Here is a 72,089-nt window from a genome sequence, read left to right on the forward strand (position 1 = left end):
GGTATGTGGAACTTATTTTGTAGGGTCGGACACTATCCTTTTATTCGAACTCTTCTATGGTGTATCCGGAGGAGGAACCCGCCTTGCAATGCCGAAGACAACACTGCGCGCCGGACTCTTCGTCATTGAAGCCTGGTTCAGGGGCTACTGAGGGAGTCCTGGATTAGGGGGTCTCCGGACAGCCGGACTATATCCTTTGGCCGGACTGTTGGACTATGAAGATACAAGATTGAAGACTTCGGCCCATGTCCGGATAGGACTCTACTTGGCGTGGAAGGCAAGCTAGGTAGTACGGATATGGATATCTCCTCCTTTGTAACCGACCTTGTGTAACCCTAACCCCTTTCGGTGTCTATATAAACCGGAGGGTTTTAGTCCGTAGGACAAGATACAATCATACCATAGGCTAGCTTCTAGGGTTTAGCCTCTCCGATCTCGTGGTAGGTCAACTCTTGTAATACTCGTATCATCAAGAATAAATCTAGAAGGACGTAGGGTTTTACCTCCATCAAGAGGGCCCGAACCTGGGTAAAACATCATGTCCCCTGCCTCCTGTTACCATCCGCCTTAGACACAGTTCGGGACCCCCTACCCGAGATCCGCCGGTTTTGACACCGACAGTGGGCATCTCCATAGCCCATTGATTAGCCTCGTTGATGTGAGACTTTCTCCTTTTTGTCTTCTCCACATAACCCCTTCATTATATTCTATTCCACCCATAGTGCTATGTCCATGGCTCGCGCTCATATATTGCGTGAAAGTTTATAGGTTTGAGATTACTAAAGTATGAAACAATTGCTTGGCTTGTCATCGGGGTTGTGCATGATGAGAGCATTCTTGTGTGAGGAAAATGAAACATGACTAAACCATATGATTTTGTAGGGATGAACTTTCTTTGGCCATGTTATTTTGAGAAGACATAATTGCTTAGTTAGTATGCTTGAAGTATTATCATTTTTATGTCAATATGAACTTTTGTCTTGAATCTTTTGGATCTGAATATTACCACAATTAAGAAGAATTACATTAAAATTATGCCAAGTAGCACTCCGCATCAAAAATCTGTTTTTAGCATTTACCTATTCGAGGACGAGCAGGAATTAAGCTTGGGGATGCTTGATACGTCTCCAACGTATCTATAATTTTTGATTGCTCCATGCTATATTATCTACTGTTTTAGACATTATTGGGCTTTATTATCCACTTTTATATTATTTTTGGGACTAACCTATTAACCGGAGGCCCAGCCCAGAATTGCTATTTTTTGCCTGTTTTAGGGTTTCGAAGAAAAGGAATATCAAACAGAGTCCAAAGGGAATGAAACCTTCGGAAACATGATTTTCTCATCAGATAAGATCCAGGAGACTTGGACCCCCCATCAAGAAAGCCACGAGGCGGTCACGAGGGTGGAGGGCCCGCCCCCAGGGCGCGCCCCCCTGCCTCATGGGCCCCTCGAAGCTCCACCAACGTACTTCTTCCTCCTATATATATCCACGTACCCCAAACGATCGGGGATGGAACCAAAAACCTAATTCATGGCCGCAACTTTCTGTATCCACGAGATCCCATCTTGGGGCCTATTCCGGAGCTCCGTCGGAGGGGGCATCAATCACGGAGGGCTTCTACATCATCATCCAAATCCCTCCGATGAAGTGTGAGTAGTTTACTTCAGACCTACGGGTCCATAGTTAGTAGCTAGATGGCTTCTTCTCTCTTTTTGGATCTCAATACAATGTTCTCCCCCTCTCTTGTGGAGATCTATTCGATGTAATCTTCTTTTTGCAGTGTGTTTGTTGAGATCGATGAATTGTGGGTTTATGATCAAGTCTATCTATGAATAATATTTGAATCTTCTATGAATTCTTTTATGTATGATTGGTTATCTTTGCAAGTCTCTTCGAATTATCAGTTTGGTTTGGCCTACTAGATTGGTTGTTCTTGCCATGGGAGATGTGCTTAGCTTTGGGTTCGATCTTGCGGTGTCCTTTCCCAATGACAGAAGGGGCAGCAAGGCACGTATTGTATCGTTTCCATCGAGGATAACAATATGGGGTTTTTATCATATTGCATGAAAGTATCCCTCTACATCATGTCATCTTGCTTAAGGCGTTACTCTGTTTTTAACTGAATACTCTAGATGCATGTTGGATAGCGGTCGATGAGTGGAGTAATAGTAGTAGATGCAGAATCGTTTCGGTCTACTTGTCTCGGACGTGATGCCTATATACATGATCATGCCTAGATATTCTCATAACTATGCTCAATTCTGTCAATAGCTCAACAGTAATTTGTTCACCCACTGTAGAATACTTATGCTCTTGAGAGAAGCCACTAGTGAAACCTATGGCCCCCGGGTCTCTTTCTCATTATATTAATCTCCATTACTTTATTATTGCTTTCCTTTTACTTTGCTTTTACTTTATACTTTGCATCTCTATAGCAAAAATACAAAAAATATTATTTATCATCTCTATCAGATCTCACTTTCGTAAGTGACCGTGAAGGGATTGACAACCCCTAAGCGCGTTGGTTGCGTTGAGCTATTGTTTTTGTGTAGGTACGAGGGACTCGAGCGTAGCCTCCTACTGGATTGATACCTTGGTTCTCAAAAACTGAGGGAAATACTTACTCTACTTTGCTACATCATCCCTTCCTCTTCGGGGAAATCTAACGCAGTGCTCAAGAGGTAGCACCAGGCCAGCGTTGGCCATAGACCAACTTAGGCCAAAAGCCTAAGATTGGGGGAGTACATACTTCTCACCAACATTACATTCCTCTTCACACACTCATGCTAGTTGTCGGTGCTCATACTATTTCATTGTAATATCCATGCTAGTTTATTTCCCTTTTTATGCTTTCTTCTTGTGTGCCTTAATAAACCTTAAGAAAACCAAAAAAAAGTTAGTTGTAGCTTTTAGCTAGTTTACTTTCCATGCCTGTGGTAGTAGTAATTAAAAGAAAACCCAAAAAGATTTCTCGTTCTTCTTTTGCTTGTTGGGAGTTTTCCCGTGTAAATAGTTTTGTTTCTTTTCTTTGGGGGTCGAGAGGAGAAGACCATAATGAAAATGTTGAGTGGCTCTCATATGCATTATTGTTGATCTAACAAAGAGCCCATATTACCTTGTCTTCTCTCTTGAATTGAATGCTTGCAGATTCCAGCTTAGTCCAATGCACGTGCACTATTATTATTACCACACTATTTGATCATGCAAGTGAAAGGCAATAATGATGATTATAAGATGGACTTATTGAGATGAGAAAAGCTGGTATGAACTCGACCTCTCTTGTTTTGTAAATATGATTAGTTCATCGTTCTTGATTCAGCCTATTATGAAAGAAACATGTTTGCAATGACAATTAGAGATTGTAGTTGCATATGCCATGCTTAATTAGCTAGGAGCTTATAATGGTTTACCTTGCGTGCCAACATGCTATTAAAATGGTTGTGATGTGGTATGATAGGGTCGTATCCTCTTTTGAACGATTCGAGTGGCTTGACTTGGCACATGTTCACGCATGTAATTGAAACAAAATCAACATAGCCTCTACGATATTTATGTTCATGGTGCATTATATCCTACTCATGCTTGCATTCGGTGTTGATTAATTTTAATGCATGTTCATGACTATTGTCGCTCTCTAGCTGGTCGCTTCCCAGTCTTTTTCTAGCCTTCACTTGTACTAAGCGGGAATACTGCTTGTGCATCCAACTCCATAAACCCCAAAGTTGTTCCATATGAATCCACCAAACCTACCTATACATGGTATCTACCTGCCGTTCCAAGTAAATTTGTATGTGGCAAACTCTAAACCTTCAAATAAACATTCTGTTTTGTATGCTCGAATAGCTCATGTATCAACTAGGGATGTATGTATCTTCCATGCTAGGAGGGTTATTCTCAAGAGGAGTGGACTCCGCTCCTCACTCACGAGAAAATGGATGGTCACCGGTTTGCCCAGTCCCATGCTTTATGCAAATCAAATCAAAATAACCGCAAACAAAACTCCCCCGGGACCCTTGTTAGTTGGAGGCACTCATTGTTTCGAGCAAGCCATGGATTGATGCTTGTTGGTGGAGGGGGAGTATAAACTTTACCATTCTGTTTGGGAACCGCCTATAATGTGTGTAACATGGAAGATATCGAGATCTCTCGGTTGTTATGTTGACAATGAAAGTATACCGCTCAAAATAGTATTCATATCTATTTCAAAATCAAGATTTGGCACCTCTACAAATCCCTGCTTCCCTCTGCGAAGGGCCTATCTATTTACTTTTATGTTGAGTCAGCATCCTCTTATTAAAAGCACCAGTTGTAGAGCACCTCTATCATTTGCATCCATTACTGTTAGTTTACATTGAGTATGACTGTCACTGGATCTCTTTTACCATGAATTACAATGTCTAGTCAGTCCTTGATCTTTAAAGGTGCTCTGCATTTATGTTTTGCGGTCTCAGAAAGGGCTAGCGAGATACCATCTTGTCATATCATATCATGATTATTTTGAGAAAGTGTTGTCATCCGATATTTATTATTATTGCTCGCTAGTTGATTATGTCATTGATATGAGTAAACATGAGACCTAAGTGTTATTGTGAATATGGTTAGTTCATAATCTTTGCTGAAAACATGAATGTTGGCTTTACATATTTAGAACAACAAGAGCAAACAGAGTTTGTAAAAGTTTTTCTTTATCACTTTCAGTTTATCAACTGACTTGCTTGAGGACAAGCAAAGGTTTAAGCTTGGGGGAGTTGATACATCTCCGACGTATCTACTTTTCCAAACACTTTTGCCCTTGTTTTGGACTCTAACTTGCATGATTTGAATGGAACTAACCCGGACTGACGCTGTTTTCAGCAAAATTGCCATGGTGTTATTTTTGTGCAGAAATAAAAGTTCTCAGAATGACCTGAAAATCAACGGAGATTATTTTTGGAATATATAAAAACTTTGACTCCATATATTCACTTTCGGGGAGAAAAAATCAGAGAGAAGGATTCATCGTGTTTTACGATACGGAGCCGCCACCAAGCCCTAAACTCCCTCGGGAGGGCTGATCTGGAGTTCGTTCGGGGCTCCGGAGAGGGGAATCCGTCACCATCGTCATCATTAACCTTCCTCTATCACCAATTTCATGATGCTCACCACCGTGCATGAGTAATTCCATCCTAGGCTTGCTGGACGGTGATTGGTTGGATGAGATTTATCATGTAATCGAGTTAGTTTTGTTAGGGTTTGATCCCTAGTATCCACTATGTTCTGAGATTGATGTTGCTATGACTTTGCTATGCTTAGTGCTTGTCACCAGGGCCCGAGTGCCATGATTTCAGATCTGAACCTATTATGTTAACATCAATATATGAGAGTTCTTGATCCTATCTTGCAAGTCTATAGTCACTTATTATGTGTTATGATCCGTTAACCCCCGAAATGACAATAATTGGGATGCTTACCAGTGATGACCGTAGTTGTGACAACTATTGCATAGGCAGTTATGGTGAAGAAACCCTACTTTTATAAAACGTTTAGATGTTATAAGATAAATAAAACAGTAGCGAAAACTATTATTTAAATATTGTTAAATAATAAATAATTACAAAACTATTTTAGTTTACGTAGCTAGTTAATGTGGCAGTGGCATATTTGGTAACGTTAAAATAGGTACCATTTTGGTATTTTGCTAAATCAAAAATAAAAGGAAACTAAGCTGAAACAAAAAAGGATAATAAATAAAAGAAAAAGGGGAAATAGAAAAACAGAAAACAAAACTAAAAAGAAAAGGGAGGAAGAAAACCCCCCTGGGCCGTGGCCCAACTGGGCCAACCCACCAGGCCCAGCCGGCCACCCACCCCACTCCTTATCCCCTCACCCCCTGTAACCCACTCCACCGACACCCCCACTTCCACCCCCCCCACCCCCCACCCCCCCCACGAAAATATATGCCCCCTCTCTCCCCGATTGGATCGGGATCGGGGGAGGAGGTCGCTGCCCCCACGCCAGGACGCCACCGCCGCCAGGAGTGCTCCCCCGTCGGTCTGCTTCTCCTCTTCGTCATCGTCCCCGTCATCCACCTCGCGCATCGCTGCCACGATCACTATGCCCTTCGTGAGCCGCGCCCCTCCCTCTCCTCCTCTCTCCCTCAACGCGTCGCATCGCCGCTGCCCCGTTGCGTGGCCGCTCCCTTCTTCCCCCTTGGCGCGCTCACCGCGCCCCGCGGCTGCGCACGCGCCCCCACCACTGCCTGGGTCGCCCGCCGTGGCCGGCTCCTGCTGCTGCCGCGCGCTGGTCTCGCCCCGCTCTGGTCCACCACCCGACCGCGCCCCTAGCCCCCTGCTGCGCGCGCCGCCAGTCCCGCCATGTCCTCGCACTCGCCTTCGTGCCTGCTGCGGCCGCCTGCTCTGCCATCGTTGTCGCTGCTGCGCCCGGCCGCCGAACCACGCCGTGGCCGCATCGGTTCCGCCCACCACTGCGGCCGCCGACGCGCCGTCCTGCTCCGCCCCACCTCCGGCTCGCTGGGCCGCCACCCCGTCGTGGCCTCGCCGCGGCCTTCTCCGGCGCCCAGCGCCCGCGCTGCATCGGGACCCCTCCGCTCCCGCGGGTCGTCGCCCGGGTTGGGCGCCTACAACGCCCGTGTGCCCGTTAGGCCCCGCTGGCCCTATGACATGTCGAGCCCCACCCCACAGAACGGTTTATTAAAAAGAATAAAATATATATAATAAATAAATAAATAATAAAAAATTAATTAACTTAACTAATCCTGTTTAGTTAAACTAATTAAACTTGATTAACCTAAATATCTAATTAACCTAACTAATCTGTTAGTTAGGGTGATGTGTCAATGACAGACGGGACCCACACGTTAGTTTGACCCAGTCAACCCCCTGTTGACTGTTGACGTCATGTTGACATCAGTGTGCACTATTCTGGATAATGTTGGATTAAAATAATTAAATAAATGCTAAAATGATTTAAATCTTTTTAAATCAATATAAAATAAACCGTAGCTTGGATGGAAAAACTTTGTGCATGAAAGTTGCTCAGAACGACGAGACGAATCCGGATATGCAGCCCGTTCATCCACCACGCACCCCTAGCATAGCGAACACGCAACTTTTCCCCTCCGATTCATCTATCTGAAAACGCGAAACACCGGGGATATTTTCCCGGATGTTTCCCCCCTTCACCGGTACCACCCCATACCGCGTTAGGGCACCCCTAGCACCGATACTTGTCATGACATGCATCGCTATGCATCTGTTTGCTTAATATTTATTGTTTCTTCCCCCTCTTCTCTCGCTAGACATCGAGACCAATGCCGCTGCTACCCAGTACGACTACAGTGTTGACGACCCCTCTCTCTTGCCAGAGCAACCAGGCAAGGCCCCCCCCCCATTGATCACCAGATATCGCCTATTCTTCTCTATTGCTTGCATTAGAGTAGTGTAGCATGTTTTTGCTTTCCGTTAATTCTATTCTGTTGCATAGCCTGTCATTGTTGCTACAACTGTTGATACCTTACCTGCAATCCTACATGCTTAGTATAGGTTGCTAGCACTTCATCAGGGGCCCTACATTCTTGTCCGTCTGCCATGCTATACTATCGGGGCGTGATCACTCGGGAGGTGATCACAGGTAAATACTTATACATTTATACACACTATACATGTGGTGACTAAAGTCGGGTCGGACCGTTGAGTACCCGCAGGTGATTCTGATGTGGGGGCTGAAGGGGTAGGTGGCTTCATCCAGGTAGTGGTGGGCCTGAGTTCTCGACGGCCCCCGACTGTTACTTTGAGGTGGAACGACAGGGCAGGTTGAGACCACCTAGGAGAGAGGTGGGCCTGGCCCTGATCGGTGTTCGCGGATACTTAACACGCTTAACGAGATCTTGGTATTTGATCTGAGTCTAGCTACTGGCCTATACGCACTAACCAACTATGCGGGAACAGTTATGGGCACTCGACGTCGTGGTATCAGCCGAAGCCTTCGTGACATCAGCGACTGAGCGGCGCGCGCCGGGTTGGACCGTGTAATGCAACTTCCTTTGTAATGGAGGTTGCTAGGTCTGCTCTCCGGCCTCCCACGCAACGTGCAGGTGTGCAATGGGCGATGGGCCCAGACCCCTACGCGCATAGGATTTAGACCGGCGTGCTGGCCTCTCTGTTGTGCCTAGGTGGGGCTGCGACGTGTTGATATTCCGAGGCCGGGCATGACCCAGAAAAGTGTGTCCGGACAAAGGGGATCGAGCGTGTCGGGAAATGTGGTGCACCCCTGCAGGGAAATTAATCTATTCGAATAGCTGTGATCTTCGGTAACAGGACGACTTGGAGTTGTACCTTGACCTTATGACAACTAGAACCGGATACTTAATAGAACACACCCTTCCAAGTGCCAGATACAACCCGATGGTCTCTCTCTAACAGGGCGATGAGGAGAGGATCGCCGGGTAGGATTATGCTACACGATGCTACTTGGTGGACTTACCTTCTTCTCTCTTCTACATGCTGCAAGATGGAGGTGGCCAGAAGCGTAGTCTTCGATAGGACTAGCTATCCCCCTATTATTCCGGCATTCTGCAGTTCAGTCCACATATGATAGCCTTATTCCATTTGATACCAATGCATACATATGTAGTGTAGCTCCTTGCTTGCGAGTACTTTGGATGAGTACTCACGGTTGTTTTGCTCCCCCTTTTTCCCCTTCCTATACCCGATTGCTGTGACCAGACGATGGAGCCCAGGAGCCAGACGCCACTGTCGATGACGACTACTACTACTCGGGAGGTGCCTACTACTACGTGCAGCCCGCTGATGATGACCAGGAGTAGTTTAGGAGGATCCCAGGCAGGAGGCCTGCGCCTCTTTCGATCTGTATCCCAGTTTGTGCTAGCCTTCTTAAGGCAAACTTGTTTAACTTATGTCTGTACTCAGATATTGTTGCTTCCGCTGACTCGTCTATGATCGAGCTCTTGTATTCGAGCCCTCGAGGCCCCTGGCTTGTAATATGATGCTTGTATGGCTTATTTTATTTGTAGAGTTGTGTTGTGATATCTTCCCATGAGTCCCTGATTTTGATCGTACATGTTTGCGTGTATGATTAGTGTACGATTGAATCAGGGGCATCACAAGTTGGTATCAGAGCCGACTGCCTGTAGGAATCCCCCTTCCACACTCCTTGGCCGAAGTCGAGTCTAGACATTACAAAACTTTTTACTAGCATGGCTGTGTGCCTTACGGGCCCACGTCGCCATTTGGGTGGTATTAGGATCTTTTACTCCTCGGCCTTTACTCTGGGACTCTAAACTTTTTCTACTCGGGTTAAACGAATTTTACTAACTCTAACATTAGGATCTCGTGGTCACTTCCATCCGGAGAGCCCCTTATTACTGATGGTCGCCTGCTGCATCAGAAGATCCCGAAGATAATCTCCATGTTTTCTCGAGACTTGTCCCCGTTGCTTTTGCAATTCCCTACCACCGAAATATCCCTATGGATAAATACTTACACATGTCGTTCTTACTTTTACTCACAATTGATCTTGTTATTAGGAGATACCTCGAGAATACTTGTGCCTACTGCCTTGTAGTTCTTTGCCCCCTGAATACCCCTACAAATAGTTTCTCGCACTTATCGAGTATCTGCTCATCCCCAATTGATTCAAGTAATTCACAAAGGTCTTCAAAATACTATTCGATCTTCCGAAAATCCTCAACAGCTTATTGCTCTTGAAATTCTTGCTTGCTTGCATTTTGGTTAATCCCCTAAGTAGTGTAATCTTATTGGCATCCTTTGCCACTATCCTTTTGAGTCCATTGATTCAATAAGATGCGAATGCTCGCATTCCTCAGTCGAGTCCTAGAATTCATCCTTCCGACTCAGTGTCAATTTGAACATGAGCTGATCCTCGACCAATCAAGTTGTCGTCGAATATACCCCTAAGTCTATTCAGCTTGTCCATTCTTAATCAAAGTGTTTTCTTCTGATCCCTTGATTTGGCAATCATAATCATTTGCGTTTGAGCTTTGAATTAGTTAATGGTTTCTATAATCTGATACCTTGCATTGGTTTCCCTTCTGATTGAGTACTGATACTCACACCAGGTTCCTTGTGGTCCGCGAGACCATTTGCTTGGTTATTATCCAACTGTGTCCTTCATTTCCAATAACCTTGAGAGTTTCTCCCCTGATACATAATGCCTTTGGTAAATTATGTTTTCTGCCTTTGGCAAGTTATATCCTATGCCTTGTCAACCATGCTCTGCTTCAAGCACGTGTTAGTTGACCTTAAAGTTCATGGTATATGTCCTAAGATGCCCCGATGGGTTGAACCTATGCTTTCCATAATCTGTGTGAACCCAAAAGTTTTCACGGGTCATACTCCTCTGGTAATTCACCGGGTAGGTTTTGACACTGAAATCATTTTTATTTTGAGGAGTGAATGAAAGGTTATGCATTGGAGAAGTGGGAGTCGACCTTGAACTTTGCGTTCATGCCCATGGACACGATGTAGAAGTTATCATGGAAGCTGCTCGTGAAAATAATTACCCCCTTGTTATGAGTTCATCTTTTATCCATGGTTTGATCATTTATGATTGTGGTTCCGACCATAATTTCTTCCTTTGATTCCATTTCTCTGACAATTTAAAGCGCTTGTCTTCTATAGATCAACACCCCACTTCAACCTTTAATTTGATATGCCTTCGAGTATTATCCACCTGGTATCTCGAGGATATCATGCCATTGCACTACATCTTATGAATTTGTAATGGAGTAATACCTTTCCCTGTCATAGTCACTCCACGAGTTCTGGGTTGTCGTCAACCGAGAACACCGAATAGTGGATCGAGTCTGCACTGCGATTCGACAACTTTTAGTAATCTTCATTGCTTACGAGTTTGCACTTGATCATGTCATTCCCAACGGATTGACTACATCATCATCGTCAGGCTGACTGCTTGACCATTCTACCTACGTCCTTCATCCCCGGGACACAATCCCGATAGTGCTCTAAGCTTACATCAAACTTTGAGCATCATATTGTTTGTCTTGAGAGACAACCCCGAATTCTGAGATGGCATCTTATCTATGGTTGTAGTAACCTTTTACTTCACCATTCCCTTGATGTGATGTCTTCGCCGATCAATTACATCTTCTTGAAACCTCTCGATAAATGTGTCATGATCATCGTCAACATTTTAACTTCTTCCGAGACGTACATTGAGTTCCTGATGAGAAATTCCATGCTTGCCTCCTCGATGATTTGGGTTAACATCGACAACATTATTGCATTCCCTCCAACACAAAACTTGTTCTTGTTTTGTGTTGTACCTTGAGTTACGTGATATCCAACAATTGTTCTTCTTTACCTTAGAGTATTACCATCTGTCTTGTCAAGAATGTCATGAGACTTTCACCACCTCTTATGAATTATTGATGCAAGTAATACTTCTAACCATAACCTTCCCTTCTTGGTCCCCGTGTTGATTCTAATCGGGATTCCAACAAGTGAACGGTACTGGTGGATTTTGTACTTCTAACAACCCTATTGCTTTGAAGTTGATGGTCGATAGTTCGTTCTTAGACTATTGGTTGTTGAACCACCATTCTAACGTTGATCATGCTACCTAAGCCCATCTTTCGGGTGCACCTTTCAATCAATGTTCAATTGTGTATGCTTTCCTCGAGCATACATCATTATATCACTTGATCTGACAAATGTTATCTCCTTGTTCACATAATTGTGGAAACCCATCCTTTCAAAATCTCGATGAATTGTCACTGAGTTCATCAACTACCTCCTTATCCCTTCATTGGTTTAATGATGAGCTCTTGTTCTGGAACTCCCTTCCATAGTACATTTCCCGAGAATCTTACAATGTCATCTCGTCAATTTGTTTTGCACCTTTTCTTCTCAAGCATCCTGAGTCTAAGGTATCCTGACACCAATCAGATCTGAATCTCGGTCAGATATGATGGTGGGAACATATTTACAAGAGTTATAACATTGGTCTTTATATGACTCGGTAAGGTGATGTCATGCCTAGCACACCTGACCGGAGAACCTATTGTTATAATTTCCTTTTTAGCAAGGAGAACCATTTTTCCATGAAGAATTTGAATGCCTTGTTTAATAAGTTATCCTGATGGATCCTTTGTGTTTCCAAGGTCTAAACTTTGCTTGAAGACCATGTCAGTGCTATCTCGAAGCATGTCTGTGGTACTTCGATTTTCAATAAAAACATTTGAAGCCCAAAGCTAAATGTTTCTTGCCTAGTTATCCAAACACTGTTGCTTGGGTAATGTCATGAACGCCCTCCCCCTTACCTAAATGGTTTTCTATGTTATATCCTATCATGGATATCATGCTCTGGTTGACCTTGGGAAGGATATAGCCCCGAAATATGTGTTTAAACACATTTTTCTTTCCATTGTTCCGATTAAATTTGATAGACACTTTTCCCTTTCCATTGGTTTGTTTAAACCCTTACTGTGATCTATATGATAAAAGCAGTAATAATTCCTTGCTTGTGCAAACACCTCGGTGTATAACTCTGTCAGTAAGAACCTGTTACTATTGTTGATATCATTCCGGTAGCCACCGATGGACGAGAACTTTGCCTATTGGCCCGCCTCGTTCAACGAGCAGGAGAATGGTTCCCTTCGTCCCTCTCCCTTGGTACCGATGTTGTTGCCGACATAACCGACAGACTATCCTCTAACATGCCTTGCTCACATGATCGTGCAAGATGTCATCACCCTTCATACTTTTAACCCACATGGTGGACCCATAACCCACAGTTCCACAGGATCGAAACCTGACTCTCATGTACAACCTATTGTCAAAGTTATTTCTAGCGCTTGACTTCGTATGTAATTCACGGGCCACCTGCTTAGTGATCTATTATGGTATCAGACGCAATACTTATTCCCATTGCTCTGAACCCCTGTCACCCTTCATATTAGGCAACGAACGAATGCCTATGCACTTCAAACTTCTATTTTGCGCCTTCTTACTTTGTTCTCAATATTTTCTTAAGTTTTAATTCAAGAGTTACTATCCGGTATCCGCCACCTTCCCTAATGTTGTCGACTAGATAGTCGACCTTGCATAGGTTTGTTCTCCCGGAATGCCCACCCTTTATTCTTTCAGAAGTACGATGGAGTTCCTGAAGAAAGGATGCCGACTTCATCATGATGACCTGAAGCAGAGAAATGAAGACATCAATGTATTGGACCGGCCTCTTCAAGAAGAGCAAGCCAGGATGAGAAGACCCGCTAGATTCGTTACCAGACCTCCCCCCTTTCACTACCTCTTAAATCTTGGAACGAGATTTCTTGTAGTGGAGGAGATTGTGACGCCCGGGTAATTAAGCTACAGTAACCCCCTCGTAATGATGCCACATCACCTCGGTTACTAATGATAAACTCGCATTGATTAGAAACCGATTCAAATTGAAATTCAAAATCAAGGCAAACAACAAAAAATTTCAAATGTTAAAACTAAAATGTTCGGGTTGTGACAACTATTGCATAGGCAGTTATGGTGAAGAAACCCTACTTTTATAAAATGTTTAGATGTTATAAGATAAATAAAACAGTAGCAAAAACTATTATTTAAATACTGTTAAATAATAAATAATTACAAAACTATTTTATTTTACGTAGCTAGTTAATGTGGCAGTGGCATATTTGGTAACGTCAAAGTAGGTACCATTTTGGTATTTTGCTAAATCAAAAATAAAAGAAAACTAAGCTAAAACAGAAAAGGGTAATAAATAAAAGAAAAGGAGAAAACAGAAAAACAGAAAACTAAACTAAAAAGAAAAGAGAGGAAGAAAACCCCCTGGGCCGTGGCCCAACCGGGCCAACCCACCAGGCCCAGCCGGCCACCCACCCCCACTCCTTATCCCCTCACCCCCTGTAACCCACTCCACCGACACCCCACCTCCCCTCCCCCCACAAAAATATCTGCCCCCTCTCTCCCCGATTGGATCGGGATCGGGGAGGAGGTCGCTGCCCCCGCGCCAGGACGCCGCCGCCGCCCGGAGCGCTCCCCCACCGGCCTGCTTCTTCTCTTCGCTGTCGTCCCCGTCATCCACCTCGCGCACCGCTGCCACAATCCCTATGCCCTCCGTGAGCCGCACCCCTCCCTCTCCTCCTCTCTCCCTCAACGCGTCGCATCGCCGCTGCCCCGCTGCGTGGTCGCTCCCTTCTTCCCCCTTGGCACGCTCACCGCGCCCCGCGGCTGCGCACGCACCCCCGCCACTGCCTGGGTCGCCCGCCGTGGCCGGCTCCTGCTGCTGCCGCGCGCTGGTCTCGCCCTGCTCCGGTCCACCGCCCGACCGCGCCCGTCGCCCCCTGCTGCGCGCGCCGCCAGTCTTGTCGTGGCCTCGCACTCGCCTTCGTGCCTCCTGCGGTCGCCTGCTCTGCCATCGCTGTCGCCGCTGCGCCCGGCCACCGAACCGCGCCGTGGCCGCGCCGGTTCCACCCGCCACTACGGCCGCTGACGCGCCGTCCTGCTCCGCCCCACCTCCGGCTCGTTGGGCCGCCGCCCCGCCGTGGCCTCGCCGCGGCCATCTCCGGCGCCCGGCGCCCGCGCTGCATCGGCACCCCTCCACTCCCGCGGGTCGTTGCCCAGGTCGGGCGTCTACAACGCTTGTGTGCCCATTAGGCCCCGCTGGCCCTATGACATGTGGGGCCCCACCCCACAGAACGGTTTATAAAAAAAGAATAAATAAAAATAATAAATAAAAATAATTAAATAAATAAATAAATAAATAAATAAGTTAATTAAGCATGTTTAGTTAAACTAATTAAACTTGATTAACCTAAATATCTAATTAACCTAACTAATCTGTTAGTTAGGGTGATGTGTCAATGACAGACGAAACCCACACGTCAGTTTGACCCAGTCAACCCCCTATTGACTGCTGACATCATACTGACATCATGCTGACGTCAGCGTGCACTGTTCTGCATAATGTTGGATTAAAATAATTAAATAAATGCTAAAATTGATTTAAATCTTTTAAAATCAATATAAAATAAACCGTAGCTTGGATGGAAAAACTTTGTACATGAAAATTGCTCAGAACGATGAGACGAATTCGGATATGTAGCCTGTTCGTCCACCACGCACCCCTAGCATAGCGAACACTCAATTTTTCCTCTCCGATTCATCTGTCCGAAAATGCGAAACACCGGGGATATTTTCGGGATGTTTCCTCCCTTCACCGGTACCACCTCATACCGCGTTAGGGCACCCCTAGCACCGATACGTGTCATGTCATGCATTGCTATGCATCTGTTTGCTTAATATTTATTGTTTCTTCCCCCTCTTCTCTCGCTAGACACCGAGACCGACGCCGCTGCTACCCAGTACGACTACAGTGTTGACGACCCCTCTCTCTTGCCAGAGCAACCAGGCAAGCCCCCCCCCCCCTTGATCACCAGATACCGCCTATTCTTCTCTATTGCTTGCATTAGAGTAGTGTAGCATGTTTTTGCTTTCCGTTAATTATATTCTGTTGCATAGCCTGTCATTGTTGCTACAACTGTTGATACCTTACCTGCAATCCTACATGCTTAGTATAGGTTGCTAGCACTTCATCAGTGGCCCTACATTCTTGTTCGTCTGCCATGCTATACTATCGGGCCGTGATCACTCGGGAGGTGATCACGGGTAAATACTTATACATTTATACATACTATACATGTGGTGACTAAAGTCGGGTCGGCTCGTTGAGTACCCGCAGGTGATTCTGATGTGGGGGCTGAAGGGGCAGGTGGCTCCATCCAGGTAGTGGTGGGCCTGAGTTCCCGACGGCCCCCGACTGTTACTTTGAGGCGGAACGACAGGGCAGGTTGAGACCACCTAGGAGAGAGGTGGGCCTGGCCCTGGTCGGCGTTCGCGGATACTTAACACGCTTAACGATATCTTGGTATTTGATCTGAGTCTGGCTACTGGCCTATACGCACTAACCAACTACGCGGGAACAGTTATGGGCACTCGACGTCGTGGTATTAGCCGAAGCCTTCATGGCGTCAACGGCTGAGCGGTGCGCGCTGGGTTGGACCGCGTAGCGCAACTTCCTTTGTAATGGAGGTTGCTAGGTCTGCTCTCCGGCCGCCGACGCAACATGCAGGTGTGCAATGGGCGATGGGCCCAGACCCCTGCACGCATAGGATTTAGACCGGCGTGCTGACCTCTCTGTTATGCCTAGGTGGGGATGCGACGTGTTGATCTTCCGAGGCAGGGCATGACCTAGAAAAGTGTGTCTGGACAAAGGGGATCGAGCGTGTTGGGAATGTGCTGCACCCCTGCAGGGAAGGTAATCTATTTGAATAGTCGTGATCTTCGGTAACAGGATGACTTGGAGTTGTACCTTGACCTTATGACAACTAGAACCTGATACTTAATAAAACACACCCTTTCAAGTGCCAGATACAACCCGGTGGTCACTCTCTAACAGGGCTACGAGGAGAGGATCGCCGGGTAGGATTATGCTACACGATGCTACTTGGTGGATTTACCTTCTTCTCTCTTCTACATGCTGCAAGATGGAGGTGGCCAGAAGCGTATTCTTCGATAGGACTAGCTATCCCCCTCTTATTCCGACATTCTGCAGTGCAGTCCACATATGATAGCCTTATTCCATTTGATACCAATGCGTACATATGTAGTGTAGCTCCTTGCTTGCGAGTACTTTGGATGAGTAATCACGGTTGGTTTGTCCCCCTTTTCCCCCTTCCTATACCCGATTGCCGCGACCAAACGATGGAGCCCAGGAGCCAGTCGACACTGTCGATGACGACTACTACTACTCGGGAGGTGCCTACTACTACGTGTAGCCCGCTGACGACGACCAAGAGTAGTTTAGGATGATCCCAGGCAGGAGGCCTGCGCCTCTTTCAATCTGTATCCCAGTTTGTGCTAGCCTCTTAAGGCAAACTTGTTTAACTTATGTCTGTACTCAGATATTGTTGATTCCGCTGACTCGTCTATGATCGTGCTCTTGTATTTGAGCCCTTGAGGCCCCTGGCTTGTAATATGATGCTTGTATGACTTATTTTATTTATAGAGTTGTGTTGTGATAACTTTCCATGAGTCTCTGATCTTGATCATACACGTTTACGTGTATGATTAGTGTACGATTGAATCAGGGGCGTCACATTCAAGCCGCCAAAGGCAAAAAATAAGCCTGAAATGCTAACGACATGTTTCCATAAAAATCATCGATTAACTTAGTGGATGGATAATTTGTTTTCCTCATTATTTTTTGCCAATTCTAAAGCATATGTACCATGCATGAAAAAATGACACTTTTGTTAAATATAAACAACAATCATATAATAAATCATCTGTACATTCGATTTTAGTTTTCATATTAAATTCAAAAAATCAAGTTTCATAATATCAATTCCTTTTAGTATATATTACAATCTATTCCGCAGCAACGTGCGGGGTATTATCTAGTTGCATAAACTGATCGGTCTGAATTGAGTAACTTTCTTCGGGGAATTTACTTTTGGGATCATGACAATAGTAGTGTCGCTATTCTTCATGCTCGGCGGCCTGCACGGCGCGGAGGCGGGGACGGCGGACAACGACTGCGCCGTCGCCCAGACGGCGTTCGGCGACTGCACCGGCTACGTCGCCGGCGTGGAGGACAAGCTCTCGCCGCGCTGCTGCAGGGGGCTCGCCGACATCAAGGACATGGCGCCGACCTTTGACCGGCGGCGCGCCCTCTGCGCGTGCATCCACAAGGAGATGGTCGCCGCCGGCAAGGTGCTCACCCGCCGCGCCGCCACGCTCCCCGCCAGGTGCAGCGTCCGCATCTCCTTCCTCCCGACCGCCCACGACTTCGACTGCTATCGGTACGTACCTCGAGAAAACATGCGTGCTCCAAACTTTGTTCGTGCCAGATGCTTCAATAGCCTTGTTCGTAATTTGTTTTCCAAAAGGTGAATAGATAAAAATGCTTAGTCCCTTTTCAGGATTCCGAGAGCTGATTGAGAAGTCGGCTTAATCATGGCGCCCAACAAAGAGCATCGAATAAGATGACTTGCAAGACTTGTGGTGGGCATATTTACGTTTCTCTTTCTTTTCTTTTTTCCTTCTTCAATTTCACAAAGAGTAAACAGAAGAATAATCTAGCTAGTAATGATTTTTGGAATAAAGATCATTGCAAGCAGGAGCTGTTTACTTTGAAACAATATTTAGAAACTTAAGTCCACGTGTAATTTGTATCTTATCCATATTATTAATATATTAAACTGTAATCTGTATCTTATCCATATTATTAATATATTAAAGTTCATCGTAATTTTTTTGAAAAATACTCCATCCATTCACAAATATAAGATGTTCTAACTTTTCTATGGATCGGATGTATGTAAACACGTTTTAGGTTGTTTGTTCACTCAGTTTGGTCTGTATGTAGTAAATATTGAAATATCTAAAATATACTAGTATTATATTTGTGACGGAGGAAGTACTAGTAATTAGCTCCCTCTCGGGCAATTTTTAGAGGAAAATCATTTGCCTTCTCTCAAACACATTGGAGGATACTGTTAAGAAGTCTCTTTCCCTACTTGACTCGTGATTGACGGCAACTTAGCTTGGCAGATTTGCTTTCGTTGAATATGACTTCAACGTTAATGCAATCGCTAGGTACAGCTCCGGAAGTCCAAAAGAGGGCTCAGTCCAAAACGCTACATATTGATTGCCATTAAATAAACGCTCGTGATTATTCTCATTCTATGGACAGAAAATGTCACGTCATTTGCAGCTTTGTCCTTCGCTAATTATGTCTGAAAATATTGCCGGTGTTTCATTGCTGCATGCATGTCAGAAGCGGAGAACAGATGGTGCACAGTCCAGGCGATATGAGCCTCGAAATATTTAGGCTCTGTGCAGCCTAAGGTTTTTTTTTTTTTGGAAGTGCAGCCTACTTGTCCTTCCAAAAAAGGAAAACCAAAGAAAAAGAAAAAACAGCAGAAACCCAAAAACCTAAAATGGCCAAGACGAATCAGGGATTACAAGGAAAAAAATGAAAACAAAGAAAATAGAGCAAAAACTAAGAGAAAAATGTAACAGGCAACCACTCAACATGCGCTCCGCATACGACATGTGTCCTCGTAAGACTACTCCCCCGCCCACTCAAGAACGCCTCATGAAAGCTCACTCAAGGGGCATCTTCTACTCCCTCCGTCCCACAATATAAGACGCTATTATATTATGGGACGGAGGGAGTAATTAATTGTTCCCTTGTTTGAAATAATTGTTACTGCCGACTAATGTATCCAAGCAATTTGTCAGAAGCGCTTCTTGGGCAGGCCATTACTATTTTTTGACATAATTTTTTATTACATAAAAAGAATTTGACATGTTTTAGAAAGTATTTGTAAACTAAAAAACGCTTTCAAACTTCAAAAATAACCTTAATTTTAATAATAATATTCAAAAATCCAACAAATTGTCCACCGGTTTATTTCATTTCTAAAATTGAAAAAGATTACGAAAATTAAGAAATATCCCGAAATTCTAAAACTATCCACAAGTATAAAATGTTCATGAATCAAAATCCCTAATTTAAAAATACTGTAATTTTTTTTTAAAAATCTTGGATTTTGAAAAATGCTCCCCTGGTTTAAAAAGTGTTCATTGCATATGCTAGGCGATGTATTGTTAACTAAAAATATTTTCTGAAAAAAATGTTGTGGACTACAAACTAGGGAAAAGTAAAATAAAAATTAGAAAGATACGAAATAAGTTTGTGGATTAATAAATAAAACAAAATAATAAAAGCGAAGATAAAAATGAAAAAACACAAAATGTGAAAAAAATTGTATTTTAACATACACAAAACTTTTATCAAAACAAATATTGAATAATTTATAAATATATTGTTAGTTTTAATAAGTTTTTTAAATATCTAGATCCGTAAAAAACAACAGCAGTATTTTTAGAAAAACAGATTAATGAACGAAGGAGGAAAAAAACTGAAAATCCAATCGCGACAGACTGGGCCAGCCCATTTAAGCTGGTTTTCAGGTGGAGCTTCTCCTATTTGATGCCAATGGGCGTCAAATAGGTGGTCTCATCCAACACCTCGGAATAGGATCCCAATTGCTCGATTAATATGCTCCAATTTTATTCTCGCGCATATCTTTCTTTTTGTTGGAAAAACTTTTGATCTATTCATCATCTGTCAATATTTTACAAAAAAACACTAGAAGTAAAAAAAATCTAGGTTCATAGACCATCTAGCAATGACTACAAAGCATTTGAGCGAGCTGAAGGCGTGCCTCCATCATCGTCGATCCCTCAGCGGAGTCGGGCAAATCTTATTGTAGTCCACAATCAGAAAGTTGCCGTACCGAGGCCCAATAGGACCATCACACCAGAACAGCAATCGTCGCCGCCGATGAAGAGATGCATAGACCGGAAGGGTCCAACCTGAAGACACACGAACATAAACAAACAAATACCGGATCAAAGGGATGCATCAAAGACAAACACCAACCGAATCATGTGAGATCCGCCGGAGAAATACCTCCACGTGCACTCTAATTGCGCTAGACGCATCACCAGAACGAGGGGTAGGCGAGGAGAAACTTATTCCAACTTTAAGGAGCCGATGTCGTCTCGTCTTGCAGAGCAGGACATAAACCTAAAGAAATGGGGGTAAACACATAAAAACGGAGCAGGAGTCCTCTCACCGGCAAGGGCCAGAATCCACTGCGCCTCCATGGCCTTAAGGCCATAGAAGGCAAAGTTGGTTTCTGGTGACGCCGATGGGAGGCGTGAGATCCCTAGCTAATCACCCTTGCGCGGGACACACAAGGCGTAGGGTATGAGACGTGCGCGGCGTGCATATCTCTTTGAGTTCTATATATAATTCTCTAGGTTTACTCAACATCAGTCGCCTGAAATTTGAATTTGTGTCAGTCGTTTCGGTAGAGAGGAAGCAGCGGCCATGGAGGAGCACCGAGGCCGCCGGCTGAGGCAGCAGCAGTCGCGACGGAGTAGCCTCCTCGTCTATCTTAGGGGTGCAACGGGTGCAGAGGGGGCAGCAGCCTCATCGTCCATCTTAGGGGTGGAGAGGTTGCAAGTTCGTCGGCGTCGGAGTTGGAGGTCTGCCGGGGTTAGAGGGATGGCCGTGGTCAGAGGAAGCACGACGGTGGGCGGCGATTGAGGCGAGGGCGGGGCAGCCGGGTTGGCGCGAGAGCGCCGACAGCCCAGGGTGGCGGAGGGCAGTGGTTAGGCCGGCGGCACGTGTGGCGGTTTCAGGTTTCAAGGAAGAAGATGAACAATAGATGATGCAGGAGGTAGAACAAAACAATCTGGCCACTCATTTCGCATCCAACGGCTAGAAACAGATCGACTGATCCAAATTTAATTTTCAGTCAAACTTACCCCTAGCATGTCCCATACCTCTCCTAAAGAAATCTAGTCGAGTCGTCCTCCTGGATAAGATGTGGACAGAAATTTCATCGCCATGTAACTAGTCGACATCGAGGTGCCAAACGACTTTGTCGATAAGAGCTATTGGGAGTCATCAGCGTGTTATCCCCGGCGTACCTTTGATCCGTTGAGCGAGAGCCGCCGTGTAACTAAATAGGAGTGATAAATAGTACTATTTCCGTCTGAAAAAGTTTGTCCCTCAAATGGATGTATCTAGCACCAAATTAGTGTTAGATATATTCATTTAAGAGACATGTTTGGGACAATTTTTTTTTCAGACGGAGGAAGTAGCATGTGATTTCTTTCTGATAAAGCAGGCTAATGTTCGTCTCCTTGCTTTGTTGTGAAGCAGTCTGACATTGTGCCAAGCCAACGCCCAAGTTGCCTAGCCACACTATATTAACTTGCCGTGATCTCAAATGTAATGGCATGTCATGGCTGATGACTGCGTCCGATCGAGGCAGGTGCGCACCAATGCGGCTACAAGATAAGGTCGACGACCTCCTAACCGCATGATTCAGAAGCGGGGCGTCGAGATTTCGAAATCAGAATCAAGGAGTTGCCCCAACCAAACTTCGAAATCGATTTCTAAATTAGATCTGACAACGCGGCGATCTTGTACAGAAAAAATACGAAGGTACCATCGACCACGACCAGCTGACCTGTACAGTTTTTCTTTTTCTTTTCCGCCCCTGCATAGTCAAACATACAACACATCGTCATCCAATCCAACTGTAACGGCGAACCAATCTATAGTTGGATGGTTAGAGCATTTTCAACAGCCGCGTTAAAAGACGCGTGCGGTAAATTGGCTTTTTAGCATGCGCGGAACGTTTTCGCGCGCTCCAGCGGTGGCGGAAAACTAGCGTGCACGGGAAAAAGGCGGCAGCTCACGTGCTACATTTAGCGCGCCGCGTCCGGCGCGCCTATAAATTGCAGCGCCATCTGCCGCTCTCTCCATCTCTCCATCGCCCTTTGCCGCCGACACGCCACCACCGCGCCACTATGCTGCCTCGCCGTCGGGGAGCTTCGGGCTACCGCGGCGTCCGCATGCGTCCGTTCGGCACCTATTCCGTCGAGATTCGGTCGGGCGGCGGCATGCACCTCCCCCTCGGAACCTTCGACACCGCCCAACAGAGCGCCCACGTGTACGACGCTGCGGCGTGGCATCTCCTGCGGTCCCGTCAAGACATGAACTTCGCCGATGTGGCGACGCGGGAGCAGGCACAGGAGTTGACGCCTTTCCCACAGCTTCTCACCGACGAGGATCGTCGCAAGCAACGGAGACGGGAGCGTCGTCTCAGGCTGGCCGAGATGAACGAGCAAGCCTAGCGCTGTGGAGCCATCGCTTCCCGGAAGATACCAACGAGGAACAGTTCTTCACCTAGAGGAGGACGAAGAGGGCAAAGAGGAGGGAGGAGCGAGCCGCCTATCGCGAGGACAAGCGAACGCGGAGGGCGGTAGCTAAATACAACATCGCGCTAAGATATGCGTCCTCCTGGACTCCGATGACGAGCGGTTCCTTGACGCCTATGCACACACGTCGGACGAGGACATCACCAAGACAGAGTCCGAGTCAGACGAGTAGTACACGTTTTTCGTTTTATTTTGTATCGTAGAAGTAGACTATCGTAGAAGCAGGCAGAGTCCGAGTCGGATGAACTATGAATCGTAGTAGGAAAAAACAGATGAAATATACCGCGTCTGCTGGAGCGGCTCGCGCACGCTTTAATTTGCAGCAGCCGCTGGAGTCAGCGCACCGCCGCGTGCAAAAGCTGGCTAACCCAGCGTTGTATTCCTACTTTTAACGCGCGGCGCGTTGCGCGGTTGTTGGATATGCTTTTAGAGGTTCTGTGGTATCCCCAGTCCATCAGGACTTAAATCCTGGTGCTCGCATTTATTTTTAAGAGGTGCTTATAGGGATAGGGTGTGCGTGAGTGTGTTTATAGGGACCAGGACTTAAATCCTGGTGCTCGCATTTATTTTTAAGAGGTGCTTATAGGGATAGGGTGTGCGTGCGTGTGTTTATAGGGACCAGGACTTAAATCCTGGTGCTCGCATTTATTGCTGAGAGGTGCTTATAAGGGTAGGGTGTGCGTGCGTGTGTTTGTAGGGATGAGTGTATGCGCGTGTATATAAACGTTTGTGTCTATACTGATGTTAAAAAAATCCAACTATAGTACGATATATGCCTTTTTTTCCCCTAATATACATGACTGGTTTTCCTTCTAGAATACTCCCCCCGGCCTAACAGCGGGAGTACATGTCTATGTACTGTTATATCAATTGAAGTTTGCTTACCACTATACGCTTTCCGCGCCGTACAGTATAGTCTGCCTACAAAAACGTTTTATGCTTAGGGCAATCTGTAATACAATTTCCATCGTACGACGCGGGCTGGTGGGCCTCGTGTCCGAATATAATTTTCAGAGATCTTTTTTTAGTCTTGAGAAGAGACGACTACTCCAACTTGCAACGGCTTCCTTCTCTCTCTGTCAAAAAAAAAAACTTGCAACAGCTTCCAGCACGTCTCCCAACGGCTGTATATATGGTACTATGTTATGTATCTTTCCGATCTCTCTGTCTCTGTCTGTTCCGTCCAGCATCGTGTCAGCAGCTACCTTTCTCCGATCCATCCCATCCTCAACTATTCTCCCTTCGCTCTCGTATCGTACAGTCGTCGTCGGAGGCGATGAAGTTCCTTGTGGAGTCGGGCGGCGCCGAGGGGAATGCCGGGCCGTCGTACCGGAACGTGCTGGCCAAGGACACCGGGCTGCTGCAGTCGCCGCCCGGCGTCGACTGCCTCTGGGACCTCTTCCGGTGAGCTATTCAGCTAGCACGCAACCCCTCCCACTCCCACTCCCATCCCACCTCGCTGGACGTATGGCCGGCGACCACCGTGCCAGCATACGCTTAAAAAAAATCCATGGCGATCGAGCTGCACATGCTCAAACCCGCTCTGTTTCTGAAGCTTCGTCCATCGATCTAACACGCCTTTTGCGAGCGATCCTGCAGCGCTTCCGTGGAGAAGTACCCCAGCAACCCGATGCTCGGTCACCGGCCAGTTGTCGACGGCAAGGTACTTACTTGAATCTCAGTTCAACTAGCCAACCCGTGCCGATTCCCTCTGCCAGCTTGAATCAATGGAGCCAGCAGCTGAATCAAAATACCATGCAGGCCGGCGACTACGCCTGGATGACTTACAGGGAGGTCTGCGACGTCGTGATCAAGCTCGCCGCCGCCATGAGCAATTCCGGAGTCAAACAGGTGCGTGCGTGCGTGCGTGCATACACACAGCTTGATTGTGACCGTGATGATGTAGACCAGCTATCACAATGTGAAGCCACAGCTAAAACTTAATTTGGGCGATCAGATCGATCGATGGTCAACTGCTCATGAATCGATCCAACACGGGGACAGAAAATTCCAAGCCCTGCTCTCGATCCTAATCCTCCGGAATTATATAATTAAGTAGTAGCAGCAACTAGTAATAATTACGCGTACGCCAGGCTACTTGTTAATACTATATCATTAGCAATACAGTTCGTTAGTGGAGGTATAATATGCCCATATCGCGTGCACAGCTTGCTCGTGTAATCGGTTAATTAGCTGGAGCACGGTTGGACCACGATGTCCACAGCTGCCAAGTTGAACAAACCGTTGAGGAATTCATTAGTTAGGGAATGGCTAGGAGTCAATCAACTGAAATTTTGATTTGGGTCAGTCAATTTGGTCTGGATCAGTTTAAAGCGTTAGATGGAAAATTGAACGGCCCAGATTATGTCTTCTTCCTCAGTGCGTTTTCCTCTACCCGCCGTGTGCTGCCGCCGCCAGCAACCGCCTCGCCCCACCACGGGTCTTGCTGCCGCCCCGGGTCAACCCTTCTAGCCCCGCCCGCGTCCATTTTTTTTCTCCGGCAAAGCCCCACCACCGCCCTTGAACCCTAAGATAGATAAAGGGGTGCTGACAGTGAGCCTCTTCATCTCTCAGGCGAGGCTCTTTCCTTCCCCTTCCTTCATTCAAAATCAATTGACCCGATTTCGAAATTCAGCTGACTGACATGTAGCTAAACTGCATTAGTTAAGTGATACACCTATTAATAATACCGGATATGCTGCTCACCACCAATATAGTTGCGGTTGAGAATACTTGGTTAATAGTCTCATGATGAGATCTTTTTGTTGTTGTTGGGTAGCAACTTTGCAAGTGTTTCAATTAAAAAGGTGATGGGGTGCATCATCAGCCAATGACCGTTAGTGTTATCACCTTTGGCTTTAACAAAAGGATAGCATGCTTATCCCTTCCAGTATCCTGTATAAGCTTAAATTACAACCAGATATATACTAGTACTACAAAATATACAACCACTGTCACATGGATATGGCTGGTCTAGTGGTCTGGATGCGAAGAAAGTCCACCCTTGAAGTTTTCTCTTGCATGGAATAGTCTAGTCTTCACCAGAACCATTTCAAGTCTGACCAGCTCATACGCTAGCTGCAGGGAAGAGTTGACCAGTTCGATCGTGCTTGCCGTGTAGATGCTGCATCTATCATATTCGTTTTCCATTAACACAAATTAAATTAATTTGTGTTTGACAAAAACAACTCTCGTACGTGTTGTCCGAATGTTTACTAACGAACCCTCTGATACGTACCATAATATCCTCACAAGAAAGTTGAAATAAAGTGATGTTAATTTCAGGGTGAACGCGCTGGCATCTACGGTGCAAATTGTCCGGAATGGATTATCAGCATGTAGGTAAATCATTACTTAATCATCCCTCACTCAAATAGTGTTTATCCCCGTATATGATGTTGTAGTGAAAAACATTGCAGTACTTCCAGATGAATATTGTATATACATATGTTTTTGTCTGGCTTTGCAACTTATTTCACCATATACTGCAGGCTTGCAATGCCCTTGGAGTTTGCTGCGTGCCGCTCTACGACACTCTTGGTACGTAGTATCTGCCAAGTCTAACAGACCACTTTTAAAACCCTAGAAAATTACTCCCTCCGTTTCATAATGTAAGATACTTTTTGACACTAGTGTAGTGTAGTGTCAAAAAACGTTTTACATTATGAGACAGAGGGAGTAGTTAAAGGACTAGAATTTTTTTTCATAGAATATAATATTAGTAAGTACTCCTCGTGTTTCTTTTTTCCTTTGCATATTAGTCTTTTCTCAAGTCAAACTTTGTGAAATTTGTGATGGGTTTTGTAGTAATTTCAAAAAAATTCCTACGCACACGCAAGATCATGGTGATGCATAGCAATGAGAGGGGAGAGTATGATCTACGTACTCTGGTAGATCGACTGCGGAAGCGTTGACGCAACATAGAGGAAGTAGTCGTACGTCTTCCCGATCCGACCGATCCAAGTACCGTTACTCCGGCACCTCCGAGTTCTTAGCACACGTACAGCTCGATGACGCTCCCCGGGCTCCGATCCAGCAAAGCTTCGGGGATGAGTTCCGTCAGCACAACGGCGTGGTGACGATGATGATGTTCTACCAACGCAGGGCTTCGCCTAAGGACTGCAACGATATGACCGAGGTGAAATATGGTGGAGGGGGGCACCGCACACGGCTAAGGAACAATCACGAGGATCAACTTGTGTGTTCTAGGGTGCCCCCCTGCCTCCGTATATAAAGGATCCAAGGGGGGGTGCGGCCGGCCCTAGAGGAGGCGCGCAGGAGGAGTCCTACTCCTACTGGGAGTAGGACTCCCCTTCCTTTTCCTTGTCCAGGTAGGAGAGGTGGAAGGAGAGAAGGAAAGGGGGGGCGCCGCCCCTCCCTCCTTGTCCAATTCGGACTAGGGGGAGAGGGGGCGCGCGGCCTGCCCTGGCAGCCCCTTCCTCTTCTCCACTTTAGGCCCATGAGGCCCATTAACCCCCCGGGGGGTTCCGGTAACCCCTCGGTGCTCCAGTTTTATCCGAAACCTCCCCGGAACACTTCCGGTGTCCGAATATAGTCATCCAATATATCAATCTTTATGTCTCGACCATTTCAAGACTCCTCGTCATGTCTGTGATCACATCCGGGATTTCGAACTAACTTCGATACATCAAAATGCATAAACTCATAATAACTGTCATCGTAACGTTAAGCGTGCGGACCCTATGGTTCGAGAACAATGTAGACATGACTGAGACAAATCTCCGGTCAATAACCAATAGCGGGACCTGGATGCCCATATTGGCTCCTACATATTCTACGAAGATCTTTATCGGTCAGACCGCATAACAACATACGTTGTTCCCTTTGTCATCGGTATGTTACTTGCCCGAAATTCGATCGTCGGTATCTAATACCTAGTTCAATCTCGTTACCGGCAAGTCTCTTTACTCGTTCCGTAATACATCATCTCGCAACTAACTCATTAGTTGTAATGCTTGCAAGGCTTATGTGATGTGCATTACCGAGAGGGCCCAGAGATACCTCTCCGACAATCGGAGTGACAAATCCTAATCTCGAAATACGCCAACCCAACATCTACCTTTGGAGACACCTATAGAGCACCTTTATAATCACCCATTTACGTTGTGACGTTTGGTAGCACACAAAGTGTTCCTCCGGCAAACGGGAGTTGCATAATCTCATAGTCATAGGAACATGTATAAGTCATGAAGAAAGCAATAGCAACATACTAAACGATCGGGTGCTAAGCTAATGGAATGGGTCATGTCAATCAGATCATTCACCTAATGATGTGATCCCGTTAATCAAATAACAACTCTTTGTTCATGGTTAGGAAACATAACCATCTTTGAGTAACGAGCTAGTCAAGTAGAGGCATACTAGTGGCACTTTGTTTGTCTATGTATTCACACATGTATTATGTTTCCGGTTAATACAATTCTAACATGTATAATAAACATTTATCATGATATAAGGAAATAAATAATAACTTTATTATTGCCTCTAGGGCATATTTCCTTCAGTCTCCCACTTGCACTAGAGTCAATAATCTAGATTACATAGTAATGATTCTAACACCCATGGAGCCTTGGTGCTGATCATGTTTTGCTCGTGGAAGAGGCTTAGTCAACGGGTCTGCAACATTCAGATCCGTATGTATCTTGCAAATCTCTATGTCTCTCACCTGGACTAGATCCCGGATGGAATTGAAGCGTCTCTTGATGTGCTTGGTTCTCTTGTGAAACCTGGATTCCTTTGCCAAGGCAATTGCACCAGTATTGTCACAAAAGATTTTCATTGGACCCGATGCACTAGGTATGACACCTAGATCGGATATGAACTCCTTCATCCAGACTCCTTCATTTGCTGCTTCCGAAGCAGCTATGTACTCCGCTTCACATGTAGATCCCTCTACGACGCTTTGTTTAGAACTGCACCAACTGACAGCTCCACCGTTTAATGTAAACACGTATCCGGTTTGCGATTTAGAATCGTCCGGATCAGTGTCAAAGCTTGCATCAACGTAACCTTTTACGATGAGCTCTTTGTCACCTCCATATACGAGAAACATATCCTTAGTCCTTTTCAGGTATTTCAGGATGTTCTTGACCGCTGTCCAGTGATCCACTCCTGGATTACTTTGGTACCTCCATGCTAAGCTTATAGCAAGGCACACATCAGGTCTGGTACACAACATTGCATACATGATAGAGCCTATGGCTGAAGCATAGGGAACATCTTTCATTTTCTCTCTATCTTCTGCAGTGGTCGGGCATTGAGTCTGACTCAACTTCACACCTTGTAACACAGGTAAGAACCCTTTCTTTGCTTGATCCATTTTGAACTTTTTCAAAATCTTGTCAAGGTATGTGCTTTGTGAAAGTCCAATTAAGCGTCTTGATCTATCTCTATAGATCTTTATGCCTAATATGTAAGCAGCTTCACCGAGGTCTTTCATTGAAAAACTTTTATTCAAGTATCCCTTTATGCTATCCAGAAATTCTATATCATTTCCAATCAGTAATATGTCATCCACATATAATATCAGAAATGCTACAGAACTCCCACTCACTTTCTTGTAAATACATGCTTCTCCGAAAGTCTGTATAAACCCAAATGCTTTGATCACACTATCAAAGCGTTTATTCCAACTCCGAGAGGCTTGCACCAGTCCATAAATGGATCGCTGGAGCTTGCACACTTTGTTAGCTCCCTTTGGATCGACAAAACCTTCTGGTTGCATCATATACAACTCTTCTTCCAGAAATCCATTCAGGAATGCAGTTTTGACATCCATCTGCCAAATTTCATAATCATAAAATGCGGCAATTGCTAACATGATTCGGACAGACTTAAGCATCACTACGGGTGAGAAGGTCTCATCGTAGTCAATCCCTTGAACTTGCCGAAAACCTTTTGCGACAAGTCGAGCTTTGTAGACAGTAACATTACCATCAGCGGCAGTCTTCTTCTTGAAGATCCATTTATTCTCAATTGCTCGCCGATCATCGGGCAAGTCAACCAAAGTCCATACTTTGTTCTCATACATGGATCTCATCTCAGATTTCATGGCTTCCAGCCATTTTGCGGAATCTGGGCTCACCATCGCTTCTTCATAGTTCATAGGTTCATCATGATCTAGTAGCATGACTTCCAGAACAGGATTACCATACCACTCTGGTGCGGATCTCACTCTGGTTGATCTACGAGGTTCAGTAGTATCTTGATCTAAAGTTTAATGATCATCATCATTAGCTTCCTAACTGACTGGTGTAGGTGTCACTGAAACAATTTTCTGTGAAGTACTACTTTCCAATAAGGGAGCAGGTACAGTTACCTCGTCAAGTTCTACTTTCCTCCCACTCACTTTTTTCGAGAGAAACTCCTTCTCCAGAAAGTTTCTAAATTTAGCAACAAAAGTCTTGCCTTCGGATCTGTGATAGAAGGTGTATCCAATAGTTTCCTTTGGATATCCTATGAAGACACATTTCTCCGATTTGGGTTCAAGCTTATCAGGTTGAAGCTTTTTCACATAAGCATCGCAGCCCCAAACTTTCAGAAACGACAACTTTGGTTTCTTGCCAAACCACAGTTCATAAGGCGTCGTCTCAACAGATTTTGATGGTGCCCTATTTAACGTGAATGCGGTCGTCTCTAGAGCGTATCCCCAAAACGATAGCGGTAAATCAGTAAGAGACATCATAGATCGCACCATATCTAGTAAAGTATGATTACGACGTTCGGACACACCATTACGCTGTGGTGTTCCGGGTGGCGTGAGTTGTGAAACTATTCCACAATTTTTCAAATGTACACCAAACTCGTAACTCAAATATTCTCCTCCACGATCAGATCGTAGAAACTTTATTTTCTTGTTACGATGATTTTCAACTTCACTATGAAATTCTTTGAACTTTTTAAATGTTTCAGACTTATGTTTCATTAAGTAGATATACCCATATCTGCTTAAGTCATCTGTGAAGGTGAGAAAATAATGATATCCGCCACGAGCCTCAATATTCATCAGACCACATACATCTGTATGTATGATTTCCAACAAATCTGTTGCTCTCTCCATAGTACCGGAGAACGGTGTTTTAGTCATCTTGCCCATGAGGCACGGTTCGCAAGTACCAAGTGATTCATAATCAAGTGGTTCCAAAAGTCCATCAGTATGGAGTTTCTTTATGCGCTTTACACCGATATGACCTAAATGGCAGTGCCACAAATAAGTTGCACTATCATTATCAACTCTGCATCTTTTGGCTTCAACATTATGAATATGTGTGTCACTACTATCGAGATTCAACAAGAATAGACCACTCTTTAAGGGTGCATGACCATAAAAGATATTACTCATATAAATAGAACAACCATTATTCTCAGATTTAAATGAATAACCGTCTCGCATTAAACAAGATCCAGATATAATGTTCATGCTCAACGCTGGCACCAAATAACAATTATTTAGGTCTAATACTAATCCCGAAGGTAGATGTAGAGGTAGCGTGCCGACCGCGATCACATCGACTTTGGAACCGTTTCCCACGCGCATCGTCACCTCGTCCTTAGCCAATCTTCGCTTAATCCGTAGTCCCTATTTCGAGTTGCAAATATTAGCAACAGAACCAGTATCAAATACCCAGGTGCTACTGTGAGCATTAGTAAGGTACACATCAATAACATGTATATCACATATACCTTTGTTCGCCTTGCCATCCTTCTTATCCGCCAAATACTTGGGGCAGTTCCGCTTCCAGTGACCAGTCTGCTTGCAGTAGAAGCACTCAGTTTCAGGCTTAGGTCCAGACTTGGGTTTCTTCTCTTGAGCAGCAACTTGCTTGCCGTTCTTCTTGAAGTTCCCCTTCTTCTTCCCTTTGCCCTTTTTCTTGAAACTAGTGGTCTTGTTGACCATCAACACTTGATGCTCCTTCTTGATTTCTACCTCCGCAGCTTTCAGCATTGCGAAGAGCTCGGGAATAGTCTTATTCATCCCTTGCATATTATAGTTCATCACGAAGCTCTTGTAGCTAGGTGGCAGTGATTGGAGAATTCTATCAATGACGCAATCATCTGGCAGATTAACTCCCAATTGAATCAAGTGATTATTATACCCAGACATTTTGAGTATATGCTCACTGACAGAACTGTTCTCCTCCATCTTGCAGCTATAGAACTTATTGGAGACTTCATATCTCTCAATCCGGGCATTTGCTTGAAATATTAACTTCAACTCCTGGAACATCTCATATGCTCCATGACGTTCAAAACATCGTTGAAGTCCCGATTCTAAGCTGTAAAGCATGGCACACTGAACTATCGAGTAGTCATCAGCTTTGCTCTGCCAGACGTTCATAACATTTGGTGTTGCTCCAGCAATAGGCCTGGCACCCAGTGATGCTTCCAGGACGTAATTCTTCTATGCAGCAATGAGGATAATCCTCAAGTTACGGACCCAGTCCGTGTAATTGCTACCATCATCTTTCAACTTTGCTTTCTCAAGGAACACATTAAAATTCAACGGAACAACAGCACGAGCCATCTATCTACAATCAACCATAAACAAGCAAGATACTATCAGGTACTAAGTTTCATGATAAATTTAGGTTCAATTAATTCACTTAAAAGAACTCCCACTTAGATAGACATCCCTCTAATCCTCTAAGTGATTATGTGATCCAAATCAACTAAACCATGTCCGATCATCACGTGAGATGGAGTAGTTTCATTGGTGAACATCACTATGTTGATCATATCTACTATATAATTCATGCTCGACCTTTCGGTCTCCGTGTTCTGAGGCCATATCTGTATATGCTTGGCTCGTCAAGTATAACCTGAGTATTCCGCGTGTGCAACTATTTTGCACCCGTTGTATTTGAACGTAGAGCCTATCACACCCGATCATCACGTGGTGTCTCAGCACGAAGAACTTTCGCAACGGTGCATACTCAGGGAGAACACTTCTTGATAATTGTAGTGAGAGATCATCTTATAATGCTACCGTCAATCAAAGCAAGATAAGATGCATAAAAGATAAACATCACATGCAATCAATATAAGTGATATGATATGGCCATCATCATCTTGTGCTTGTGATCTCCATCTTCGAAGCACCGTCGTGATCACCATCGTCACCGGCGCGACACCTTGATCTCCATCGTAGTATCATTGTCGTCTCGCCAATCTTATGCTTCCACGACTATCGCTACCGCTTAGTGATAAAGTAAAGCATTACAGCGCGATTACATTGCATACAATAAAGCGACAACCATATGGCTCCTGCCAGTTGCCGATAACTCGGTTACAAAACATGATCATCTCATACAATAAAATTTAGCATCATGTCTTGACCATATCACATCACAACATGCCCTGCAAAAACAAGTTAGACGTCCTCTACTTTGTTGTTGCAAGTTTTACGTGGCTGCTACGGGCTTAAGCAAGAACCAATCTTACCTACGCATCAAAACCACAACGATAGTTTGTCAAGTTGGTGCTGTTTTAACCTTCGCAAGGACCGGACGTAGCCACACTCGGTTCAACTAAAGTTGGAGAAACTGTCACCCGCAAGCCACCTCTGTGCAAAGCACGTCGGGAGAACCAGTCTCGCGTAAGCGTACGCGTAATGTTGGTCCGGGCCGCTTCGTCCAACAATACCGCCGAACCAAAGTATGACATGCTGGTAAGCAGTATGACTTATATCGCCCACAACTCACTTGTGTTCTACTCATGCATATAACATCAACATATAAAACCTAGGCTCGGATGCCACTGATGGGTTTCGTAGTAATTTCAAAACATTTCCTACGCACACGCAAGATCATGGTGATGCATAGCTACGAAAGAGGAGAGTATGATCTACGTACCCTGGTAGATCGACTACGGAAGCGTTGACGCAACATAGAGGAAGTAGTCGTACGTCTTCCCGATCCGACCGATCCAAGTACCGTTACTCCGGCACTTCCGAGCTCTTAGCACACGTACAGCTTGATGACGCTCCCCGGGCTCCGATCCAGCAAAACTTCGGGGATGAGTTCTGTCAGCACAACGGCGTAGTGACGATGATGATGTTCTACCGACGCAGGGCTTCGCCTAAGGACTGCAACGATATGACCGAGGTGGAATATGGTGGAGGGGGGCACCGCACACGGCTAAGGAACGATCACGAGGATCAACTTGCGTGTTCTAGGGTGCCCCCCTGCCTCCGTATATAAAGGATCCAAGGGGGGGTGCGGGCGGCCCTAGAGGAGGCGCGCAGGAGGAGTCCTACTCCTACCGGGAGTAGGACTCCCCTCCCTTTTCCTTGTCCAAGTAGGAGAGGTGGAAGGAGAGAAGGAAAGGGGGGCGCCGCCCCTCCCTCCTTGTCCAATTCGGACTAGGGGGAGAGGGGGCGCGCGGCCTGCCCTGGCAGCCCCTTCCTCTTCTCCACTTTAGGCCCATGAGGCCCATTAACCCCCCGGGGGGTTCCGGTAACCCCCCGGTGCTCCAGTTTTATCCGAAACCTCCCCGGAACACTTCCGGTGTCCGAATATAGTCATCCAATATATCAATCTTTATGTCTCAACCATTTCGAGACTCCTCGTCATGTCCGTGATCACATCCGGGACTCCGAACTAACTTCGGTACATCAAAATGCATAAACTCATAATAACTGTCATCGTAACGTTAAGCGTGCGGACCCTACGGTTCGAGAACAATGTAGACATGACTGAGACAAATCTCCGGTCAATAACCAATAGCGGGACCTGGATGCCCATATTGGCTCCTACATATTCTACGAAGATCTTTATCGGTCAGACCGCATAACAACATACGTTGTTCCCTTTGTCATCGGTATGTTACTTGCCCGAGATTCGATCGTCGGTATCCAATACCTAGTTCAATCTCGTTACCGGCAAGTCTCTTTACTCGTTCCGTAATACATCATCTCGCAACTAACTCATTAGTTGTAATGCTTGCAAGGCTTATGTGATGTGCATTACCGAGAGGGCCCAGAGATACCTCTCCGACAATCGGAGTGACAAATCATAATCTCGAAATACGCCAACCCAACATCTACCTTTGGAGACACCTGTAGAGCACCTTTATAATCACCCATTTACGTTGTGACGTTTGGTAGCACACAAAGTGTTCCTCCGGCAAACGGGAGTTGCATAATCTCATAGTCATAGGAACATGTATAAGTCATGAAGAAAGCAATAGCAACATACTAAACGATCGGGTGCTAAGCTAATGGAATGGGTCATGTCAATCAGATCATTCATCTAATGATGTGATCCCGTTAATCAAATAACAACTCTTTGTTCATGGTTAGGAAACATAACCATCTTTGATTAACGAGCTAGTCAAGTAGAGGCATACTAGTGGCACTTTGTTTGTCTATGTATTCACACATGTATTATGTTTCCGGTTAATACAATTCTAGCATGAATAATAAACATTTATCATGATATAAGGAAATAAATAATAACTTTATTATTGTCTCTAGGGCATATTTCCTTCAATTTGACCAAATTTATATTAAAGATTATGAAAATCCACATACCTTTTTTATGATGGATCTAATTATATGTATTTAGTATTGTGAATGTTTGTATTTTTCTATAAACTTGGTCAAACTTTAAAAGGTTTGACTGAAGACAAACCTAATATGTGAAGTAAAGAAACGGAGGGAGTATCTTGTATTTTCTTTTCTCCAAGCCATGTCAAATACAAATATAATAGGACGACTTGGGCATGTAATTACCGTCTAGCCAAAAAAAGCCAACCTTGTAACCTCCATCTCAATCCGACGATCCAAATCTACTTCGACTGGAACTCGAACCTAGTACATCAAAAAACCTAACTGCCCTAAGACAAAGCACATATGACCTACCACCTCATTCATATCCCTGCATCTCAGGACTGTGAGTCACAAAACCATAGCCATCGGATTGCCCAAAACCACCATCTTAAAGTCGAGCTCGCACGTCGTCGTGGGACAACAGAAACTGTTGACGTATAAATGCATAACCCAGCTTTTTATTAGTTTGAGCTTTTGGATGAACTGACTGATGCATACAATTTTACATGGTATTAGAGCCAAGAGGTCTTAAGTTCAAGACCCGGCTGGCGCAATTTAAAAATAAAAAAATGCAGCCTAATTTTGGTCTACATTGAGGCCTGACGGAGCCACGCGTGAGAAGGAATGTTGACGTACAAATGCATAACCCGCCTTTCTCCATCAGCTTAAGCTTTTCGGTGAACTGGCTGGTGCGTGCATTTTACAAAACCACGTCACATATTTTGATATATTTATTTTTTAATATAAATTTAGTCAAATTTCACAAAAGTATAACCTAAGAAAACCTAATATGCAGAGGAAAAAAGAACGGAGGGAGTACTTACTACTCCCGCCATCCCAAAATAAGTGACATGGTTTTTGTTCAAAATTTAAACTCAAACCACATCACATATTTTGGGGCGTGTAAATTATTTTATTCTGGCAAAAACAAGTGCCTAGCCCCGTTAGTAACAATCATACTTTTCTAGGGTTTAAAAATGTGTATGTTACACATGCTCGCCAAAAGAAAGAAAGACATGAAGTCATGTTATACTAATCTTCACGACTAGCAAAGACGCAAGTTTAATCAAGATTGGATCCGACTAATACTCTCCTTTTTGTCCAGGTGCTAATGCAGTGGAATTCATCACCTGCCATGCCGAACTCTTGATTGCTTTTGTGGAAGAGAAGAAGATTGGCGAGGTACCAATGCGGCCACTTAGTCCTAAATTTCATCACTCCATTAACAAGTTTCAAACAAAGAATATCACTACTACACTAGGTTAAATATATTTTTATTCCTCTTAAGCGCGCATGATTGGCCCACAATGAATATCAAAATCCGAGAAGTTTTACACAAATGAACCCCGGTTTGAAAATACTCCCTCCGTCCCATAGTATGATAATATAGAAGAAGTTCTACACAAATGAACCACTAGTGTAGTATAAAAAACGCTCTTATATTATGTGACGAAGGGAGTAGATACCAAGCTGTATTAAATTTTATGGTCTTTCAGAGATGTGGAAAGAGGAGGAATGGAGAAATGTCACACGGGTTTCTAAAAAAAAAACCGAGCTGGTCAGTTAACCACAACAGTCCAACAAGTATGTACGACCCTTTCGGCCCGTCTAGTCGTAGCCTTACATCAGCCCGGCCCGGCCCGGCCCAGTAAGGTCGCGCGGTGAACCCCACGACCGTGCAGCAAAAAAATAAAAGACTGACGGCGAACACCGGTGGCATCTGCGCCGCACGGGCGACGCCGCCAGGCCTTCCCCGGCGAATCACCGCTGGAGATTTGCAGCGGGAGGTGCAGCCCCGTCCCAATGACGGCACGGCGGTCCGTTCCGCGAGAGAGGCGAGTGCTATGGGCTCCCTGCAGGCGATTCTCGGGTTCCCCCCGCCGCGGCCGACTGCGACGGCCGGGTCAACTCCACAGGATCTAGGTTGGGCTAGTTCTTATTTAGATGGCTAGTTCCCCGATTCATCGTCAGTGCGCCGCGGAGAGGTCTCGCTTCTGTCCAATGGAAGCAATTTTCTCAATTATGTTTATCCTCACAGATCAGGAGATGTGTTAGCAAGAGAAAATTACAATTCTGGATCCGTTTACTGTTTGCTTGAGCCTTTACAGTCCCTAGTGCCCTGATTGCTGATGCTTTCAATTGTGGCAGCTCTTGAAAACCTGTCATGCCACTTCAAAGCATTTGAAAAGTAAGTTGTTGCAATAATAAGCGGTATCGATCAATTAGATGGTTCGTCACTGTGGGACTTACATTGGTTCTATTGTTAACTCATTTTCAGCAATCGTCAGCTTAGGAGGAGTCACAAACGATCAGAAAGAGGAAGCTAAGAACCATGGGCTGTCCATTTTCTCATGGGAGGAATTCCTGATCACGGTAAGATTTGGTCTTCAGCTAGCTTCTTTTAGGTGTTTTGATAGAAGTTATGGAAAGAAGTGCTTCGCAACAATCTTTCTTTTAAGAAAAGAAATATGCAATGCAAATTATCTTATTTTGGCATGTCTCCTAATAAGATAGGACTTTTTTTTAATAGATCTAGTGCTTCCTAATAAGATCTTTAACACCCCCTGCAAAACCCTGAAGTAGCTTTACCTATATCATATTAAATGTGACATATTAGCTACTTATATGTCTTACATGATTGTTATAATAGTATATATTGCACAACCAATAAGGTAAATTTTGTGAATAATCTTGGTCCCTTGTTATTGAAATAGTTCAGACTGTCCTGTATTCTAGTTGAAAATACTGAACTGTAGTTCATTTCATTCATAATGTAAGGTTTCCAAGTTACTCCTGTATGACGTGCTATTGAACCATTATAATAAAGTTACTCATAAACTTGTGTGCCTGACATGTTTATAGGGTGGAGGTGAACCTGTTGATCTTCCTGAAAAGAAGAAATCCGACATCTGCACGATCATGTACACAAGTGGAACAACAGGAGACCCTAAAGGTGTTATGATATCAAATGAAAGCCTTCTTATTAACCTGGCAGGTGCTGATTCTGTAGTGCAATCTATTGGTGAACCTGTAAGTATATAGCCCCAACACATTTCATAAGGAAATAATCTTTGCACATGCTTCATTGGATCACACAAGTAATACTTGTTACTCTCCACTTTGTGGTTGCAGTTTGATCAAGACGATGTTTATTTGTCATATCTTCCACTAGCTCATGTCTTCGATAGGATGTTTGAGGAAGTGTTTATATCTCATGGATCGAGAATCGGATTCTGGCGTGGGGTATGCTTTGTGAATACTCTATTTACCTAGGTAGTCAATTGGTTCATACTGATATTAGTGTCATGCATCTGTAGGATGTCAAGTTGTTGGTTGATGATATTGCAGCACTAAGACCAACAGTATTTTGTGCTGTTCCACGTGTACTCGACAGAATATATTCAGGTAAACTCCAGATGTTAGCTGTTAACATAGTTAGATATTTATACAAAATCCATTATTGTGTCATTTGGATAAAGCACTTTTCTTCGATTGCATAACTTGCTACAGAAGTAATAACTGCACAAGTTTCTGTAAACTCTTGCTTTCTTCTATCAGTGACGTGAACATGTTCAGATATTATTTCATATTTGTTTCATTATCTCCAAATGCATTAATAAAAGTTATTTCTGCGGTTTCATTGTTATAGATTTCGAAGATCTTAATTAATCACCAATGAGGAAATGCTGTAGCTTTCAGTTGATGTAGTTGTTGAAACCGTACTTAAAGTATTGGTGGAAAAAATCGATAAGCCTGCAAAAGGAAATAAACGGAGACTATCAAACTTCATAGAGATGGATGACATGTAACGAATAGCTTCAATGGAAGATTACATGTAATGTACTAATGTCTATTTTACTTTGCCTAATATTCGATGCATTATTATTTTTATGTAGGTCTTACAACCAAGATTTCTGCTGGTGGTATATTAAAGAAAACCTTATTCAATCTTGGTTACAAGATGTAAGTTTGCACATGATTATAACCGAGAACCCTTTTTTTAAGTACACATATCACTTTATTTTTATAGCTACGTATTTTATTGAATCATCAGGAAACTAGACAGCATGAAGAAAGGAATTAAACATGAGAAGGCATCTCCATTCTTTGACAAGTTAGTTTTCAGCAAGGTACAGTTAGACATTCAAGAGCAACCAACCTTATACTTCATCAGATAGAATTAAAAATGTCAATGTAACTTTATGTCTATATACTATGTCCTAACGTAGTGCTTATCTTTAAGGTGAAAGAAAGGCTGGGTGGAAAAATCCGTATTATCGTCTCTGGTGGCGCTCCTCTTGCTGTGGCGATTGAAGAATTTTTGAGGGTTGTGACATGTGCACATGTTGTTCAAGGCTATGGTATGCACCTTGTTGTTTAAGTTCCTTTATTATTACGTAGACAAGCCCTGCAGATGAATTGCACATATTATTAGATGACAGAAGCACTTCCTAATAAAGCTCTATATAATTCCAATTTTTCCAATTTTAGGACTCACCGAAACCTGTGCGGGATCTTTTGCTGCCATACCAAATGAATTCTCCATGGCTGGGACTGTTGGCCCACCAGTTCCACATATAGACGTTCGCCTTGAGTCAGTTTCAGAGATGGGTTATGATGCTCTGGCTAGCATTCCTCGTGGCGAGGTATGCGTAAAGGGAAGTGTTCTGTTCTCTGGATACTACAAAAGAGAGGACCTAACACAGGAAGTCCTGACTGATGGATGGTTTCACACAGGTTAGCTATATCCCTAACTTCAACTGGAGGCAATGGATATCTTAGGTTATTATATTTTAGATGATGACTGTGAGTTGAATAATGATACAGGGGATGTTGGTGAGTGGCAACCAAACGGAGCCTTGAAAATCATTGACAGAAAGAAAAATATATTCAAGCTTTCACAGGGAGAATATGTTGCAGTGGAAAATCTAGAGAATATCTACGGTGTTCTTCCAGAGATTGATTCGGTAAATATTAGTCAATTATTCACTTTGCAAGTGACTGTCGCGATTTCTGTCTTCACTGGGTTTGGTCCTACTTTTATGCACATGCTTGGTGAAAGAATTGTGCAGGGCACATGATTTTGAAGGTAGGTAATTAAAGTGTTAGTTTGAAGTTGAAGACAAGTTCATAGTTGGTACAGTGTGATGACCGCTGATGCCATAACATGTTTCTTAATTTCTTCAGTAATATAATTTTTTACCATAGTAGCACCGCAAAAGCCATTAGTTAGAGGTATATAATCCAAACATGCATCAATGTTAATCCCTGAAAACAGCGACTTCTCAAAATTATATTCTGTTGGTGGTTTCTCTTGTCGTTTCGCTTGCGATCATTTGAGAGACTACACAGAGCACATGTGTCAAAAAAAGAAGGGCATACATGCAAGACATAGATAATGTTTTTGGTCTATTTTCTATATCCAATTCATCCGCCATTTGTCTCAGTATTCATGTTTCTGCCGATCAATTTCAGATATGGGTGTACGGGAACAGCTTTGAATCTTTCCTTATTGCTGTGATAAACCCCAACCAACAAGCGCTCGAGAACTGGGCTGGACAGAATGGAATCACTGGAAATCTGGAAGAACTATGCGAGAACGCGAAGACTAAAGAGCATTTTATAGCAGAACTCGCAAAGGCTGCAAAGGAGAAGAAGGTAAAGCGCCCTGTTTTAGCCATCTACAGCCCAATTACCACCACTGTTTGTTCCAGCCAGTATTAACATGTCCCCGTTGTTTTCGCCTTTGCCAGCTGAAAGGGTTCGAGTTCGTAAGGGCGGTCCATCTTGACGCGGTGCCGTTCGACATGGAGCGCGACCTCATCACCCCGACGTACAAGAAGAAACGGCCTCAGATGCTCAAGTACTACCAGGTCAGACCTCATAATGAAACGCACACTTTTCCCCAATTCCGGCTTATCGTGCCGTTCTTTTTTCAAAAGTTCTACAGTTTGCACAAGTAAGACTAAAAACCGCCATTGCTTACCTGAATCATGTTTTGCGTTAATGTTCAGGGAGCCATCGACGCGCTCTACAAGAGCTCAAAGTAGGAGAGCGGGCACTCTGAACAGCAGCGAAACGGTTTCTCGATCCTCGGCGCTTCCATCGAATCCTCGTGTGCGCGCGTGTGTATGTAAATTAATTAATTAATGTACAAGACTTTGTTGTCAATGGTTGCTTACGTTTTTCACATAATGATGATATTCCCTCCGGGTTAATTAATACGACAAGGCTTGTTGCTGAAGGCTGCCTACGTTTTTCACACAACCGATATTCCTTCCCTCTGAATCCTATTCGGTGCTCTGTCTGCACCCCTCTGATTGATTGGCTTATTACTGTTGCTGGTGCGGCCTTCTCCGGTCAGCAGCCCGGCGTCAGCGCAGGCCCGGACGCCGGCGTCACCCTCCGGCATTCTTAAATTCCCTGCCCTATACGCGGAGACAGGCTTGAAGATTCTCGGCCAGTTCTTCCGAATCTTCTCTTCTGTCTTTGTTGACCTGTATCCCACCAATATTATCACTGTGCTTTTTGGCATCATTTCTTTTAGATGAAATAATTTTCTTTGCCACCATTAAAACTGGAGGGGGGCGTTGAATCAATGGTCAGCAGTCAAACGCTGTCTTATGGTTTTGAACATTCTGAGCTCCACTGACGGATGAGCGAACTTTCCCAAAAGCAGTCCACATGCTGCTACCAAGTGAGTGAATGCCAACGCGAAAGGGAGAGGCATCGGCTAGATGGCACAGAGCATGTCACCGTCGCAAGCGAGACCGGGCGTCTGGCGTGCGTACTGCCGCTGAAATTCTATTCTACTGTCGCTGAGGTTTCAGTCAGGGAGGGAGGAGCATATACATTTCGGCCTCTTTTGGTGCTACATGCATCGCCGTGCCGTTTTGTGAGGCGCACCAGGTGTCCGGCCGAACCGTGTCGCTTTCGTGGGTTTTCCTCCGGCCGTTCCTCCCTTGCGGGGACGATTCCGCGGCTATTTCAGAGCAAATTCGTGGATCGAAAATGAAGAAGGGACATGATGACAAAATGTAACTGTTCACGTTGGGGTTTGTCTCTTTTTTTTGTTCTCCATGAGTATTTCGGACTTGGATTTAATTTTTTTTATATAGTGAAACACTCTAAATTTGATTTTCGTACAGCGGGGATCATCTAACCCATGGTATCGCCTGATATTTTCCAAGAGTATTTCAAATATGGATCTGAACTTTTTTAGGGATACATATCTTGTGAGCATTGACCAATTTTTGGAAAAAAATTTAAGTCTTAAAAATTTGAATTTTGTGCAGTGGTACCATGGCCTTGGCATCCTGCTATTTCCCCAAACTAGGCATCACACTTCATTTTGTTCTTTAACCATCAGTATGCTACTTTTAAGGAAGGCTCCCCTGGGTTTCCCTTGTACCCCTTGCGATGGCGATTTCCCAGCTATTTCTAAGCAAATTCGTAGTTAAAAAGAAAAAGGAAAACACAACGACAAATTTGGGTTTAGGCGAACCAATCTGTGGTTGGATGGTTAGAGGGATAAGTGGTATCCCCAGCCCACCAGGGTTCAAGTACTGGTGCTCGCATTATTCTTGAAAAGGTGCTCATAGGCGTAGAGTGTGTGTGCGTGCATTCATAGGGTGGTGAGTGTATGCATATATGTATGAGCGCTTGCGTCTGTACTGTGTTAATAGAAACAAATTTGGGTTTACAGTAGCGAATCTATCCACCTTACCAACTAATCAGCAGAATGTCCACACTAAGTACAAGAGACAATCCTGGAATTTTAGACTCCACTGACAAAGATGATGCTTTGCCAATAAGCTTTTCGGCCGGGAAATTCTTTTCCCCTATTGGCTGCGCCGGGTGGACCTAGCAATTTCCTCCCGGCCTTCTAAGCCAGCAGTACGATGATAAGCATGAGGACCGGAGACTGGTCAACCCGAAAAATCTAGGTTTCGCTGGGTCAAACTCTAGGACCGGAAGTGCATCAGCAATTCAGCTCCGCATATATATGCGATCCAGTGGCCCGTGGCCACCACATCATCGTCGATCTACCGTCAGATCTCGTCTCCTCTCCTCTACTTTTCTCCTCGGTTTCTTCGAACTCGAACTCGCCGTGCTCCTTCCTTGCACTCCTCGTACTTGCCGCCAGCCCGCCATTGCCGGCAAGCTTAGCTAGCCATGCAGGACGGTGCAGGAGGAGGAGGAGGGGACGGCAATAGCATGCATCTGCTCCTGAGCATCCTGGCCGACGGCGAGGAGCAGGCGAGGCGGCTCCTCGGCGAGCTGCCGCCGGCCGACGACGAGGGGCAGCTGCTCGGGCGGGGCCCGGCGGCCGAGTGCTGCCGGGGCGTGGCGCGGCAGCTGCTGTGCACGTTCAGGAAGGCCATCGCCGTCGCTAAGGCCATCGAGGCGGCCGGCGGGGACTCGCCGCGGTCGGCCGACGAGGGCGCCGGCGCCGGCAGGGACGCGGCGCAGGCGCAGGAGCGCCAAGGCCAAGGCGTCTGCAAGAGAAGGTGCGTACGTACACGATTATGATTTCAAATTTAGGACGGCGCACTTTTTCTACGTACCTACGGAAATGTCGAGCTAGCCAGCCAGCTATAGTAGCCAGTAGGGTGGTGAAAACGCTCACATATTTGTGTCTCTGAATTCTTTTTCTTCTCACATGCCGATGCTTCAAATCCATGCTCAAAATATTTGCGTGTTTTGGTCTCAAATATGATCCTCCGTCGGATCCATTTTAATTTCTCGCCGATTTAGTACAAAATGGATCGGATGGAGTGGCTTTATTACTCTCGCATCCTATAAGATTATTACACTGTTTCGCTATGGCACCATCAACCATGCGGAGTAATAACATGCTAAAAAATTGCGGCAAGCCATGCTAAAGAAGTAGTAACACGGTGTTAGACATGTTAAAATATATTGTCCATCCTTCTCCATCAGTTCAGACGTTTGTATGAATCGACTAGAGCATGATTCAATAACACACTAGGCAACTAGTTGCATGTATGCTTGCCATCCAGACAGGGATATCAACTTGGGGGTATCAACTTGCTGCCGTTGAGCTCTTCCAATCTCTTCGCGCTATGGTTCATCAACGCCTCGTGCTACGATAGTTGTAGCATAGACAATGACATTGACAAGTTGTACTACAAGAGAATAACACCTGCATATATAATAGAGTTAGTTAACCTTTTCCGATCAAAAACCGCATCATTATGGCATAGCCAAATTGACAGATAAAAGGAGTACTCGTGGTTCCAGCAAGAATTAAAGAGCGGAGAGATCTAATGGAAGTTAGTGCCATTTTTTGTTCCCCGTCAAGATGTCATCGCCAGGAAACATAAAGCCAACATAGAAGAAACTAAATACACAGTCCAAATGCTTATCACTTGCTCCTATGGAAGTTTTCATTCCTGTTTTAAATTTCTCAAATATGTGGATAATTAAATAACTATTCAGTTCTTAGATATGGAGATTTTTGTCTGAAAGGTACCCGACCGCTCGAACGGGGAAACTAGAAAGCGACGTAGAGTAATGGCACAAAGTGGGGTTTTGGTGTTTTGGTCAAAGAGAAATGCATCGATCTACCATGACCATACATATAGCCAGCACTTGGGCATTAGTTAGCATTTGAATTAGTCTAAAAGAACCTGCATGGTCCTGGGTATGACACAGGAAGGGGCTGCCAAGATGGACCGAAAAATTCAGAATACCCGACGACGCAAATCTGGAGTACACGCCGGACGACGGGTTCAGCTGGAGGAAGTACGGCCAGAAGGACATCCTCGGCGCCAAGTTCCCAAGGTTAGTGACCGATTTTCTTTACAGAAAAATAATATTGTAGATTTAGCTGGTGTGTAATTTCATAATATTCTAGATTTTTGCCGATGCTCATGAACACATTAGATAGACAAATTGCATGCAAAAAAGAATATTAGAAATAAAAAAAGAGTTTGCAAAAAAGAAAAATAGTAGAAAGAAGAGACAGTATTGACCAGCTTCTGGTTTGTGGCACTGACTGAGACGACGATGGTGGGGATATGCCGCGCATGCAGGGGTTACTACCGGTGCACGTACCGCAACGCGCAGGGGTGCGCCGCCACGAGGCAGGTGCAGCGCTCCGACGCCGACCTCGCCGTGTTCGACGTCACGTACCAGGGCGCGCACACCTGCCTCCAGGCGCAGCGCCGGTCCGCCGCGCCTCCCCCTCCTCCTGCCGCGGTGGCCGCGCACGACGTCCAACGGTCACCACCGGCGTTGCCGGACCCGGACATGCAGCTGCTCGAGAATTTCAGGAACGGCCTCAAGGTGGAGACCGACGGGCTACCGCCGCCGCCGCCGCCCTTCCATGGCCACGGCACCACAGCCTTCTCGTTCGCCTACGCCGCGGCAGGAGCAGCGGGCTACTCCCCGGCGGAGAGCGGCGGCCAGCGGCTGCTGCAGGGAGGGGGCTGCTTCGCCCCGGCGTCCTTCTCATCGCCGGCCGCGACGACGTCGGCCGGGCCGGGCTACTTCGCCGTGTCGGCGGCGCACTGCACGCTGGGCACCCACGACTCGCCGGAGCTCGCCGAGGTCGTGTCCGCGGCCACCGCCTCGGACCCCGCCGGCTTCGACTACTCGCTGTACCAGTACCACGGCCTGCAGCAGCACGACCAGTACGCGCACCTGCTGCCATTCCCGTTCGACCCCCCTTCCTCCTCCCATGGCCAACACAGAGACGCGTGAACGCTCTGTGAACGAACTGAAGCATGATTATTATGAACTGTATATAAAACAGTCGAATTATTCAGCCTCGCTATGTACTATTAATTCATCATCACCATCAGAAATTTACGTCCAGCCTCATCATTTCTTAGATGATGTGCGTGTATGTATGCATACTTAAACGCCATTTCTCATAGGTAGTATCACTATCAGGTATTCCCAAGTGCATGCTGACTAGACTGTCAACGATGACACAGCAGGATCGTCGAAACATAAACATAATCACAACATATAAACATAAAAATAAACATAAGCACAAATGGGACCAGCATTTGACAACATGCATGAGAACCTCAGATGAGTAACAAAAGTGCCTCTGGCACACAAGACCCGCACAGGGGTGAATTACTCTTCCAAACATCTCAAAACGAACGAGCAACAGCAACCTCTAAAAATACATATGTCCAACCCTACATACAGCTAACGAGACTTATCCTCACAACAGCTTTTCTTCTAGCCGTCTCCGATCCTGAGAATGACGGGAGGCCAGCCTCGCTTCACGCCGAAGAAATCATTCGCCGCCAGGACCAGAAGACTTGCCGCGCCGTCGCGACGGATTTTCCAAGCTCCTCTTTCCTGCAATCCAGACCAACAATTAATTAACCCAATGTGTGAGATACTAAAAGGGCAACAGCTGTAGGATCTCAAGGCAGCGCTCCTTCGAAGCACGCACTGTTCCACGCAGCTAACAGGAAAGCTTTCTATCCAGTCCATTCCAATAATAATTCAACCAATGTTTTCCAGATGACCCACGGTACCGCGGCAACACCCGCAGGCAATCACACCTTTACGACGACTAACAGGAAAGCTTTGTATCCACGCGTCTGGATCAGCAAACGAATCGGGAATCACTTTCTGAGGTTAATAAAAGCACATTTCACCACATACCAAACACGCCTCGCTACCCGGAAAGGAAAGAACAATCCCCTCATCCAACTGGCTGCAAAACATACACCCACGAGTACCCTTCCATCCTCCACATGACACAACATCCTTTGTCAAAATACTTTTCCTACTGACCAGCCACAAGAGCAATTCAACTTTTTAATAAAGGAATCTAAATGAACTGAAGTTTCCTAAAAAGGACATGGGACTTGTCTAGCCTTAATAGCGCCGTACACCGACTTAACCGTAAATTTGACAGTTTTAGTCAGTGTCCATACGCATCTATCCATCTCATTTGTGAGCTTCACTCCAGCACAATCACTCTTCATTTGATCCCGCAGGCTAGCTAACCCTCCCCAAATCACTTTCCTAAAACTAAAGCTAGTCCATCCATCAGCAAAAACTTCAGAAACTTTTACATTTCTAATGCTGCACAGATTATAAAGTCTGTAATTCTCAGCTAAGCTGATGGTACCTAGCCATACATCTTCCCAGAATATAGTCCCATGTTCATACCAATTTTTCTAAAAATGTATCTTTTACTTTCATAAGACCATACCAGAAATGAAATGTACAGGCTTCAGTTTACACTGACAAATTTACATTACTTGAATATTTATTCCTAATGAGCTTCTGCCAGAGGCCCTCTTAATTACCAACTTTCCACAACCATCTACTCAGTAAACATTCATAACTGAGAAATTCACAGCACCCAGGCCTCCCAAGACCCGTTGACATTGTCCCAAAGTTTTCATAAGAGCTGGCTAGCAACATGCCCGTGGTACTGGCATGCCATGAACCACAAGAAACAAGGTCCAATTTGGTTTACTCTGGGACATTGTAAGGTTAAATGAGTTTCCGTAGCTGGTACAAATGAGATTACTGGTGGGAGACAGCATGAGGTTATTGAGTGACGCGGAACCTGTTGCCGAAGAGTCGTGAATGATCAGACAACGCGCAGGTTGAGGATAGCTACCTGGCACACTATGCCACTCAGCACAAGAAATAAGATCAGATTTGGTTTACTCAAAAGCCACATACTACTATCTTAGTTGAGTCTTGACTGGTGGTACGAGTGAGATTAGTGATGATAGTCAGCAAGTGTTGGTTGAGTGACACAAAATCCGCCACCGGAGATCCGTGAATGATTGGACAAATCGTTCACCGCACTAGGCCGAGGACAGCCTTGCAGCACGCTACGGCACAAAATCACAAGAAACGAGATCAATTTTGGTTTACTCGGTATTAGCTTAGATGAGTTTTGGCAGTTTATACGAATGGAATTAGTGGTGAGTCGGCGGAAGGTGGTTCTGAGATTTTACAATGAAATTTCTAGATTTTTGGTGCTTCCGAGATTCAGAGTGTAGGGAAGTCGTACTATCAAGAGGGGTACAAGAAAATGTATTTTGATTTGAACTCCAAGAAAATCCTAAGCCTAAGCCCTGCAACAATCAACTCAAGCCACTCAACTCCTCGTTTTTCAAAAGCCCTAGTACCACCGTGTTTTTCTAGCCATCACTATCAATCCTTCAGGAGTTAGTTTACCCAGAGAGCAAATCCAATTTTCCACAGCACTGTAACTGCCGCGCATCTTGTTCTGGTACTGCCAATCAAAGTTACCTTTGAAGTTTGAAACCTTCTCTGTTAGCTACGATAAGTTTTCCCTGGCACTTCCGAGCCGTTTTGGCATTGGTCCGTTACTTCCGAGCAAATCCTTCCGGTGCCTCCGAGATGTCACTTTGGCATCTTTGCATAGCTTTTCATTGAGGAACTGCTCTGTTTACTTTGGTACTACCAAGACGCCATTCCTTATTAATAAGGATTTGTTACGTGTGATTTATTTGAGGTCAAATTTACAGTGTAAGAATGAATTATAAAAACATATGGAAAGAAAAGTTTTCCTTTAGGGAGTGGCAGTCTTAGAACATTCAGGCCACTGCATAGTACTAAGTCTACCGTGGTAATGCCCGGAAGAAAGGACTTGCATCAAACATTGACAGACCTTGTTCAGCAGCAATAAATACTTAGTGAGGTTCTGAATGCACAAAAGCAGCAATAAATACCTGAGAGCTGCACAAGAGATAAGACCAACACATCAATCTAGTCCTCGTCTTCATCAAGAATAGTTCTAACAGGGCCCTTCACCCCGCTACCATTATACCCAATGAGCTCCTGAGTAGCCTTCGCGAGGAACTCTTCCGCAGCAGCACGAACAGACTTCCTCTCTGGCAGTGGCTGTGACTTCCTCTTCCTCCCAGACCAGCCCGCCCCTTCCCCTTTACTGATTGCCTGCATGCCCTTCTTCTGGTCTGAAAGTAACAAGAATCAGAACCACAACTCTATACCATACAGAGACGAGACCATACAAATTCAACAAGCAATTATATACCGTCTGTCAAATGGGACAACGAACGACCAATGAACCTTGCAGCCGCTTGCGTATTCACGGTGGTGGAAGGTCGCAGTGGTGCTGCAATTCAGAATCCAGGTTGTTATTGGTTTTTATAATCTTACTGAATATCAATTTGTAAGCCAAGCACGCAACAAGAGTGAACAAGTCAAGTACCCTTGTCCCATTCGTTCAATCGATTTAACTTCTCCTGCCACAGGCTCAACCTCTCCTGCAAAAGAAAGAAGGAGAGCTCTTAGGAATGTAACATCCTGTTTGAGCACACAAAAGGAAAAGGAAATCTCCAACTTGCTTCGCGTCAAAAGACAAAAGGAAAGTCATGATGTAATTCTCATGACACCCAAAAACACATGTCTCAAAACTTTCTCATGTCCAAATCACCCTCCCTATAAGTAGTAACTTAGTGCTCCAACATCAGATTAAGAGATACCAACATGACAGCATCCCACTAAACAGTCAGAGGTGAAAGTCACAAGCCCTGCCAGATCTGTTCTGACAGGCAAAAAATCTATCTATATTCGGCAAACACAGTCACATACTTCTGCGCGTCAACTACCGGGAAGCATCACATGTGTGTTCAAAGAGAAACTTACGAACTCCTTCTTGATAGGGTGCTCGTCCGGATTAATCCCGGAACACCTCAGCCGCACTGCAAAACACCGGGAAAAAACGACCTTTGTTATTCAGAAAGAAGAAAGGAATGTATGCGCGAGCTATACGGCAGAACGAGGAGGCGCGAGCCCGTGCCTGCGAAGAGGGAGGTCGCGGCGTGGGCTACGGCGAGGAAGGCGCGCGCCCGCTGCAGGGGCGGGAGCTCGGCGACGGCGTCGGGGTCCTCGGCCGCTGCGGTGAGCATCTCGGCGAGGTGGTCCCCCACGGACTCGGTGGCCGCCAGGGCCTCCTCGGCGGCGCACAGCACCGCGGGCGGCACCGCCGGGGGCGCTCCCGCGACGGGGGCGGCACTGTCCATGGTCTCGATTTAGGCGGCGGCGAAGGCGGAGCGAGAGCTTTCTTTTTTCGGCGAAAAAGTAAAGCGAGGCGAGTTCGATTTGTGTTGGGGGTGTTTTAGGGTTTCAAATCAGCGTGTTTGGGGATCAACCGGTGATCTAATTGGACCCGGCTATTGAACAGTCTCGGAGAGTTGGATTCCCTTCATCTTAACCTCCGGTTTCTCTCTTGGACTCTCTTCTCCGCACCTTGTCTCTCCTTATCTTCAACCTCCGCCTTCTGTTTTTTTTTCTTTCTTTCAGGGCCCCTCTCCTCCTCATGCCTAACATCTCTCCTCCAACGGTGATGTCGTGTCATCCCCGCCTCTGGCGAGCCCTCGCCAATGACGCCGCGTCTGATCATGGCGTCCCTGTCTCGAGTTTGGGCGCCAAAATGAAACAGAATATATAAAGCGTGCATGTTCGCCGTGTGGTTATCCAGCACAACACCTTATGTGTAGTCGGATTCTTAACCCATGCCTGCTCTCGTCCAAGACCTGAGAAGGGAGCATGGCGCATCGGCTAACATCATCACGTGATAGTGGTGTCCAAATGAAAAAGTTCCCCCACCTGAACCTGTCAACCCTTTGCTACGCCTACACTAGCGACGACGCACTGCCTCCCTGCAATCTTGGTGTGGCATCATCAGGACGCAGCAACCAACCACGACCCTTTCTCTCGCCCTCGGGCGCTTCTATCCATCATGCACGAAATAGATTAATCTGCAAAAACTAAAACTGACAACTGCACAATAGAATTTTATTTAATTGATATATTGTGTTGCCACAGCCGTGATGTGTTACACTACTGAGACCTACTAAGTTGTAGAAACCAGCAACTGTTTGGGCATGCAAAGTTAGGCAATACACAACTAATGATGTGGTGGTCGTGCAATGAATTGGTTTTCTAAGATTGTTAAACTTCAGGGGGGGGGGGTCGCAAAAAAAGTCCGGATGAGCGATCTCGAGCTTGACATTTGCACAATGGCACTTCCCATGATTTAATTCACGCGGAAAAAATACGAATCGATGAGTCATTGCACAATTTTCAGAGAAGAAATAGGCGCTCGTGCATTTGGTCGAACATGTGCTATGCATAATCTTCAAGTGCGACAGGTGGGCTCGGCACACTCGGATGTGGTCACCAGAGAGGAGGGGGGAGACACCACAGTGGTCCTCAAGATCACCACAGACATGTCTGGGCTCGCGACGGCCGTGCGGTTGGGAGCCAAGGCCGCTCCTATGCGAGCAATGGTGTCCTTGCATGACGGCCATTGCAATGGCTATAAATGAGGATGATAGTGGCAGGAAAGAGCAGGGGGGCATCAGTGCTGGGTTAACGGTTTTTCTTCAACGTAAAATGATTGTCTAGCACCGTATATTGATGGAACACTACTTTGTTCCAAACCATGTGTATCCACCAGAGTACTTAAGGCCCCATGAAAGTGCATTGTCAGTTGTCACCCAATTACTTTTTTGGTGTTGATAACAATAGGATCAGGGAGATCTAATGTTAGTCGTCAAGTTTATTTCAGGACATTGGAATCTCGTGTTCTTTGGTGGCACGGATTTTTTATTGATTTGCGTTATAGGAGAAACCGTACATTTAAGAGGGGTTTCTGAGATTAGGGAGTTGGGAAACTCATTCCACTCATGCACATATTGCCTTCCCAAAAAATGTCTCCTAAAGGAAGGGTTTTACAAGGTTGAAATGTTCTCGGCAAGTTGTCCGGGTTCCTAGGGTCATGGACCTCCGAGTGCCCAGAGGCATCAAGAGATACCAGCCACCACTGGGCGGTCAGGGTACCCGGAGTAGGGCGTGACCCTCTAACTGGTTTGGGTGTGGAATAGGTTTAATTACAAATTTTAATTACTTATTAGCAATTTTAGGCAAGTGTAGAATATAAATGTGAGCCTAACAATTGCTAAGGTGAGTCAAGTTACAAGCAAGGAAGACAACAACAATATGTAGAAACTAAACAACACAATAGATATAGCAAATGCAAGGTCAATCGACCAAAGTAACCACAAGTATGGAGCTAGAGTTAGGAATAACTGAAACTCCAGAGATGACGATTCACTTACTAGGAGGGAAGCCAGTCAATGTTGGAGGGGTGGGTATTATATTACCACAAAGGCACTGAGGGAGTCCTGGATTAGGGGGTATCCGGACAGCCGGACTATATCCATTGGCCGGACTGTTAGACTATGAAGATACAAGATTGAAGCCTTCGTCTCGTGTTCGGATGGGACTCTACTTGGCGTGGAAGGCAATCTAGGCAATACGGATATGTATATCTCCCCCTTTGTAACCGACCTTGTGTAACCCTAACTTCTCCGGTGTCTATATAAACCAGAGGGTTTTAGTCCGTAGGACAACATACAATCATACCATAGGCTAGCTTCTAGGGTTTAGCCTCTCTGATCTCGTGGTAGATCTACTCTTGTACTACCCATATCATCAATATTAATCAAGCAGGACGTAGGATTTTACCTCCATCAAGAGGGCCCGAACCTGGGTAAAACATTGTGTCCCCTGCCTCCTGTTACCATCCGCCTTAGACGCACAGTTCGGGACCCCCTACCCGAGATCCGCCGGTTTTGACACCAACATTTGTGCTTTCATTTGAGAGTTCCTCTGTGTCGTCGTCGTTAGGCTTGATGGCTCCCACTATCATTGATGGCGATCCAGTCCAGGGTGAGACTTTTCTCCCCGGACAGATCTTCGTGTTCGGCGGCTTTGCACTGCGGGCCAATTCGCTTGGCCATCTGGAGCAGATTGAAACTTACGCCTCTGGCCACCGGGCCAGGTTTGGAAGCTTAAACTATACGGCCGACATCCATGGAGACTTGATCTTTGACGGATTTGAGCCTCTGCCTTGTGCGTCACGTGGTCACGATGAGCACGATTTAGCTCTACCATCGGACAGTGTTCAGGAGATCGCATAGGCAGCCGCTTCGACCCTCAATTCGGAGCCGGTTGCGCCATCCATGGACGGGTGGATGGACCCCGCCACGGAGGCGTTACCCTTAGCGGCGATCGAGCCGAACATCGACCTTAACTTGCCCGAGAGCCGTGTTGTTAAACTGCCGAATTCTTCTCCGGCCACGGACTCCGAACCGCCTGCGCCCGTTCCTATCGAATCTGATTGGGCGCCGATATGGAGTTTACCTCCGTGAATATCTTTCAGCACTCGCCCTTCAGCGACATACTGAGCTCATTAAGGTCTCTCTCCTTGTCAGGAGAGTCCTGGCCGAACTACGTCCGGCAGGACTGGGATGCGGACGACGAAGAAAATTCGCGGCCCACCCACCACCCACTTAGTAGCCACTGTCGATGACTTAATCGACATGCTCGACTTCGACTCCGAAGATATCGACGGTATGGACGATGATGCGAGAGACGAAGAGGAACCGCTGCCCACAGGGCACTGGACAGCCACCTCATCATATGATATATACATGGTGGATACACCCAAAGAAGGCAATGGCAACGAGACAGCGGAGGATGACCCCTCCAAGAAGCAACCCAAGCGCCGACGTCAGCGGCGCCGCTCTAAGTCCCGCCAAAGCAAAAGTGGTGATACCGGCACAGGAGGTAATAACACTTCGGATAGCGCCGAAGACAACAACAACCCCCTCCAGCAAGATTTCGAGCAGGAGGATGGAGGAGCTAGCCCTCCTGAGAGAGCGACATACGAAGAGGAGGAGGATGATAATTACATGCCCCCCTCCGAAGACGAGGCAAGCCTCAGCGATGATGAATTCCCCGTGCCAGAGGATCCCGTCGAACGAGAGCGCTTCAAGCGTCGGCTTATGGCCACGACAAATAGCCTTAAGAAAAAGCAGCAGCAACTTCAAGCTGATCAAGATCTGGTAGCTGAGAGATGGACTGAAGTCCTCGTGGCCAAGGAATATAAACTTGAGCGCCCCTCCAAGAGTTACCCAAAATGCAGGCTGCTACCTCGACTGGAGGAAGAAGCGTATGATGCGGCTGATCGGCCACCTCGTGGCCGTGATAGAGAGGTATTCCAGCAAAAAGCTCAGCCCGCACCCCGACGCCATTCAAATAAAAAAGCATGGGGAAACACGCCAGACCTGCGAGACGTATTGGAGGACAAAGCAAAACATGCAAGATCGATCTACGGATCACGAGGGCGCGGCACTATGCGAGACGATAAACATCACGCCGGATACAATAAAAGTAAATCCGGCCGGGCCGAACACAGCGGGTAAGACCCATTTGAGCTGCATCGCGATATAGCCCAATATAGAGGCGCCACACACCCCTTATGCTTCACAGACGAAATAATGGATCATCAAATCCTAGAAGGTTTCAAACCTATAAATATTGAATCATACGACGACACAACAGATCCCGCGGTATGGATCGAGGACTTCCTCCTCCACATCCACATGGCCCGCGGTGATGACTTACACGCCATCAAATACCTCCCACTAAACCTCAAAGGACCAGCGCGACATTGGCTTAACAGCTTGCCAGCAGAGTCCACCAGCTGTTGGGAAGATCTGGAGGCCGCATTAAGATCTGGAGGCTGCATTCCTCGACAACATTCAGGGCACTTATGTGCGACCACCAGATGCCGATGACTTGAGCCACATAATTCAGCAACCAGAAGAATTGGCCAGGAAATTCCGGACTCGGTTCCTAACAAAGAAAAATCAAATCGTCGACCGTCCAGATGCAGAGGCCCTAGCGGCTTTCAAACATAACATCCGCGACGAGTGGCTAGCCTGGCACCTTGGTCAGGGAAAGCCAAAATCTATGGCAGCCCTCACGACACTCATGACCCGCTTTTGTGCGGGAGAAGACAGCTGGCTGGCTCGCAGTAACAATATGTCAAAGAACCATGGTACCTCGGATACCAAGGACGACAATAACAGGTCCCGTCGCAACAAACATAAGCGCCGCATTAACAGCGATAATACTGAGGATACGGTAGTCAATGCCGGATTCAAAAGCTCTAAACCCGGTCAGCGGAAAAAGCCATTTAAACAAAGTACGCCAGGCCCATCCAGTTTGGACCGCATACTCGATCGCTCGTGTCAAATACACTGCACCCCAGACAAGCCAGCCAATCACACCAACAGGGATTGTTGGGTGTTCAAGCAAGTCAACAAGTTAATTGCTGAAAACAAGGATAAGGGGTCACATAGCGATGACGAGGAGGAGCCCCAGTAGCCGCACATCGGAGGACAGAAGAGGTTTCCCCCACAAGTGCGGACGGTGAACATGATATACGCAACCCACATCCCCAAGAGGGAGAGGAAGCGTGCGCTCAGGGACATATATGCGTTGGAGCCAGTCGCCCCAAAGTTCAACCCATGGTCCTCCTATCCGATCACTTTCGATCGCAGGGACCACCCCACTAGTATCCTTCATGGCGGATTTGCTGCACTAGTTCTAGACCCAATCATTGACGGATTTCACCTCACTCGAGTCCTTATGGATGGCGGCAGCAGCCTGGACCTTCTTTATCAGGACACAGTGCGCAAAATGGGTATCGACCCCTCAAGGATCAAACCCACCAAAACAACATTTAAAGGTGTTATTCCAGGCGTAGAGGCCCATTGCACAGGCTCAATTACACTGGAAGTGGTCTTCGGATCCCCAGATAACTTCTGAAGCGAAGAGTTAATCTTCAATATATTCCCGTTCGGCAGTGGTTATCATGCACTGCTCGGGCGAACCACATTTGCGAGATTCAATGCGGTACCGCATTATGCATACCTCAAGCTCAAGATTCCAGGACCTCGTGGGGTTATTACAGTCAATGGAAACACAAAATGCTCTCTCCGAACGGAGGAGTACACTGCGGCCCTCACAGCTGAAGCGCAAAGTAGCCTCTCAAGGCAATCCACCAGTTCGGCGTTTCAAGACCCGGACACCTTCAAGCGCGCTCGGAGCAATCGGCAACTAGACCGCCTGGCACGATCTGAGCTCACGTAGCAATGCGGCCCCCACCCCAGTCCCAGCCAAGCGGCGAAACTCGTGCCACGCGTACATAATTACGCATTAAAAATACCATGGGCACAGGCGGGGAGGGGGGCACAACTGCGGCACGCCCCAAGACGCGGCTTAAACCGCACTAGGGGCTTCCCGCTTGGTTATTTTTCTCTTTTTCAGGACATTAATCTCTGGAAACCCTGTCCGGCAGACCTATGGCCGAACACATGATGCATCAACCAAGGAGGCAGAAAGCTACGTCACACCACGGAATTCCCAGGTGGATTACAGTAACGAGCGAAGTATTCGATTTAATGCTATTCATCAGCTTGCCCTTGGAATGGACATAGTCCTACTCTTTGCTTATCGCACTATCTGTATCATTCTGCTTTAACGCACCTTTTTGAATAAGCAATGCATACCATTACGACTATTATTGCATTCATGTTATATATATATGTGTTCATTAATGACGCCTTGCAACCGTACACTTTGGTACGGCCGATACACCAGGGGCTTAAGTACCCACAATATGGTGTGAGAAGTCCGAACACTTTCACAAGTGCGGCACCCCGAACTTATAGCATTATATGCATCAGCTCCGAATCATGTCTTTGGTCAAATGTTGGGTTTGCCCGGCTCCTATGTTTTGGCACCTTACGTTCCGCTCTATCGGCTAAGGTAGCGCTAGGAGAACTACTGCGATTGTGCCCCGGTTCTGCTGGCTGAGCACCTCAGTAGAGAAAGCTAAAACTGACTGTCATGATAAGGCGAGAGACTGGTCGCTGTTCGGCGAGGTTTCGAGTCCCTAAAGACTTATGCCGCTTAGAGCGAGGGGCCGGCCCTGTCCGGCTTAAAGGCGTGTATCGTGCCCCGAATTCGGTCTTCCGAATACTAGGGGCTTCACCGAAATTTAAAATTATAGAATTCTATGGCTAAGTGAGAGTGATAAAGCATTATTAGTCCGGTTGCCTTGTTCGTTGTGCTGAGCACCTCCCTCGAAGGACCCAAAAATGGGAACAAGAGTGCTCAGGTTTATCCCGAACACCCCATCACTCGCAGCATGGGGGCAGAAGCCGAGGACTAGCCATCTCTCAGATTGGATAAACAGCCAAACAGAAGGTAATTTTTTAAATTAAAACAAGCGTTGCATAGCACATATGAAACAAGTTTTCATAAATACAGGATCACACGAGAAAGTTTTACTCAAATATTACATCTTTTGTGCACTCGTCCGCTATGAGACGGGCACTCGGCAGAACACCCTCGTAATACATCTCGGGGTGGCGATGCTCCTTGCCCTCCGGCGGCCCTTCCTTGATCAGCTTCACGGCGTCTAGCTTGACCCATTGCAATTTCACACGGGCGAAAGCCCGACGTGCACCTTCAATACAGACGGATCGCTTGACGACCTCCAGCCGCGGGCAGGCATCCACAAGCCGCCTCACCAGGCCGAAGTAGCTGTTCGGAAGGGCGTCGCCAGGCCACAGCCGGACTATAAAGCCCTTCATGGCCTGTTCAGCCGCCTTGTGCAGTTTGACCAACTGCTTTAGCTGATCGCTCACAGACACTGGGTGTTCGGTCCCAGTATACTGGGCCCAGAACAACTTCTCCGTTGAGCTGCCATCCTCGGCCCAATAAAACTTTGAGGCATCCGCCACGCCACGGGGAAAATCTGCGAATGCTCCTGGAGAGCTCCGAATTCGGGTAAGTAATCGGTAATTTACTTTTACATGCTTGCTTTGCATATAGAATGCCTTACCCGCCGCTATTTTCTTCATCGTGTCGATCTCCCGGAGGGCCTTTTGGGCTTCGGCCTTGGCACTCTTTGCGCTCTCGAGGGCCGCGGCAAGCTCAGACTCACGCGTCTTCTAGTCAAGCTCCAACGCCTCGTGCTTCGTCATGAGAGCCTGGAGCTCTTGCTGCACCTCGCCCACCCGAGCCTCTTGTTTTTCCCACTCGGTGCGCTCCTTGGCTGCTTTATCTTCGGCCTCGGACAGCGCTTGCTTTAGGGTCGCCACTTCGGTCGTGGCCCCTGGCAAATTCATGATGATCTTGTCATTTTGCAATCGCATTACTTTTATACATATACATAGACTAGGTACTACTTACCTTTATTCTCCTCGAGCTGCCTCTTGGTAAGGCCGAGCTCGTCCTGGGACCCTTTAAGGTCCTGCTTCAGTACGGTGACCTCCACAGTCAGTGCGGCGGACGCCAGTAGCGAAGCCTGCATATGCATATTGACATACTTCTATTAGACTCCTGCGATATTGTTTGATCCTCTATTCGGCTTTTCTTTGTGAACACCAAACAGAGCATCAGGGGCTACTGTCTATGCGGTAATATTTTCCCTATACTTTAAACACTCACCTCAAAGCCTGTTAGAAGGCTGGCACAGGCTTCAGTCAATCCGCTCTTAGCGGACTGAACCTTCTGGATCACTGCACTCATAATAGTGCGGTGCTCCTCGTTGATGGAAGCACTGTGAAGCGCTTCCGGCAGATTGTCCGGCGCCTCTGGATGGACAGAGGTCACCGGCGCAGGCGTCTTGCCCCTCTTAGAAGGAGGCCTCCTGCCCGAGTCTGGAACCACGGGAGGTTCCGGCGCGGTGTTCGGCTGAGGGCCGAACTCGGAGCCCTCAGGGGCTTTGTCCCCTCTGCTCCCGGAGTCCGGGAGGCCGCCTTGAGGCACCTCCAGGACTGTCTCCCCTCGCCCCGGTGCCTCTTGAGACAGCACCTCGATGTTGTCCGCAGGATGGGGGGAGGTGGCGGTCGGAACTGGATCGCTATCCATATTCGACGAGCCTAGGGAGCCGCCCGGTGATACATCCATACGGGCTTGGGGCGGCCTGCATTATCACATTCGGCGTTAGGTAAAGTAGTGCGAAAAAGGGGTGCTATGAGTGACTCTGGTATCTGAATACTTACGACTTCCCCAGGGGCTTGATCCTGGGCAGCCACTCGTCTTCGCCGTCGGCGGCGGTGGTAGAGCAGTCCGGAAGAAGAGTCCTTCCCTTCTTGGACCCTTCGGCCTCCCTAGTTGGGGAGGCCTTCCTTTTCTTGTCTCCCCCGTCCGGAGGGGGAGCATTTTCTTTTGCCTCCTCGTCTTCGGGGGAGGATTGCGCCGTAGAGTCCTCGGACGGTGAGTCCGATGACGCCTAGCGCCGGGAACTCTTTCAGGTTCCCTTGGCCTTCTTGGTCTTCTCTGGCACCGTATAAGGAGCCGGAGTCAGCATCTTCGCCAAAAGGGCATCTGCTGGGCCTTTGGGCAAAGGAGCCGGACAGTTGATCTGTCCGACCGTCTCCTGCCAGTCCTGTCAAAGGTATGGGAGTTTAGATCCCGCACGGAGTCAAGCTATGAAAAACAAATATCATGTAAAAGGTAAAGCAGCTTACCGCGCTGGCTTGGCACTTCGTGCTGAATCCGCGATCCTCAATAGTGGGAGGGGGGACCTCGACGCTCTTGAACAGCACCCTCCAGGCATCTTCGTGAGTTGTGTCGAAGAGCCTGTTCAGAGTTCGGTGCTGTGCCGGGTCGAACTCCCACAAGTTGAAGGCCCGTTGTTGGCACGGGAGGATCCGGCGGTTGAGCATGACCTGGACTACGTTGACAAGTTTGAGCTTCTTGTTGACCATGTTTTGAATACATGTTTGGAGTCCGGTCAGCTCTCCCGAACTACCCCATGACAGGCCCTTCTCTTGCTAGGAGGTGAGTCGTGTGGGGAAGCCAGATCAAAACTCGGGGGCCGCCACCCATGTAGGGTCACGCGGCTCGGTGATGTAGAACCACCCCGACTGCCACCCCTTTATGGTCTCCACGAAGGAGCCCTCGAGCCATGTGACGTTGGGCATCTTGCCCACCATGGCGCCTCCGCACTCCGCCTGGCGGCCGCTCACTACCTTCGGCTTGACGTTAAACGTCTTCAGCCATAAGCCGAAGTGGGGCTTGATGCGGAGCAAGGCCTCGCACACGACGATGAACGCCGAGATGTTGAGGATGAAGTTCGAGGCCAGATCGTGGAAATCCAGGCCGTAGTAGAACATGAGCCCCTGGACAAATGGGTGGAGAGGAAATCCCAGTCCGCAGAGGAAATGGGTAAGGAACACTACCCTCTCATGGGGCCTGGGGGTGGGGATGAGCTGCCCCTCTTCTGGGAGCCGGTGTGCGATGTCGTCGGGCAAGTATCCAGCTCTCCTCAGCTTCTTGACATGCCCCTCCGTGACGGAGGAGACCATGCACCTGCCTCCCACTCCGGACATGGTTGGATAAGGTCGAGGTGGGAAATGTGAACTTGGGCGCTGGAGCTCGAGTGTGCGAAGATGGACGAGCGAAGGAGGAAGAAGGCATGGATTAAAAGGTAAATCCTTATCCCTTTATATGGGCGGACGAAACTATGCGTCCCCACTAGCCTGGTAAAACTCGCTTGTCCCCCAAGCGCCGTAATCGATGGCGCGGTTGGGTTACCCACACCCGTATTAATGAGAATCCCGTGATAAGGGGACACGATCTCTGCTCTGACAAGACGTGTCAAAAAACTGCCTCGCGTTATGTGCGGGGCTAGTTAAAGGAAACGGTTCGAATAATCACCGGATCGTGACATAATGTCGTGTTACCAAAACAAGTTAGCAAATTGGATTGGTGGAAATATTATTCTCTCTACGGTGGTATGTGGAACTTATTTTGCAGGGTCGGACACTATCCTTATATTCAAATTCTTCCATGGTGTATTCGGAGGAGGAACCCGCCTTGCAATGCCGAAGACAACACTGCGCGCCGGACTCATCGTCATTGAAGCCTGATTCAGGGGCTACTGAGGGAGTCCTGGATTAGGGGGTCTCCGGACAGCCGGACTATATCCATTGGCCCGACTGTTAGACTATGAAGATACAAGATTGAAGACTTCATCTCGTGTCCGGATGGGACTCTACTTGGCGTGGAAGGCAAGCTAGGCAATACGGATATGTATATCTGCTCCTTTGTAACCGACCTTGTGTAACCCTAACTTCTCCGGTGTCTATATAAACCGGAGGGTTTTAGTCCGTAGGACAACATACAATCATACCATAGGCTAGCTTCTAGGGTTTAGCCTCTCTGATCTCGTGGTAGATCTACTCTTGTACTACCCATATCATCAATATTAATCAAGCAGGACGTAGGGTTTTACCTCCATCAAGAGGGCCCGAACCTGGGTAAAACATTGTGTCCCCTACCTCCTGTTACCATCCACCTTAGACACACAGTTCGGGACCCCCTACCTGAGATCCGCCGGTTTTGACACCGACAGGCACACCAACACCATGAAGGCTCACCATATTCTTCTTGAGATATCACAATGAATGTGATTCCTAAAGCAAATATGCCCTAAAGGCAATAATAAATTTGTTATTTATATTTCCTTATTTCCTTATATCATGATAAATGTTTATTATTCATGCTAGAATTGTATTAACTGGAAACTTAGTACATGTGTGAATACATAGACAAATAGAGTGTCACTAGTATGCCTCTACTTGACTAGCTACATTGAATCAATGATGGTTATGTTTCCTAACCATAGACATGAGTTGTCATTTGATTAATGGGATCACATCATTAGAGAATGATGTGATTGACTTAACCCATCCGTTAGCTTAGCACGATGATCGTTTAGTTTGTTGCTATTGCTTTCTTCATGACTTATACATGTTCCTATGACTATGAGATTATGCAACTCCTGAGTACCGGAGGAACACTTTGTGTGATACCAAACATCACAATGTAACTGGGTGATTATAAAGGTGCTCTACAGGTGTCTCCGATGGTACTTGTTGAGTTGGCATAGATCGAGTTTAGGATTTGTCACTCCGATTGTCGGAGAGGTATCTTTGGGCCCTCTCGGTAATGCACATCACTATAAGCCTTGCAAGCAATGTAGCTAATGAGTTAGTTACGGGATGTATAGCATTATGGAACGAGTAAAGAGACTTCCTGGTAATGAGATTAAACTAGGTATTGAGATACTGACGATCGAATCTTGGGCAAGTAACATACCGGTGACAAAGGGAACAACGTATACCGTTATGCGGTTTGACCGATAAAGATCTTTGTAGAATATGTAGGAGCCAATATGAGCATCCAGGTTCCGGTATTGGTTATTGACCAGAGACATGTCTCGGTCATGTCTACATAGTTCTCGAACTCGTAGGGTCCTCACGCTTAATGTTCGATGACGATTGGTATTATGAGTTTATGTGAATTGATGTACCGAAGGTTGTTCGGAGTTCTGGATGAGATCACGGACATGACGAGGAGTCTCGAAATGATCGAGTCGTAAAGATCGATATATTGGAAGGCTATATTCGGACATCGGAAAGGTTTCGAGTGATCCGGGTATTTTTCGGAGTACCGGGGGAGTTACGGGAATACGGGAGTACATATGGGCCTTAGTGGGATTTAAGGGAAAAAGAGGAGAAGCCACGAGGGCTGGCCGCGCGCCCCCCATCGGCCTAGTCCGAATTGGACTAGGGGAGGGGCTGCACCCCCTCTTTCCTTCTCCTCCCCTTCTCCTTCCTTTCCCCTCCTAGTGGGACTAGGAAAGGGGAGTCCTACTCCCACTAGGAGGAGGACTCCTCCTTGCGCGCCCTGCTAGGGCCGGCCGACCTTGATACGTCCATTTTGCATCATGCTTTTATATCGATATTTACTGCATTATGGGCTGTTATTTCACTTTATGTCACAATACTTATGGCTATTCTCTCTTATTTTACAAGGTTTACATAAGGAGGGAGAATGCCGGAAGCTGGAATTCTGGGCTGGAAAAGGAGCAAATATTAGAGACCTATTCTGCGCAACTCCAAAAGTCCCGAAACTCCACGGAACGTCTTAAAATAAATAAAGAAAAATCCTCGCCAAAGATGAAGGCCAGGGGGCCCACACCCTGCTCACGAGGGTGGGGGGCGCCCCCCCCTCCTAGGGCGTGCCCCCCTACCTCGTGGGCCCCCTGGTGGCTCTCCGACGTCCATCTTCTCCTATATGAAGTCTTTCAATGAGAAAAAATAGCAAGGAACTTTTCAGGACGAGACTCCGCCGCCACGAGGCAGAACCTTGGCGGATCCAATCTAGAGCTCCGGCAGAGCTGTCCTACCGGAGATACTTCCCTCCGGGAGGGGGAAATCATCACCATCGTCATCACCAACGCTCCTCTCATCGGGAGAGGGCAATCTCCATCAACATCTTCACCAGCACCATCTCATCTCCAAACCCTAGTTCATCTTTTGTATCCAATTCTTGTCTCAAAGTCCGGGATTGGTGCTAGTAGGTTGATAGTAGTGTTGATTACTCCTTGTAGTTGATGCTAGTTGGTTTATTTGGTGGAAGATCATATGTTCAGATCCTATATGCATATTATTACCCCTCTGATTATGAACATGAATATGCTTTGTGAGTAATTACGTTTGTTCCTGAGGACAAGGGAGAAGTCTTGCTATTAGTAGTCATGTGAATTTGGTATTCGTTTGATATTTTGATAAGATGTATGTTGTCTAGCCTCTAGTGGTGTTATGTGAACATCGACTGCATAACACTTCACCATTATTTGGGCCTAGAGGAAGGCATTGGGAAGTAATAAGTAGATGATGGGTTGCTAGAGTGACAGAAGCTTAAACCCTAGTTTATGCGTTGCTTCGTAAGGGGCTGATTTGGATCCATATGTTTCATGCTATGGTTAGGTTTACCTTAATACTTTTGTTGTAGTTGCGGATGCTTTCAATAGAGGTTAATCATAAGTAGGATGCTTGTTCAAGTAAGAACAGCACCCAAGCACCGGTCCACCCACATATCAAATTATCAAAGTATCGAACGCGAATCATATGAACGTGATGAAAACTAGCTTGAGGATATTCCCATGTGTCCTCGGGAGCGCTTTTCCTATTATAAGAGTTTGTTCCGGCTTGTCCTTTGCTACAAAAAGGATTGGGCCACCTTGCTGCACTTTATTTACTTTAGTTACTTGTTGCTCGTTACAATTTATCTTATCAAAAAACTATCTGTTACCACTTATTTCAGTACTTGCAGAGAATACCTTGCTGAAAACCGCTTATCATTTCCTTCTGCTCCTCGTTGGGTTCGACACTCTTACTTATCGAAAGGACTACGATAGATCCCCTATACTTGTGGGTCATCAAGACTCTTTTCTGGCGCCGTTGTCGGGGAGTGTAGCGCCTTTGGTAGGTGGAATTTGGTAAGGAAAAATTTATATAGTGTGCTGAAATTTACTGTCACTTGTTACTATGGAAAGTAATTCTCTGAGGGGCTTGTTCGGGGTATCTTCACCCCGACCAGTAGAGCAAAGAGTTGCTCCTCAACCTACTGAACCTATTGAAAATGAAATTCCTTATGAGTATCCTTCGGGTATGATAGAAAAACTGCTAGCTAATCCTTTTACAGGAGATGGAACAAAGCATCCTGATGAGCACTTAATATATGTGGATGAAGTTTGTGGATTATTTAAACTTGCAGATATACCCGATGATGTTGCTAAGAAGAAGGTCTTCCCTTTATCTTTGAAGGGAGATGCATTGATATGGTATAGGCTATGTGATGATATGAGATCATGGGACTATAAAAGATTGAAGTTGGAATTTCATCAAAAGTATTACCCTATGCATCTTGTTCACCGTGATCGCAATTATATATATAATTTCTGGCCTTGCGAAGGAGAAAGCATCGCTCAAGCTTGGGGGAGGCTTAAATCAATGTTATATTTAAAGGAAATATGCCCTAGAGGCAATAATGAAGTTATTATTTATTTCCTTATTTCATGATAAATGTTTATTATTCATGCTAGAATTGTATTAACCGGAAACATAATACATGTGTGAATACATAGACAAATAGAGTGTCACTAGTATGCCTCTACTTGACTAGCTCGTTAATCAAAGATGGTTATGTTTCCTAACCATAGACAAAGAGTTGTTATTTGATTAACGAGGTCACATCATTAGTTGAATGATCTGATTGACATGACCCATTCCATTAGCTTAGCACCCGATCGTTTAGTATGTTGCTATTGCTTTCTTCATGACTTATACATGTTCCTATGACTATGAGATTATGCAACTCCCGTTTGCCGGAGGAACACTTTGGGTGCTACCAAACATCACAACGTAACTGGGTGATTATAAAGGAGCATTACAGGTGTCTCCAAAGGTAGATGTTGGGTTGGCGTATTTCGAGATTAGGATTTGTCACTCCGATTGTCGGAGAGGTATCTCTGGGCCCTCTCGGTAATGCACATCACATAAGCCTTGCAAGCATTGTAACTAATGAGTTAGTTGCGAGATGATGTATTACGGAACGAGTAAAGAGACTTGCCGGTAACGAGATTGAACTAGGTATTGGATACCGACAATCGAATCTTGGGCAAGTAACATACCGATGACAAAGGGAACAACGTATGTTGTTATGCGGTCTGACCGATAAAGATCTTCGTTGAATATGTAGGAGCCAATATGGGCATCCAGGTCCCGCTATTGGTTATCGACCGGAGATGTGTCTCAGCCATGTCTACATTATTCTCGAACCGTAGGGTCCGCACGCTTAATGTTACGATGACAGTTATTATGAGTTTATGCATTTTGATGTACCGAAGTTAGTTCAGAGTCCCGGATGTGATCACGGACATGACGAGGAGTCTCGAAATGGTCGAGACATAAAGATTGATATATTGGAATCCTATATTTGGACATCGGAAGTGTTCCGGGTGAAATCGGGATTTTACCGGAGTACCGGGAGGTTACCGGAACCCCCCGGGAGCCATATGGGCCTTAATGGGCTTTAGTGGAAAGGAGAAAGGGGCAGCCCAAGATGGCCGCGCGCCTCCCCCCTCCCCTAGTCCTATTAGGACTAGGAGAGGTGGCGGGCCCCCCTCTCTCTCTTTCCCCCTCGGGGAATCCTAGTCCAACTAGGATTGGGGGGGGGAGTCCTACTCCCGGAAGGAGTAGGACTCCTCCTGCGCCCTCCTCCTGGCCGGCGGCCCCCTCCCCCTTGGCTCCTTTATATACGGAGGCAGGGGGCACCTCTAGACACACAAGTTGATCCACGTGATTGTTCCTTAGCCGTGTGCGGTGCCCCCTGCCACCATATTCCACCTCGGTCATATCGTTGTAGTGCTTAGGCGAAGCCCTGCGTCGGTAGAACATCAAGATCGTCATCACGCCGTCGTGCTGACGGAACTCCTCCCCGACGCTTTGCTGGATCGGAGCCCAGGGATCGTCATCGAGCTGTACGTGTGCTAAGAACTCGGAGGTGCCGGAGTAACGGTGCTTGGATCAGTCGGATCGTGAAGACGTACGACTACTTCCTCTACGTTGTGTCAACGCTTCCGCAGTAAGTCTGCGTGGGTACGTAGACAACACTCTCCCCTCTCGTTGCTATGCATCACCATGATCTTGCGTGTGCGTAGGAATTTTTTTGAAATTACTACGAAACTCAAAAGTGGCATCCGAGCCTAGGTTTTATGGTTTGATGTTATATGCACGAGTAGAACACAAGTGAGTTGTGGGCGATATAAGTCATACTGCCTACCAGCATGTCATACTTTGGTTCGGCATTATTGTTGGACGAGACGACCCGGACCAACATTCCGCGTACGCTTACGCGAGACTGGTTCTCCCGACGTGCTTTGCACATAGGTGGCTTGCGGGCGACTGTCTCTCCAACTTTAGTTGAACCGAGTGTGGCTACGCCCGGTCCTTGCGAAGGTTAAAACGGAGTCTATTTGACAAACTATCGTTGTGGTTTTGATGCGTAGGTGAGATTGGTTCTTACTTAAGCATGTAGCAGCCACGTAAAACTTGCAACAACAAAGTAGAGGACGTCTAACTTGTTTTTGCAGGGTATGTTGTGATGTGATATGGCCAAGACATGATGCTAAATTTTATTGTATGAGATGATCATGTTTTGTAACCGAGTTATCGGCAACTGGCAGGAGCCATATGGTTGTCGCTTTATTGTATGCAATGCAATCGCGATGTAATGCTTTACTTTATTACTAAGCGGTAGTGATAGTCGTAGAAGCATAAGATTGGCGAGACGACAACGATGCTACGATGGAGATCAAGGTGTCGCGTCGGTGACGATGGTGATCATGACGGTGCTTCGGAGATGGAGATCACAGGCACAAGATGATGATGGCCATATCATATCACTTATATTGATTGCATGTGATGTTTATCTTTTATGCATCTTATCTTGCTTTGATTGACTGTAGCATTATAAGATGATCTCTCACTAAATTATCAAGAAGTGTTCTCCCTGAGTATGCACCGTTGCGAAAGTTCTTCGTGCTGAGACACCACATGATGATCGGGTGTGATAGGCTCTACGTTCAAATACAACGGGTGCAAAACAGTTGCACACGCAGAATACTCAGGTTATACTTGATGAGCCAAGCATATACAGATATGGCCTCAGAACACGGAGACCGAAAGGTCGAGCGTGAATTATATAGTAGATATGATCAACATAATGATGTTCACAATTAAAGACTAATCCATCTCACGTGATGATCGGACATGGTTTAGTTGATTTGGATCACGTAATCACTTAGAGGATTAGAGGAATGTCTATCTAAGTGGGAGTTCTTAAGTAATATGATTAATTGAACTTTAATTTATCATGAACTTAGTCCTGGTAGTATTAGCATATCTATGTTGTAGATCAATAGCTCGCGTTGTTGCTTTCATATGTTTATTTTGATATGTTCCTAGAGAAAATTGTGTTGAAAGATGTTAGTAGCAAAGATGCGGATTGGATCCGTGATCTGAGGTTTATCCTCATTGCTGCACAGAAGAATTATGTCCTTGATGCACCGCTAGGTGACTGACCTATTGCAGGAGCAGATGCAGACGTTATGAACGTTTGGCTAGCTCAATATGATGACTACTTGATAGTTTAGTGCACCATGCTTAATGGCTTAGAATTGGGACTTCAAAGACGTTTTGAACGTCATGGAGCATATGAGATGTTCCAGGAGTTGAAGTTAATATTTCAAGCAAATACCTGAGTTGAGAGATATGAAATCTCCAACATGTTCTATAGCTAAAAGATGGAGGAGAATCGCTCAACTAGTGAGCATGTGCCCAGATTGTCTGAGTACTACAATCGCTTGAATCAAGTGGGAGTTAATCTTCCAGATAAGATAGTGATTGAGAGAATTCTCTAGTCACCATCACCAAGTTAGTAGAACTTCATGATGAACTATAATATGCAAGGGATGACAAAAATAATTCCCAAGCTCTTCGTGATGCTGAAATTGACGAAGGTAGAAATCAAGAAAAACATCAAGTGTTGATGGTTAACAAGACCACTAGTTTCAAGAAAAGGGCAAAGGGAAGAAGGGGAACTTCAAGAAGAACGGCAAGCAAGTTGCTGCTCAAGTGAAGAAGCCCAAGTCTGGTCCTAAGCTTGAGACTAAGTGCTTCTACTGCAAAGGGACTGGTCACTAGAAGCGGAACTACCCCAAGTGATTGGCGGATAAGAAGGATGGCAAAGTGAACATAAGTATATTTGATATACATCTTATTGATGTGTACTTTACTAGTGTTTATAGCAACCCCTCAGTATTTGATACTAGTTCAGTTGCTAAGATTAGTAACTCGAAACGGGAGTTGCAGAATAAACAGAGACTAGTTAAGGGTGAAGTGACGATGTGTGTTGGAAGTGGTTCCAAGATTGATATGATCATCATCGCATACTCCCTATACTTTCGGGATTAGTGTTGAACCTGAATAAGTGTTATTTGGTGTTTGCTTTAAGCATGAATATGATTTGATCATGTTTATTGCAATACGGTTATTCATTAAAGTCAGAGAATAATTGTTGTTCTGTTTACATGAATAAAACCTTCAATGGTCATACACCCAATGAAACAAGTTCATTGGATCTCGATCGTAGTGATACACATATTCATAATATTGAAACCAAAAGATGCAAAGTTAATAATGATAATGCAACTTATTTGTGGCACTACCGTTTAGGTCATATTGGTGTAAAGCGCATGAAGAAACTCCATGCTGATGGGCTTTTGGAATCACTTGATTATGAATCACTTGATGCTTGCGAACCATGCCTTATGGGCAAGATGACTAAAACGCCGTTCTCCGGAACAATGGAGCGAGAAACAGATTTGTTGGAAATCATACATACTGATGTATGTGGTCCGATGAATATTGAGGCTCGCGACAGGTATCATTATTTTCTGATCTTCACAGATGATTTGAGCAGATATGAGTATATCTACTTGATGAAACATAAGTCTGAAACATTTGAAAAGTTCAAAGAATTTCAGAGTGAAGTGAAAAATCATCGTAGCAAGAAAATAAAGTTTCTACGATCTGATCGTAGAGAAGAGTATTTGAGTTACGAGTTTGGCTTTCAGTTAAAAACAATGTGAAATAGTTTCACTACTCACGCCACCTGGAACACCACAATGTAATGGTGTGTCCGAACGTCATAACCGTACTTTATTAGATATGGTGCGATCTATGATGTCTCTTACCGATCTACCACTATCGTTTTGGGGTTATGCATTAGAGACAGCTGCATTCACGTTAAATAGGGCACCATCAAAATCCGTTGAGACGACGCCTTATGAACGGTGGTTTGGCTAGAAACCAAAGTTGTCGTTTCTGAAAGTTTGGGGCTGCGATGCTTATGTGAAAAAGCTTCAACCTGATAAGCTCGAACCCAAATCGGAGAAATGTGTCTTCATAGGATATCCAAAGGAAACTATTGGATACACCTTCTATCACAGATCCGAAGGCAAGACTTTTGTTGCTAAATTCGGAAACTTTCTGGAGAAGGAGTTTCTCTCGAAAGAAGTGAGTGGGAGGAAAGTAGAACTTGACGAGGTAACTGTACCTGCTCCCTTGTTGGAAGGTAGTACATCACAGAAAACTGTTTCTGCGACACCTACACCAATAAGTGAGGAAGTTAATGATAATGATCATGAAACTTCAGATCAAGATACTACTGAACCTCGTAGATCAACCAGAATGAGATCCGCGCTAGAGTGGTATGGTAATCCTGTTCTGGAAGTCATGTTACTAGACCATGACGAACTTGCGAACTATGAAGAAGCGATGGTGAGCCCAGATTCCGCAAAATGGCTTGAGGCCATGAAATCTAAGATGGGATCCATGTATGAGAACAAAGTATGGACTTTGGTTGACTTGCCCGATGATTGGCAAGCCATAGAAAATAAATGGATCTTCAAGAGGAAGACGGACGCTGATAGTAGTGTTACTATCTACAAAGCTAGAATTGTCGCAAAAGGTTTTCGATAAGTTCAAAGTGTTGACTACGATGAGAGTTTCTCACTCATATCTATGCTTAAATCTGTCCGAATCATGTTAGAAATTGCCGCATTTTATGAAATCTGGCAAATGGATAACAAAACTGCAATCCTTAATGGATTTCTTAAAGAAGAGTTGTATATGATGCAACCAGAAGTTTTTGTCAATCCTAAAGGTACTAACAAAATGTGCAAACTCCAGCGATCCATCTGTGGACTGGTGCAAGCATCTCGGAGTTGGAATATACGCTTTGATGAGTTGATCAAAGCATATAGTTTTATACAGACTTGCGGTGAAGCCTGTATTTACGAGAAAGTGAGTGGGAGCACTACAGCATTTCTGATAAGTATATGTGAATGACATATTGTTGATCGGAAATAATGTAGAATTATTCTGTAAAGCATAAAAGGAGTGTTTGAAAGGAGTTTTTCAAAGAAAGACTTCGGTGAAGCTGCTTACATATTGAGCTTCAAGATCTATAGAGATAGATCAAGACGCTTGATAAGTTTTTTTTCAATGAGTACATACCTTGACAAGATTTTGAAGTAGTTCAAAATGGAGCAGTCAAAGAAAGAGTTCTTGCCTGTATTACAAGGTGTGAAGTTGAGTAAGACTCAAAGCCCGACCACGGCAGAAGATAGAAAGAGAATGAAAGTCACTCCCTATGCCTTGGCCATAGGTTCTATAAAGTATACCATGATGTGTACCAGATCTATTGCATACCATACACTATGTTAAGAGAGGGAGTACAATAGTGATCTAGGAGTAGATCAATGGACAGCGGTCAAAATTATCCTTACAGGAATAAGGATATGTTTCTCGATTATGGAGGTGACAAAAGGTTTGTCGTAAAGGGTTACGTCGATGCAAGTTTTGACACTGATCCAGATGACTCTAAGTCTCAATCTGGATACATATTGAAAGTGGGAGCAATTAGCTAGAGTAGCTCCATGCAGAGCATTGTTGACATAGAAATTTGCAAAATACATGCGGATCTGAATTTGGCAGGCCCGCTGACTAAATTTCTCTCACAAGCAAAACATGATCACTCTTTGGGTGTTAATCACATAGCGATGTGAACTAGATTATAGAATCTAGTAAACCCTTTGGGTGTTAGTCACATGAAGATGTGAACCAATCACATAAAGATGTGAACTATTGGTGTTAATTACATAGCGATGTGAACTAGATTATTGACTCTAGTGCAAGTGGGAGACTGAAGGAAATATGCCCTAGAGGCAATAATAAAGTTATTATTTATTTCCTTATTTCATGATAAATGTTTATT

General features: G+C 45.7%; 3 protein-coding genes and 1 pseudogene across 3 annotated transcripts; 3 read left to right on the forward strand and 1 right to left on the reverse strand.

Moving 5' to 3' along the window:
- The first annotated feature begins 17,536 nt into the window (after positions 1-17,536).
- On the forward strand, positions 17,537-18,282 carry LOC123153051 (non-specific lipid-transfer protein A). Its single transcript, XM_044572365.1, has 2 exons — positions 17,537-17,877; positions 17,998-18,282. The coding sequence occupies exons 1-2, from the start codon at positions 17,537-17,539 to the stop codon at positions 18,014-18,016; spliced, it is 360 nt and encodes a 119-aa protein (XP_044428300.1). The 3' UTR covers positions 18,017-18,282.
- A 5,785-nt stretch (positions 18,283-24,067) lies between these two features.
- LOC123149020 (long chain acyl-CoA synthetase 4-like) lies at positions 24,068-41,697 on the forward strand (annotated as a pseudogene).
- A 1,812-nt stretch (positions 41,698-43,509) lies between these two features.
- On the forward strand, positions 43,510-46,394 carry LOC123149021 (uncharacterized). Its single transcript, XM_044568548.1, has 3 exons — positions 43,510-43,963; positions 45,132-45,260; positions 45,512-46,394. Exons 1-3 carry the CDS (start codon positions 43,629-43,631, stop codon positions 46,179-46,181), a joined length of 1,134 nt encoding a protein of 377 aa, XP_044424483.1. The 5' UTR covers positions 43,510-43,628; the 3' UTR covers positions 46,182-46,394.
- A 58-nt stretch (positions 46,395-46,452) lies between these two features.
- Positions 46,453-50,651, reverse strand: LOC123149022 (nuclear nucleic acid-binding protein C1D). The gene is made up of 6 exons (XM_044568550.1): positions 50,263-50,651; positions 50,109-50,164; positions 49,672-49,726; positions 49,495-49,575; positions 49,169-49,414; positions 46,453-46,796 (listed from the first exon to the last, which is right to left on the reverse strand). Exons 1-5 carry the CDS (start codon positions 50,483-50,485, stop codon positions 49,206-49,208), a joined length of 624 nt encoding a protein of 207 aa, XP_044424485.1. The 5' UTR covers positions 50,486-50,651; the 3' UTR covers positions 46,453-46,796; positions 49,169-49,205.
- Positions 50,652-72,089: the final 21,438 nt, after the last annotated feature.

The sequence above is a fragment of the Triticum aestivum genome, chromosome 7A, assembly GCF_018294505.1.
Source record: "Triticum aestivum cultivar Chinese Spring chromosome 7A, IWGSC CS RefSeq v2.1, whole genome shotgun sequence".
NCBI lineage: Eukaryota > Viridiplantae > Streptophyta > Magnoliopsida > Poales > Poaceae > Triticum > Triticum aestivum.

What these genes read in the sequence shown, in the direction of transcription:
- LOC123153051 (XM_044572365.1), top strand. Translation starts at nt 17,537, where the DNA reads ATGACAATAGTAGTGTCGCTATTCTTCATGCTCGGCGGCCTGCACGGC.
- LOC123149022 (XM_044568550.1), bottom strand. Translation starts at nt 50,485, where the DNA reads ATGGACAGTGCCGCCCCCGTCGCGGGAGCGCCCCCGGCGGTGCCGCCC. An exon ending in ATTGAACGAATGGGACAAGG is followed by an intron (nt 49,576 to 49,671) that starts GTACTTGACTTG and finishes TCTGAATTGCAG; the next exon opens with CACCACTGCGACCTTCCACC. An exon ending in GTTGTCCCATTTGACAGACG is followed by an intron (nt 49,415 to 49,494) that starts GTATATAATTGC and finishes TGTTACTTTCAG; the next exon opens with ACCAGAAGAAGGGCATGCAG.
- LOC123149021 (XM_044568548.1), top strand. Translation starts at nt 43,629, where the DNA reads ATGCAGGACGGTGCAGGAGGAGGAGGAGGGGACGGCAATAGCATGCAT. An exon ending in CAAGGCGTCTGCAAGAGAAG is followed by an intron (nt 43,964 to 45,131) that starts GTGCGTACGTAC and finishes GGTATGACACAG; the next exon opens with GAAGGGGCTGCCAAGATGGA. An exon ending in CTCGGCGCCAAGTTCCCAAG is followed by an intron (nt 45,261 to 45,511) that starts GTTAGTGACCGA and finishes CCGCGCATGCAG; the next exon opens with GGGTTACTACCGGTGCACGT.